This window comes from Lactuca virosa, chromosome 8, assembly GCF_052849685.1.
Source record: "Lactuca virosa cultivar CGN04683 chromosome 8, Lactuca_virosa_CGN04683_v6, whole genome shotgun sequence".
NCBI lineage: Eukaryota > Viridiplantae > Streptophyta > Magnoliopsida > Asterales > Asteraceae > Lactuca > Lactuca virosa.
The window spans coordinates 151,463,732-151,535,820 of record NC_136433.1 but is presented as its reverse complement, the minus strand read 5'-3'; the positions used below and the strand labels follow the sequence as shown (position 1 = coordinate 151,535,820).

At 36.8% G+C, this 72,089-nt stretch overlaps 5 protein-coding genes, 2 long non-coding RNA genes and 1 other non-coding gene across 15 annotated transcripts; 1 reads left to right on the top strand and 7 right to left on the bottom strand.

The window, feature by feature from the left end:
• Window positions 1-9,824: 9,824 nt before the first annotated feature.
• On the bottom strand, window positions 9,825-12,232 carry LOC145128435 (uncharacterized). Of its 6 annotated transcripts, none has more exons than XR_013716900.1 (9): window positions 12,060-12,232; window positions 11,843-11,981; window positions 11,649-11,766; window positions 11,188-11,564; window positions 10,730-11,015; window positions 10,568-10,622; window positions 10,410-10,497; window positions 10,156-10,301; window positions 9,825-10,090 (listed from the first exon to the last, which is right to left on the bottom strand). It is a non-coding gene; the product is annotated as an uncharacterized LOC145128435 (long non-coding RNA). The 6 variants fall into 6 exon arrangements; XR_013716903.1 differs by having other exon boundaries at window positions 10,730-11,298; window positions 11,415-11,564; XR_013716898.1 differs by having other exon boundaries at window positions 11,188-11,298.
• A 12,343-nt stretch (window positions 12,233-24,575) lies between these two features.
• On the bottom strand, window positions 24,576-25,905 carry LOC145130962 (uncharacterized). The gene is made up of 2 exons (XM_079065709.1): window positions 24,811-25,905; window positions 24,576-24,722 (listed from the first exon to the last, which is right to left on the bottom strand). Exons 1-2 carry the CDS (start codon window positions 25,903-25,905, stop codon window positions 24,576-24,578), a joined length of 1,242 nt encoding a protein of 413 aa, XP_078921835.1.
• Window positions 25,906-35,885: 9,980 nt separating this feature from the next.
• Window positions 35,886-38,416, bottom strand: LOC145132939 (uncharacterized). 3 transcript variants are annotated; one of them, XR_013718305.1, is made up of 5 exons: window positions 38,068-38,416; window positions 37,308-37,949; window positions 37,161-37,217; window positions 36,576-36,677; window positions 35,886-36,222 (listed from the first exon to the last, which is right to left on the bottom strand). It is a non-coding gene; the product is annotated as an uncharacterized LOC145132939 (long non-coding RNA). The 3 variants fall into 3 exon arrangements; XR_013718303.1 differs by having other exon boundaries at window positions 37,308-38,416; XR_013718304.1 differs by lacking the exon at window positions 36,576-36,677 and having other exon boundaries at window positions 37,308-38,414.
• A 351-nt stretch (window positions 38,417-38,767) lies between these two features.
• Window positions 38,768-39,445, bottom strand: LOC145130961 (uncharacterized). Its single transcript, XM_079065708.1, has one exon. It carries the CDS (start codon window positions 39,443-39,445, stop codon window positions 38,768-38,770), a length of 678 nt encoding a protein of 225 aa, XP_078921834.1.
• A 16-nt stretch (window positions 39,446-39,461) lies between these two features.
• LOC145130960 (ATP-dependent DNA helicase PIF1-like) lies at window positions 39,462-39,968 on the bottom strand. Its single transcript, XM_079065707.1, has one exon. It carries the CDS (start codon window positions 39,966-39,968, stop codon window positions 39,462-39,464), a length of 507 nt encoding a protein of 168 aa, XP_078921833.1.
• A 61-nt stretch (window positions 39,969-40,029) lies between these two features.
• On the bottom strand, window positions 40,030-41,196 carry LOC145130959 (uncharacterized). Its single transcript, XM_079065706.1, has one exon. It carries the CDS (start codon window positions 41,194-41,196, stop codon window positions 40,030-40,032), a length of 1,167 nt encoding a protein of 388 aa, XP_078921832.1.
• Window positions 41,197-58,400: 17,204 nt separating this feature from the next.
• Window positions 58,401-61,933, top strand: LOC145134314 (HAD-superfamily hydrolase, subfamily IG, 5'-nucleotidase). Its single transcript, XM_079069178.1, has 14 exons — window positions 58,401-58,615; window positions 58,849-58,888; window positions 59,044-59,253; window positions 59,353-59,489; window positions 59,592-59,741; window positions 59,824-59,925; window positions 60,047-60,211; window positions 60,287-60,397; window positions 60,501-60,598; window positions 60,688-60,811; window positions 60,880-60,969; window positions 61,066-61,110; window positions 61,196-61,516; window positions 61,589-61,933. The coding sequence occupies exons 1-14, from the start codon at window positions 58,571-58,573 to the stop codon at window positions 61,613-61,615; spliced, it is 1,665 nt and encodes a 554-aa protein (XP_078925304.1). The 5' UTR covers window positions 58,401-58,570; the 3' UTR covers window positions 61,616-61,933.
• Window positions 61,934-63,153: 1,220 nt separating this feature from the next.
• On the bottom strand, window positions 63,154-63,256 carry LOC145135183 (U6 spliceosomal RNA). The gene has a single exon (XR_013719649.1). It is a non-coding gene; the product is annotated as a U6 spliceosomal RNA (small nuclear RNA).
• Window positions 63,257-72,089: the final 8,833 nt, after the last annotated feature.

The window sequence follows — 72,089 nt, the reverse complement described above, 5'->3', positions numbered from 1 at the left end:
ATAACAAACAACTCTTTATTTTTTCTAAGGCAACTTTTATACAACCAAAATGCCTGAAAAATGGTTATATATAAAATAAAAAATTTTAACCAAGAAGTTGCCAAAGAAGACATATGGATTTTTCCTAACCAAAAGAAATCCATGCTTGTTTTCTAAAAACCAAAGATTATCAAACATAAAAAAATCATTCTAACATATAAAAGATGGCTCTGATACCACCGTTGGGTTTTGATATGAAATAAAAGTTTGTTTTTCACAAAAACCGGCAACGGAAGACTTTAAAAATAACAAGTTTATTTTTAGTTCATAACAAAACCGAACCATCATGGATCCATTTCTAGAGGTTAGAATAAAATAAAACCAACCATAGGATGTTTTAGAGATAACCTTTGAAGCCTTTGAACCCACTTGGTTTTGGGGTGTTGATGAAGATAACAAAAGATCAAAGTGTATGATATTCTCTACAAGTATCCACCATCAAGAGTAAGGCACTTGGAATGCTAGTTCCTTATTGTATTCTTGAGTGTTTAAAGCTTTTAAGTGCTTAACTCAATTAAGCACTAAAGGTAACAAATCAAGAGGTCTTCTAAACCACCAAACTAACTTCAAAAGAGAGAGAGGAAGAAAATAAGAGATAGTTTCGGCCATGAGCTTCAAGAGAAGAAAGAAGACCAAAAACTTGTGTTTTAGTGATAAAACAACTAGCATTATATAATATGATCATGTTGGTTATTACATGCAAGGTAATGAACAAACATGGGACATCATCCAACATGGGGGAACAAGAATGTTGGAGGTTGACTTTCAACCTCATTGCCTTGATAACCCATGGTTTTAAGGACAAAAAAAGGTCCATTATATTTTCTAGTTTGTTGTTTAGTCACTTAATTAACTAGCTAGTTTGTCAATCTTTAGTGAAAGTGTCCAAAACTTTGTATATGACTTATATGTCATACCATATGATATAATAACTAGTAATACTCTCTCATAATTATTATTTTCTCAAAACAATAGTTATTCCCTAATTAAAATACAATAAGTGATATTATTTATTAATAATCATATTAATAATAAATATACAAATCGTGCCAACTTGATAAAGGTGTGACCCTATAGGATCATATATCATTAGCAATATCACTCCATAATGATTCTTGGGCATATAGATCCAACATATACCCAAAATACCCCTAGGTCAAACTTGGTCAAAGACAGGTCAATGTCGAAAAGTCAAGAAGTCAACTCAGCTGAGTACGCCCAACATACTCAGCTTGTACGCTTAGCGTACATAAGCCTTGACCAGAAACGGATGTTGACCTCGTATGCCATGCGTACCATAACGTATGCCCAATGTACGTGCAACCATCATTTCATTCTATTAAGAGCTTAATCCCTTAAGCTCTTTCGTCTATATTCCAGATCTAGTCCTCAAATTATGTCCTTAACCATAAAGTTTCCAACTTTATGGTCTTGCATGGCCATTAAGTGCTCAATACCGAAAACCCTAACTTCTTAGCTCTTTAAGACATCCTAGCTCATGCATGGAAGGAAACTAAGGTCCAAGATTACATTTTATGGTTCCTAATAACTCCATAATGGACAAAGTTTCCAACTTTATCCATTAGAATGGTCTAACCAACCAAGATCTAGTCTTTAAGTCTCAAAGAGACCAAAAGTGCATCTTTTCCAACTTAATCCATTAAGTCTAAGTCTCAAGCCTTTGGATCTGAATCAATATGATGTTTAGATGGATAAAGTTTCCAACTTTATCCATAACAAGGTCATAAACTTTCAAGATCTGAACCTTATGCACTAAAGTGATAAAAAGCTCATAACACCCAAGACTAGCTAGATCTATCAAATACATCATCAAGATTCAAACTTTAAACCTCTAGAAGAAAGATCAAGGTGAACAAAGTCTGGATCTACAAGCTCCAATGCAACCGAAACTTCTTCAAAGAGGTCCTTATTCTCCATGATGTACCAAGAACACTCCAAAGCACTCAATCACACCTTCTTTTGCTAAAAAGGCTCAAAATAGGGTTATGGTTTTCAAGGGAGGGTGTTGGAGAGGTGAAAGCTGAGAATGGAATGGGTTTGGGGAAGTTAAGAAGCTTAAAAAGAGGTCAAACCACGAAAATAGGGTTTGGGCACTGATCGTGTATGCCTAGCCTACTCAGGGATGCCCTAGTCCGCCCCACGTACTAGACTAAGTCCAAAACCTTCCTAACTTCTAACGGTCATAACTTCTTCGTTCCAACTCCGTTTTCGACGATCTTTATATCCATGAAAAGGTATTGAGAAGCTATACAACCCTATCTAAATACTTTTGACTTAAAACTAAGTATGATCATCAGAACCGGCCCAGGAACCGAACTTGATGGAAAATAGGTACTGAACTGGACCGTCGGTTCCTACCGGTACTTGCCTTGTCTTCAATGTTGGAACCGGTCCTCGAGAAATAGCAATATACAGTTTCAGTTTTTTTCCGGTTCTACAGGTTCCTACCGATTCCTGGTTCCAAAAATCCACAAGAATATCGTCTCGGTCTCGGCCCGACCGGTTCAATCGGGTTCTGGTTCCGGTACCGGTTCCGGCCGGTTCCCCGATCAATATGCTCATCCCTACTTAAAACACATCAAACTAAAATCCTTAATTCATCAAAGAAGTCTGAAATACCACTTTTCCCATTTTACCCTTTGACTCCAAAACACAAACCGAACTCTTGGATCACATAATCTACGTTACCCACAACCAAATGGGTCTACACCTCTCTTTCCTAAAGCCTAAAGCCTTATGATACTTGATCTTCCGGTCACGGCCCCAAATTTATCAAACGACTCGAAACAGGGTCTTACAACTCTCCCCCACTTAAATTAGATTTCGTCCTTGAAATCACTCATTGATACTTCCCAGGAAATCAGACGATCCGACCATATCTTCCAGATCCCTGATAAAAGTCGACCCTAATATACGATGACCTTCCAGTAATCGAACCCATCCTTAGTAGAACTCACATACTGAAGACGAATGAATCCATGCTCCCACTGACCTTAACCATAAAAGGATAACCATCACTACTCAGCTCAAATCCAGGAATCCAATACCTTATCCGACTTCACGACATACAAAACCAATCTGAATCACAACCAATATGGCTCCACTTCGCAATCTAATCTGAACGAACTCCTTATGACCCTAAACTATCCGGCTGACCAAACATTCGCATTTTCGATCTATCCAAGATCTTTTGAGCTCCGAGCTGATCTACTAATTATCTGAAGCGCCGAATTCCCAACCGGTCATTGAAATCGGCATCCGTTTAAACGATTGTACCACGAGACTCTATCTAAGAGTCTGTCTGGAAAAGCTACCCTAACCTACTTGTATATAAGGCTTCAACAGCCCTCCTGTTCCAACCATGGATATCATAACCAACCATCACATAGATGCAATGTAACTTACTTTGCTCTAAATAAATGCTACATGCCCAGCTGTAGTCTTACATCACGACTGGCCCCATACGGCCCGCAACCTTCCTTAATACCACGAATGTTGTGGCCTTCCCACAATCTCATGACCTGTCCTGCCATGGTCTAATCCCACCTAGAGGAAACTATGAGCCAAATCATAGATTCACCATGCTCCCACAGCTGCTCAAGGACCAAGTGAATGCTACGGCCACACCCGCAGTCTTACAACACCTCTATCACTATCTTTCATGGTCTTAACCCATGGTCCTACCGCTCATCTACCATACCAACCATAATCATCATGAGTCGAATCTACATCCGACTATATCCCAACCAGGTGTTTGGGTTATGTCTCGAACCCCAAAGCCTTAATCGGACAAGAACAGGCAGAGAGGCCCTAATACAACCCTTAACTTGTTCCTGATCACATACCCACCATGCGTCACTACTGATGTGCAATGTAACCTGAATATCCATTCTTATGCAACCCTTACACCAGAAGATTCTCCCCCACTTGGACTAGACTATGCTCTTCCAATCCATAAAAATTGATGGATTGCCAATCCATCTCACAACCTTATAATTCAAACTGTCGACAACCTGAGCTTACAAGAACTAGAATTCCCTTACTAGCCAATCTTAGCGATCACACACATTCCAAAACTAGATGACTACTTCCTGAAATCTCAACGAGCTCAATAATCCCAAAAACTTCTCGTGATACAACTCCAAATCCTTAAGCCACTTCAACTCATGACAAAGAATTGTAGCCCTCGACCAGGACGGAAAGGATCACCAACCCAATTACCCATTTTCCGAAAAAGTCGACGCACTCAGAACATCTCTAACAAGGTCCATTTACATCCTCTTGACAATCCCAACAACTTATCAAACCCATGCGGTCAGTTCATCACCTACGCTCCGAAGTAATGGTTTATTACTGCTCTTTCCCTACTAGTAATAGCAATCGGTTCAAAGCATGACAACAATCAGCTGACATCCATCCTGAGCGATACAAGCGCTCCTGAATTCTAACTTTGTTGTCCCAGATAGGTACAACCGGCTTCCATGAGATCCTTCCTAAAAGCTCCTGATGCGAGTGCCACACTTGCATTCCTAAACACGTGAATTTGGCAGTTACTCATCCAACACTTGTGTTCTGAACAATCCTTTACACCTATCAATCTTGACAGATCTTCACCGGCTCAAGTTCCAATAATTTCATGAACTTGACAACTACTGATCTTACACACATGATCAAACCAATTCCTCATTGCCTCTAAACCATGAAGAACCCCTACATATCCTGCCTTCAAACCCGGCATGCCCACCTCGCGGATTCCTTGAATTCTTGTTGATACCACCAAAGGCCAAATCGATTGTCGATCCTTTCTTACCTTAAGCTTGTTCCGACGATGACCGATGCCTCCCATATCGAAATCCAAAACTGTCTTGCCCAAATATCCCCTAAACATGACTCTCGGTCTCTAGCAATCATGTCCTCCAAAGTCCGACAAGTTGAAAATGTCACAAACTCCCTGATATTGTCTCGCAGCATATCATGGTACCTTGTCATTTTCATCTCCTCATCTGCGGCATACTGTGGAACCAAAATAGTCCTCTCCCTAAACTTGGCGGTGATCTCGGCCACAGTATCAGTCGTCTAGCGAAGGTCCTGAAACTCCCTCGCCAACTGTTGCACCTCAATAGTTGGTGTAAACTCTGCCCTAAACCGGGTCACAAACTCATCCCAAGTCATCGTCTCGATGACCTCGCCTCCCAAAGCGAAGTCTACCTCCTCCCACCAATATCGAGCTCTATCTTTTAGAAGACAGGAAACAAATCTGACCTTTGACCCCTCGAGGTAGAAACTCATATGGGAAGTGTTTACCATATACACTAACTACCTCCTACTAGCAATGAGGTCCTTCTCCCCAAAGAACTTAGGAGTTCCACAAGCACGGGACTTGTGAAAGGAAAGAGTGTGAGCTCCCACAATAGTCATAATCTCAGTGTGGAACGCGCCCATACGCTCATCCAAAATCTCCATAATCCCCTCCTTGACCGTTCCGAAGATCATAGGAGTATGCTCCAAAATACCGTGGATGATCTCTGAACAGATGAACTCCCACATTTGCTCATCAATCGGCTCAGTACCTGCACCTGAGCATGAACCAGAACATGAACCTCCTCCATGCATGCTCATTGCCATTCTGAAAGCAGTCATACAATTGACCAAAACATACCCAATAATCCTCAACCCATAGGCTTCCTAAATTCTTCGTGACTCCCCTCGATTTGAGTATGGATCCTGTGATTTTAGTAGTACGGGCCTAATACTACCTTCCATACCTATCCATACTTTCCTTAAGAATTATCTCGAATCCTCCTGGTCACCTTCTTAATCTGGTACTCCAAGTACTCGCTAAATAGTGTATCTGAACCCACTACTGAACTTCCTAGGCTCTCCTAGGTTCCTGACCTCACCCTGCCATCAGCTTCTGAAAAACTCCCAATAATGTCAGTTAACTACTTCATAAATACAATCATATGCAACAAATCTTAGACAATCCTTCGAGTAAAAGTCTCAACCCTACAACGGTTAGACTCTGACGAGAGCTGGACAGTAGGGCTAATTCAATCACTCTGAGATTATTTAACCTATGCAACATGTGACTTGACATATTTGATCAATAGTTAACTCACACCATTAAGAGTCCCACAAAGCACAAAGCAAGAAACATTCGTGCAGTTACACTCCAAGCCATAAAATCAATCAAAGGACATCTCAAGCTCACTTGCTACTACCATGATAGGAAATTCTACGCTCACTTCCGGTTACGTTATGCATGCAAATTATACACAATACAGGATCAAATAGATTGTTGAATTAAAGACTCTACCCTAGGACCACAACCAGACATGGAACAGAAGATAAGGCAAAATCAGTCATTCTAGGGCTATATGATCCTAATCGTATACAGTTTTTAAAGCATACACTTGGCAATTACTTCTACCAATATAGATTCCAGTTCTAGCATATCATCTGATCCTCTTAGGCTATGAGGCCTCACATATTAGGCCAATCCATCCAATCATATGAAATCTATACTAGCATGTAATTCCAAAAGCTCAAACAATCAAGCATATAAAGGCATCTCTCCTAACATGGAATCCTGGGAAGATCCTTAACCCTAATCTAGCATGCAATTCTCATAACTTATATAATAACAACATGTATATGTATTCTGGGAATCACTTACTTGAGCTCGGCTGATTGCACACATCACACCCCCTTTTTCTTTATAAAAATCTTTTCACAAACTTATTTACAAAGTTGTTTTTAGAAACTTATTTTCTTTCAAAAGATTACCAATTCCCCAGTTTGAGTTCAAATATACCCGAGCGTGTGCCCGAATCCCTCAACCCAAAGCTCTGATACCAACTTGTAATGTTCCAAAAATTCATAGTAAAATTTTCATTTTAAAAAAAACAAACCATACAAACGAGTTGTTCCAAAACCGATCAAAGTGAATATATTATTTAAACATCAGACTAAATATTGAAAACTGCTAATGCGGAAAACTCTGGTGAATGCAGTGCAGTTACGTTGGGCCCTTCCCTTTCATACCGGAGGTACTTGAAACCATATACATAAAACTGTAAGCACAAAGCTTAGTGAGTTCCCCAAAATACCACATACCATACATAAGAAAGTGAATGCTATGGGCCAAATCATAGTCTTACAATCACTTCCTGCCATGGGCCAAATCATGGTCTTTCCTTGCAATGTTGAGGGCCAAATCCCGGTCTTACATACAAGTGACAGGGGCCAGATCCTGGTCTTTCATACAATTGCCAAGGGCCAAATTCTGGTCTTTCATACAATTGTCAGGGGCCAATTCCTGGTATTTCATGCAAGTATCACAGAGACAACTAGCATTCTACATAACAAAGTAATGGGACGACATTGGTGCTTTCGACCCATGGATATATTGAGAAGACTCACCGCTCCGTCTGAAAGATCACTGAACAGGACACTGCTCTGAATATCAGCTCTACCGGTCACGTATTCATTGGAACATGAACAAACTTAACTTATAATCAATATACCCAAAATACCCCTAGGTCAAAGACATGTCAATGTCGAAAATTGAAAAAGTCAACCGAGTTAACTCAGCTAAGTACGCCCATCGTACTCAGCTTGTAAGCTTAGCGTACACAAGCCTTGACCAGAAACGAGGTGTTGACCTCGTACGCCCTCTGTACCATAGTGTACACCCAGCATACGTGCAACCATCATTTCCTTCTATTAAGAGCTTAATCCCTTATGCTCTTTCATCTAAATTCCAGATCTAGTCCTCAAATGATGTCCTAAACCATAAAGTTTCCAACTTTATGGTCTTGCATGGCCATTAAGTGCTCAATACCGAAAACCCTAACTTCTTAAGTCTTTAAGACATCCTAGCTCATGCATGGAAGGAAACTAAGGTCCAAGATTACATTTTTATGGTTCCTAATAACTCCATAATGGACAAAGTTTCCAACTTTATCCATCAGAATGGTCCAACCAACCAATATCTAGTCTTTAAGTCTCAAAGGGACCAAAAGTGCATCTTCTCCAACTTAATCCATTAAGTCCAAGTCTCAAGCCTTTAGATCTGAATCAATATGATGTTTAGATGGATAAAGTTTCCAACTTTATCCATAACAAAGTCACAAACTTTCAAGATCTAAACTTTATGCACTAAAGTGACCAAAAGCTCATAACACCAAGACTAGATAGATCTATCAAATGCATCTTCAAGATTCAAACTTTATACCTCTAGAAGAAAGATCAAGGCGAATAAAGTCTGGATCGATAAGCTCCAATGCAACCAACACTTCTCCAAAGAGTTCCTTCTTCTCCAAGATGCACCAAGAACACTCCAAAGCACTCAAGCACACCTTCTTTTTCTAAAAAGGCTCAAACTAGGGTTAGGGTTTTCAAGGGATGGTGTTGGAGAGGTGGAGGCTAAGAATAGAATGGGTTTGGGGAAGTTAAGGAGCTTAAATAGGGCTCAACCACGAAAATAGGGTTTGGGCACTGACTGCATACCCCCAATGTACTCTTGGTACGCCCAGCGTACTCAGGGATGTCCTAGTACGCCAACGTACTAGACTAAGTCCAAAACCTTCCTAACTTCTAACGACTATAACTTCTTCGTTCCAACTCCATTTTCGACTATCTTTATATACACAGAAATGTATTGAGGAGCTCTACAACCCTATCTAATTACTTTTAACTTAAAACCCATCTAACTAAAATCCTTAATTCATAAAAGAAGTCTGAAACACCACTTTTCCCATTTTATCCTTTGACTTCAAAGCACAAACCGAACTTTTGGATCACATAATCTACATTACCCACATCCAAATGGGTCTAAATCTCTCTTTCCAAAATCCCAAAGCATTATGATACTTGATCTTTAGGTCACAGACCCAAATTTATGAAACGACTCGAAACATGGTGTTACACTTAACCACTTCAATAGTGTCATTTTCCAAAGTTACCCATCTTAGTAACTTATTCAAAATGTAAGTGGAACATTAGTTCATTAATTCTCCAAATTATTTGTAGTTATCCCATTATGAATGACTATATTACTAATTTAAATGATAATAATCATGTTTTAATGTCTTAGATAATATAATTTTGATTGTGATGATCTGACCATTTAAAAGTCAAATAATTATTTTCATAAGTTGGCATGTTTATGCCAACTGAAACAAACAAAAACTTTTCACCCATATTTCTTAATGTTTATTAATACTATTATAGTATTATAATAAAATTTGTTTATAATTATATATGATAATTGTTCAAAACTATTAAAAATAAATTATCACTAAGATATAGTTAAAAGTTAAAACACCACAAATTTTCTTACAAGTAGTTATATTATTTTAAAACTTTAATTTTCAAGTGATCCAGTAAAACCATTAATTAATTAAAGAAAGAAAAAATGTAACAATAATAGAAAAAATGTAACCATAGCCAAATCATTTCAATTTTTTTTTAAACATTGGTCTTCCATTTTAAACATAAAAATGTACTACAATAAATTCAAAAATAATAATAAATGTGAAAATACCTCTCTCTTGTAGTACAAAGATCGATACATAATCTTGCATTCACATGTCATTCTAAAGCTTGAAACAAACAAAAATGGAATTAATTTTATCATCCCATACATAGCAAATCATGTTTCTGTAGATAAATTTAACACTTAAAATAATAGTAAATACACTAACATTTTACAGTTATTTTTTTATTTTGTTTTCATAGGAAGATAAGCATATAATTACAAGTTAATGAGAAAATGTAGTAGATTAAATAGAGTTCGTACAATAAATTAACAAATTGGTTTCATAATTGTAACACTATAACAAATCATTGGCTACAAAACGCCATTAATATCATAAATCCTATATCCATAAGAAAAAAACCCATGAAGAAACAGGAAGAATAGAGTATTTCAATGGAATTTAGAATAATAAAATTGAAAAAAAAGGAGAAATAAGATCAAGATACAAATGAACCTTGCAGCTTCTCGAATAATCCAAGGTAGATGTACCTAAAAAATGCAAATTATGATGAAAATTGAACCAATTTTACTGATTAAACTTCATATGTTCTTACTTGTTCACGAGAAACCATTCCATTCGAGCTTCCCATCGACCACATTTGTGTAGGGCAACGCCTTTATACTTTGAGCTTCCTATAGAGAATCTAGTGCTTTGAAGACGAAGAACATGAACGAACTCTTCCTTTGTTAAGTTTTTGATCTAGAAAATTTATTAACAATCAGTTAAAGTACGTTTTATAAAGTACGTTTTATACAGTAGCAATCTAGTCTAAATATGATCGAAGATCTATTGATAGGTTAGTTGAACCTGTTTAAGATGTTCATGGTAATCGTTTATGTTATAATTGATATCAACATTTAATCATGGGAATCTAATGGCAGCTTGATCATATGCCCTGTATAATGAAGAGAAAATTCATATACCGATGATGGTTTAAAAGGTGCTACTATTAGAGAACTATTTACCTTGCAGCAACATGTGCAATGTTGAATCCACCTACAAAATCAAGCACAGAGAATTCTGATAGAACAATCAAATTAGGAACTAATGGAAACAGATCCAAATTGAAATAGAAAGAACTAAGAGAATCAAATGTTAAATGACAAATAGTGATCACAATTACTTACCTAAATAAACTTGTTTCCCACAATCCCTATAGAAATCACAAAAGTGAAAGATCAAAATTAAGTAAAAATAAAAAATGCACATTGTGGGTGTTTTTCATTACAAAATTGAAATTGTTCAGTAGATAATGTGATCGTATGATCATACATCCAGTTAAGCATTTAGATTAAAATTGTGATCGAGAAGTAACCAAATGTGCGATTCAGTCCACACATGAATGCGTAGAACACTCACGGACTTTAGTTCAGAATAAAATCTAGAGGTCCCTTAGATAAAGAACATATCTTCCTGTAACATTACATATAGAACCAAGAAACGTTAGATTTTAGTGTGTAAAGTTAAATAATCAAACAGTAACTTCCAAAATAAAACACCCAAACCTTCAATAAAAACATCAAGGATAACTTATAATGGAAATTTTCCAAATGAAAACATGTAAATAATCTAGATGTTTGCTTACAATGCTTGTAACTATGACCAATTCCATATAAAGCACGATATTCTCTTATGATTATACATGTAATATGAACAACATCTTGGACTTGTTGAAGTGTCTCTCTCATATGATCACCTAGAACCATCATGTATTCAACAATATCAACTGAAACATGTTATATTCAAGTAATCACAATATTGGCTTGAAACTAAAACTTAGAACGACTAATCATTAAAGGTTTGGGTAAACACATCATTTTTCATAGACTGATATCACTTTGCAATGAGGTTCAATAGATATCCATGACAAAAGAAGCTTCGAACATCTTTGACAAAAAAGCTTTGAACATTCTTTGACACATTTTGTCGAGCACCTGATGTGCACTGATATTTGTAAGTAATCTGACAAGGAAAAAACAAATCTATGGTGTTCAAAAGAAAATAAGTAATATGATATAATTTGTTTCAATGTCTCTAAAATCAAACCTGATTTCATTTTGTTCAATCCTACATCCGGTGTCTGGAAGACTTTGAGAACCGTGGCTGACGGAGACGACGTTGAGCAAAGTAGTTTGCACATAATCTTAGCAAGATGTGATTTTTCCTGCAAAAAAGATGAACACTTATTTTATAATTGATTGCCCTAAAAGGAATTACAAGTTCGTTTGGAAGAAACTGACCCAAAACCTACGACGGGCTTTAGTGGATGAAGGCATAGCGGAGATAGGACGACTGTGTGTAGAATGTAGTTGTAGTCTTCAACTTCTGATTGTACAGACGGTAATTTGAGAGATGGGGGCCTTTTCGGGTGAAGCATCCCTGAGACGATGCAAATTCGAGGTATGATGAGAGCAATCATTAATTGGAGATTATATATGAAACAATCTGAGCCCTAACCGAATATAGAAGGAGGCGAGAGCGAACAGAAAGGATATGTTGATTCTTCCTAGGGTTATGAATTTTGTCCACCGTCGCTAGTACCTGCTCCGACTCAGTTGAGAATAGAACGCCCGAAAAAATGGCGGTCACAATAGAAGAAAAGCGTGGAATTTTGTAAACGAAGAGAGAGATTAATGTAATGGATAAAGAGAGCCAAAGACGGTGGGATATCTATTTGTATTAGAATCAACAGGCAGTGGAGCATACAAGGACCAAAATTGCCATATTTCAAAAATATTATGGCCAATGTTTGAAATGTACAAAATGAACTATTTCTAAAGATTTCCAAAATTAATATATATATATATATTATAAAAATCATTTTGTAAAAGAAAACATCTATGATATCATATTGTTAAAACTTTCAAAACATAATATTAGAGTTTAGTGAAATTATTTCATAAACAAAAATACGGAAGTCAAAATCCTTCGTAATGTTATAAACAATGTTCTAAAAAGCTTGTCTTTTATCTACCACCAAACTTTAACAAAATGCTGGCTTAAGTCATATGTGTATATAAAAACGAATAATAGTAGAAAATATATGTAAATTATTAATTATATGCAAAAATGTCGCCTTAAGTCACGCCTTATAAACGATATGGTTCATCACGACTCAAAAAAGTTTGAGGCTTAATAATGCCGCCAAATCACATCTTACGTTGTTAGAACCTTGTTCATAAATGATTTAATTGAAAAGTTGAAAAAAAATGTGAATGCAAAAGTTCATAACAGGTTAGTCATATCATTTTCCTAAAAAATATTAATAAATAATTGACAAGCGTTATTTATTTATTATATTAATTATATACCTTATATTCACTCGAATAACACATAAGTTCTTAAAACATGTTAATGAATTTTTTTCAAATTATTATGGAATTTTTTTCAAACTATAATCGAATTTAAATAAAAGAAATAACAGAAGAGTATAATGGTTTTACAGAGTTAGCCCAATTTTTTATACCTTTTATAATTAAAAAATATACTTCTTTCGTTCCAAATTAATAGTCAATGTTTCTTTTTTTTGTCCCAAAATAATTGTCCAATTCTAAAAATAAATATAATTTTTACCAAAATACCTTTCATTATTAATAAAACTACAATAAAATTAAATGTAACTACCATAAAATTAAATGCAACAAGAAGATATAATTGTCATTTCATTTAATAAAATGAATGATAATTAATGTTTTCTGTCATTTTGACATTTTGAAAGGGAGGAGTATATATTATTGAAACTCGGATACGTAGGCTTGTAGCCTTAAAATGTTGTTGCGTTTTTTACTGTATTTGTAGGAAACAGTTTTCTTTCATGCGTAGGGTTTCCCAAGATAAGACAAGAATACCTATCACACCCCTTTGAAATACCTACCCCCCACCCCAACCTTCCTCTCTCTTGTTTTTACTTCTGAGCATCCCCCTTGATTTTATCGGCACTTCTTTGATAGCTTAGTCTTGAAACCTGTTCTTTTCTGCCAAAGAAGCCAGACAACTTCAATCGAGATGTACAGAAAGAACTTCTTTGACCAGCTTACAACAAGAAAATGGAGGAAACACATAATATCTCCGATGCTTTCCGCATGATATATAGGGTGGGTGGTGATGTAGGCGCTTCACGGCGGCGGGCGGCGGTTTTGTGTTCTCCAAGGTGTTGTTCTCAAGAGAATGGTGATAGTGTGGTGGTGGTGTGTCATCCCGAAGCTGAAGCCCAGTTTCTTGTGATGGTGCTTGGCTTCATTGGGTGGTAGCAGTACTCCGGTGGCGGTGGTGATATTGGCGGGGACGGCTCAATCTAGATTTAATGCTAGAAAAAACTACATGATATGATGTTTAGTTATTTTATCAGCTTTCATATGCAAGCAAAGCTCTTTCTTATGACAGGTTTGTTCTTTCGATTTACTTATTATTTTTTTATTTTTATTTCTTATTAATACAATATTACATTGAGATATATATATGATATATCCCTACAAAACTTCAGATTGCGCCTTTTCATTTAAATTCAAAATACCTTGATATGTTTGTGAAGGTGTAAAGTACAAATACTGCAATGTATCAATAATAGTGGTTTTTCTACTTTATTAAAGAGTTTTTAATTGTTTATTAGTATTACAAATGATGGACACGAACTAAAAATATATATCATGCTGAAAAATACCGACAGAACTTATTGTTTTACAAAATATTATTGAAGCATTCATAAATAATCTTTTTAATTTCTGGACATATTATATAAAACTTATTTTGGTTATTTTTATTGTTTAAACCATACAAGTTTTATAATTGTTTCATATATTCATCATTTTGACATCGTATAACACAATATAACATGTTAAAATAAAATTGTCAAATAAAAAAAGTTATTATATTTTAGAGGATTAGTGAAAAATTTAATGTTAATTTTGACAGAATTTTCTTTAATGACTATTTTAAGCTATCATAATACAGTATATCATAATTGTCGATATTGGAAAATTGTCAAACTTTCAAGTAACTAAAACAACCATGCCAAAATATATAATGAATTTTATGTAATCTTTTTCTTTTATTTTTCATTTAAACGTAAAACCATTCGTTTGTTTGTTTGTTTAACAGCGTGACAAATATTTTCTTAGAGTTTTTAACTTTTAGTTTTTAAAAAAATTAGAGAAAAAAAAAGTTATGTTCAGCTTCTAGGTTTCAGTTAAAATAAAAATTCCAACTGCTACTTGAAGTCTCCAATTAGCGTTTAAGAAAAAAACTCTTTTATAATTTACTTATCTTTTTAAAAAAATCAATGATGTGCTTAAGATAAATTATTTTATATTTTTAAAATACTTATATACTTATATATAAATAAAAACTATAGTTTTCAACTAATATATATACTTTTAAATTTAAATTTTATAAAAATAAGCAATACAAAATTTCACAACTAAATAAAAAAAATGAGGGGGGGGGGGGGGGGGGGCACTGCAGTGACTGTGTAATGTTGTAATATATGTTTAATGTCTGATGGTTACTGGCTTTAATCACCCGCCCATGCTTCCTGCCCATACAACTGTCTTGTCATTGTAATACACGTTTCTCTATGTATCTTTTTAACCTTTTCTTTATCACAATTCCTTTTCAATAAATAAAATTTACTTTTTTGTTGTTTTATATTATTTTTCTTAAAGTCTTTATTATTTTATTATACTAACGCCATTTTTTAGTATTTTATTTCATTACACTTAATTTTTTAAAAACTCAATGCAAGACTTTTGAGAAAAAGTTTTAATGGTTACCTAGTGCCTCAGTTTCATTGTTTGTTAAAGTTCCCTAGTTTAACATTTTCTCACATCTTCAGAAATCACTACCACTTTAATTTGGGATAATTATTATTTGTGACGCTTTAATTGATATGGGGTTTGAGAAAAAAGGAATTGATTGGTGTTTGGACATTGATATGGTGTGGGCAACGATGTTCCATGTTATAACATGAAGTGGGGTGGTGTTCCTCATGTTATAACATGCTGTTAAGATGATGGTGTTATGATGGTGTTAACATTGAGTTTATTAGCTAAGACTACTAGGAGCGGGCAACACCACTCACATTATTATCTAAAAACGCAGTGGAACACCGTCCCAGCTTGGTGTTATTAGATGTTGTGTTATTAGGATGTGGTAACGGGAACGGGAGATAACACCCAATCAAATCACTTTTTCCTCTTTTTCTCTTTATCTCTCTCATCTTAACACATCATCTTAACAGCATGTTATAACATGAGGAACACCACCCCACTTCATGTTATAACATGGAACATCGTTGCCCACACCCAATAGCCTTATTATCAGTTTCATATCACTATAAGCTAAAAAAATATCTGGATAAAAACAACTTATAACGATGTCAAATTGCTAATAAGTCATTTTTCCATAAATTAACTCTCTCTAACTTATTAGCTTATAAGTCAATAAGCTAAGAAGCTATAAAAGCTAATAAGTAATAAACTTTTTTGCCAAACACCCTTATAAGTTACATCCCTCTAACTTATTAGCTTATAAACTAATAAACTAATAAGTTATAAGCTAATAAGTCATAAGCTTTTTTGCCAAACAACCCACAAATATACGGGTTTTTAAGGAATGAAATTAGAGTGTTAGATAATGATTTTTTTTTCCTTTAAGGTTCGATATTAACTTGGAAAATATGAAACTTGTGTTTGACAAATTAACTAAAATATTAGTTTTAACTTGAAAACTAGTTTTTAACTGACAGATTAACTAATGTATACGACATATTTGAAAGACTTGTATAAAAAACTCCACTAGCTTATTAATAAGCTACCTTAAATAGTTTTTAGCTGAAAGATTATTTTTTTCTGATAAAGTAATAGTGTTTAGTAATAACTAGTTGACAAGATAGATAGTAAATACAAGATGAAATAAAATAATATTTAGATATATAATTAAAAATTAATGTATCGTATTAAAAACTCAATGAGCTTATCTATTGCAACTATTATTTTTAAATATAAAACTAATTTATAGTCTATTTTAGTGAATATTGTGTAAGCTCAAAGAATAAACTAGGATATATGTATGATGGCCTAAAAAAGTTTTATTAATCCTTTAGATAATAAAGCTTTTCTTGTATGATGCTTGTTAGATTTATTTTTGTCGAAAATAATTTAAAACTATTTTTAAAAGGGTGTATATCTCCTTTTTGTTGTTTTAACAAATGTATTGCATATCTTTTCTGGATAAGGTTTTTGATGACATGTTTTGTTTAATTTTTTTGATCATTCGTATTCAAAGCAACAAGCCAAAAATTGTAAGTGTGTGCTCTTTGGTTGTCCTTGGTGTAATAATTGGTATAAAGCTTTGTGGTAAATAAAATATAATCGGATTCTTCTACCCATGAAGTTACTTACCTTTTTATAAGCAATGATGATCGAATAAACGACTCAAAATAGATTGTGATGGTGACTAACAAAGGTTGTTTTTGTTTGATGATGTTGTCTCTTGATATGGGGCATGTCTCTTTTATTTTGAAAAAAAAAAGTTATTAGATTTTTGACACTCAACTTTAAGAGCTTTTAATTTTGTAAAATTGATTTAAGGGAAAAAAAAAGATTTTATTTAGAATACGTATCTATATTTTTTTATTTTAGAACAAAAAATTTATAAACATTATTTTACAACTTTTAAAAGTTTTTATCTTTTATGTTTTATGTAGTTTTATTACTTTCAAAAGCTTATAATTATTTTTGATAAACATTTTTATACAAATAAAAATTACCACCACGAACTACTAGTTGTTTTTGAAGATTGTTAAGATCTCGATCATGATTGTATAATCTTACGATCCTAATTCTGAAAACGATTGAAAGTATATTTGGATCAAGTTTTGTCTAAAATCACATTTGGGATTGTGAGATCGTGATCGGATCGGATCCGATCCTACTATTCCAACAAATTATGAATTCATTCGTTATTCGATAGGTTCGTACTCATTTACTCTTTATTTATTTATTTATTTATTTTTCATATTGTTGAATCGTAAATCATTAAAGGTGTAAGGTAAAAACCATAGAAATATTGGACTAATTCTTGCCCACGAGTTCCACATAAGTTACAATGATTGACATATTGAACTTTTGGTTGATACATCTTGTGCAACATATCATTATTTTCATTTTTTTGTTATATATTATAATAGATTAAATAGTTTTTGTTATCGTTGATGTATGGACATTATATAACTTCTAAACGTCCAGCTAATGGATAGAGATGCATTTTTCACGTTTTTTTAAACAACAAACATCCTAAGGTTAAAACTTCAGGGATAAAAATAAAAACGTTTTTATTGGTACATTACAAGTTAAATCTACCTCCTTTAATAAACAAAACATTTAAATGTCACATGTCTCATTTCTAAGTAGACTAATTGACACGTGGCAATTTTTAAGAAATTCCTAATTTTTAAATTTTTTTTTGGTATTTCTTTATTTTCCGGAAAATATTTATGAGGAATTCAAAATTCAAAATTCAAGTTTCCATTTTTTTTGGTAATTTTAAAAATCTTTCATTTAAAATTTTAAAAAACATCCTACCCTAATAACATAAATTTATCGAAAAACTAAGAAGTATTTATAGGGAATTTTCAATTTTTCCGTTTTTTTTTTCTGATAACCGGTAAACCATCTTTGATTTAAAAATTCTTATACCTCCTCTAATCCAATTACATGCTTCTTATTTAAAGTTTGAATTTAATCCCTATATTTTGTTAGTGTACGAGCATAAGTCCATGTATTTTTTTTTCAATAACTTTTTACCTATGTAATTACTTTTTTATCTTTAAATAATTATCAAAAATTATATTAGTTTACTTTCAATCACAAATACGTTTACAGCTTTTTTTTAACACAATAAATTATTATTGTTAAATTTTAGTTTACAAAATTTATATGCTGCTTTATCCAGAAAAAATGAGCATATAATGATTGAAGTATTGATTTTAGATAAAAATTGTAATTTAACCAATAAAACGTCAAATGATATATACAAAGAAGTGTTTCAAAATGTAATTTAAAAGATTTTTTTTTTACTTATCAAATTCATCCGACTTTACTTACAATCTGAAATACATTACTTTTTATTATGTTGACATTTAATCTTATTTTTGTCTATATAATAAAAACTTTGAACATAACTACCGTGGTTTCCACGGGTTATAACCTAGTTATGTTACATATATATAGGTTATTTTTTTAGAACAACAACATAAATATTCTCTAATCTACTTATAAATTACACCATTGTCCCTAATGATATTTGAACCCAACCATCTAGGACATCTATGTCAACATCAAATACCGGTGACGTATAAACCTTTTGGTCTTATTTTGACATGACAAAGGATGTCAATATTTGTAAGATCTTAGGATTCTCATTTAATTTTATGATTACAACTTGCAAAACCCAAAATGTATGCACAAGTGCACTGATGTATATTTTCTTGGTAAAATCCGATGAATGTTAAAAGATGGGTAATTCTAATATATTTTATGTGAAACTAAACTTATGAGTTTACTAATCCTGTTGGTAAGAATCCATATGCAAATTTTTAATTTTATATAAAGCAATTTCAAAATATAAGCATATATAATATTAATCATGCCATACGTATGAAATCCATAAACACGTGAAATATCCTATAACATCAAGGGAAATCTGCGAAAAAGTCCCAAAGTTTTGCCCCAGTTTATGATTTAGTCCCAAATTAAATTTCATTTATGAAAAAGGACAGATTACCGGCTATTACACTCAGTTTAGCCCTAAGAACCGGTAACCCTTATAATAGCCGGTTACCCCAGCTCACTGTCCTTATACCCTCCATTAACCTCCCCGTCATCCACTCCTCCTCTGTAAAAACCCTTTCTTACCCTCCATCGAAACAAAACTCTACCAAAATGGCATCTTCAAGCTCAGTGGGAAGTTGGAGCAATATCCGATCACGAAGGCAAGCATTAAGGGCAACATGCTTTTGTGAAGACCCCGTTGGTAAGTGGACATCATGGAGGCCAACAAACCCTGGCAGGAGGTTCATCGGCTGCCCTAATTTCCGGGTAAGTATCCCTTAAACCTCTTTAATTACATCTCAAATCTCTTCCAATTAGGCTTTATTTCCTATATAACAGGATGAGGAAAAAGATTGCAAGTATTTTGCTTGGGTCGATCCCCCATTACCAAACAACTGATACAGAAACTTGTTGATGGAGTTTCACAATAATGACATTCAAGTACACAATGAGTTTGCGGAAGAATTTGTGGAAGAAGCTGTGGATTTTCACAACAATGGCATTCAAGAGGTTCCTGTACAAGTTGAAGGTGAAAAATGGAAGATTGGGTTTTTTTTGTGTTTGTTGGTGATTGTGTGGATTATGTTGAAGTAGTTTTAAGTTGTTGTAAACTTTTAAATGACAGTTGGATGTAAGTTGTATGTTGTTGAATGAAAAATGATTTTATGGATACCTACTGTTTGATCAATGTACAATTGTAAGTGTATGATGTGAGCAAATGAAGGATGTTTTTCAATATAACATAATGAACAAAATGGATGTAAGTTATACATCAACAAAACATACCAAAATCAGCCTAAGTGTTTACAAAAGAAAGGGCATATCCCTATTAACAAATTTACCAAAAAGGGCTTCCTAACAAATTTGCCCAAATAGCCCATATAACTGCTTAAATCCTAACCAATCTAAAGTCCCAAAGTGTTAACAATGCAGCCATATTGTATATTGTTTACAAAAGAAAGGGCATATTAACAAATTTACCAAAAAGGGCTTCCTAACAAATTTGCCCAAGTAGCCCATATAACTGCTTAAATCCTAACCAATCTAATTCGAAGTAAGAGGTTTTTCTGGAGCCATTCCTATTCCTTTCTTGTCAATCACAATTTTCTTCAACATGTTTTCAGTGATCCTTTCAGAAGTTTTTCTTGTTCTAACCCTGACTTGAGTTCTAACCCTAACTTGAGTATCATCAACTCCCTCTTCATCATCCTCAGCTCCATCTTCATCATTGTCCTCCTGTGATTCTTCAACTCCATCTTCATAGTCACTCTCCTCCTTGTTTTCACCATTGTCCTCCAGTGTTTCTGGTACATTGTAACACTCGTGTTTCTAGCCTAGGCATTAATATTAACGTGATAGTCTAGGTTAACCTTTGTAACTCATTTTGAAGAAATGAAAAAGGAATTATGTGAATTTTATGTGTTTTATGCTTAATTACTAGGAGTTAATTAATTAAGAATAAAAATGACCGTCAAAATTAAATTTTAGATAAAGCCGATATTTATTAAGAAAGTTGTAGTGGTCGTGACAAGGATTACAGATATATAAAGAATGCCGAAATCCGAGTTATAACGAAGAACTTATGACCTGTTGAAGTTTCACGACTAAACCGGCTCGGTGCTGAATGTCGTAAAAAGTGAGTTTTTGATAAACTACTTTTTAGCCTTAGTGATCTAAACAAAACTTGTAGTGTTCGTTAAACCGAGAGTAGGTATAAAAAGAACACCCAAATCTGACTTCGTATAAGAAAGTTATGATTTTTCGAAGTTTCAGCTTAGCAGTAGACAGCTAAAAACTCGAATTTTAGATCGAGTGATTTTTATCCGACACAACCTAAACGAGAATCGAAGGTCTCGTAAATAGTAGCACAACGGTAAAAAGTCTGATGAAAACGGACGTCGGATGAAGAAGTTGTGAATTTTTAACGGATTTACCAGTCCCGGTCTGTTAAAAATAATAATATAAAATTAAATTCAAAATTAGCCGACGAAGTCTACACGGAAGTTGTAGAGCGTAATTTTACCTACGCGTGCATATAAAGAACGTCAAAAACGGATCCCGTATGCAAAAGTTACGAATTTTAGAAGGTCGGGGCACAATTTCCGAGAAATCTCGCAAGGATAAGGCTGATTTCGGTGAGTCATCGCACCACGTGTCCGAGCCGAAGACCCAGCTGCTGACGCGTCGCCTTCTGATTCGTCCGAGCTGCGGCCCGATCCCCGTGTCCGATCCATGACTCATCCTCGCATGAACAGTACCTGCGGTCCACTAAGAATCTGACGCGTGCCCTTTGGTGCGTGTCCGAACCCTCGCAAGGCTGCCACGAACCATCCCTACTTCGGACCTAGACCTCGGTCCAGTAAGAAGAGGACAGCAAGCCTTCGCACGTGCAGCCCTCGTGCGAGCCATCCCCTGCGAGCTTCGGATCTGCGACGCGTGGCTTCTTCTCAGTGGTTGGATCAGGAGGCTCGCTCCTATAAATAGGAGAGTGCGAGACCTCCCGGGTATACTTTGGAAAATTGTCTATTTTAGCCCCTAAACTCATATTTCTTTCATATTAACATCCCCCGAAGCCCCGGTATCAATTATAAGCCCCGGAATACGCCACGAAGTGTCCGTGAAGCCCGGAAAATTTATCTTTTCGGTTTTGAAGTCCGACTTTCGCAGAGCCCGGTTTCTCAATAAAACTCCCGGTTTTATTAGAAACGATCGTTTTTGGAAACGAATTGCTGCCCGATTTTCATTAAATCAAGTGAGTGTGTAGTTACTTTCAATTTACACATAGATATGAAGTATTTACCTTAAAATACGTGTTATGTGTAAATATGTTAATTGTTTATTTGAGGTGACTGTTGAATTGATGTTTTATACAAGTTTTAAACTGTATATGTATTTTATCTACAAATATGTTGGGTAGAACATGGGTAGACAAAATAGTCGGTGGGTGTTAAAATGATGAGAGGCCTCGGTGTCGGTGTCGGTGTCGGTGTCGGTGTTGTTGTTGGTGTTGTTGTAGTCGTCTAGCGGAGTATAGATGACGATCACGGACCTTTCTAGACAGTCCAGTGGTACACTAGCAAGTTCGCAACTTGTAGGTGTTGATGAACTAAATGTTCATTGGTGTACTCCAATCCCCCTCATGGTTGCCTTTAGGACATGTATGGATGAGGAGTCCCCTTAGCAGTAGTGTCCAACCCGATGATATTTCTTAGGCTAAGTCCCTTGTGTTAGGTGTTTAGGGACGTAAAGTGAGGACAACGGGAATGGGTAATCAGGGTTATTGTTGATTGGTGAACTTAATAAGTTATTATTATTGTGGGTTGAAAACCCTATATGCTCACCAGGCTCCCAAGCCTGACCCACTCAGTTTTTTTATGATTACAGGTAGTGGACCCCGAGCATAGTCGGAGGACGATGAGAGATTTTTGATTATAGGCCAGTAGTTGTAAATAACTGTTGAAAGACTTATAATGTCTTGTTTATGCTTTTGATCTGTATCGGAACATGACATCCCGAGGTTTTGATATATATGGAAAACATATACCTTCTTAAAGAAGGGTTTTGATAAACATTATCATGTTTTATATTGGGGACCTATTCCGCAATATCTTTTGAAAAGATTTCTCTGATTTTATTTTAAAAAGCATAAATTAAATCGGTCTTTTCTGGCCGAGAAATTAGGGGATGTCACATACATGTTCACTCACAAAAGGCACATCCTTGCATGGGAAAGAATACAAGTTAGTTATGTTATTGAAAAATAAAATTCATTGTCAATGTTATAATATATACCTTTGCAGCTTGTTTGGATTGGTGAAGCAAAGCATCAAATCCTTTAAGTTGTGATTGGGTGATATTAAGACACAAAAGGATCTCTGCTTCACTGTATTTTGACTCTCTAAGGTAACTCAAATCACTCAGTATTTGATCCAGATCAGCCATATCAAGACCATCACCTTCATCATCAATGTTAACATCTGCTTCCTGTGTTTCTGGTACATGTTCACTGTCAACGGTAGGTGTTGTTTGGGTGACAAATTGACTCTCAACATTAGGTGTTGTTTGGGTGACAAATTGAGTCTCAATCCCAGGTTCTTTTTTCCCAGAACTTTCACCTTCTTTATAAACACTGGTAGACCCTCTTCCACCACTTCTACCACCTCTTCCACCACCTCTTCCACCTCTTCTACCACCTCTTCCACCACCCTCCCAAGTCTAGTGCAATTGGTCAATTCTGGATTCAACCTTGGCCTTCCTATTTTCTTCTTAGGCTTTGGTGTTGGTTTGACTGAGGGATTCTTGCAAGACACTTTATTGTGCCCCATTTGCATACAATTCTGACATTGGACAGTTCTACCCTTAGAGGAGACTTGGGAAAACCTGTCTTGATGCTCAGAGACATGCTTTTTCCTTTTCATACAAGGCCTTCCTGACATCCTTCTTTCAATAGGTGGTAGTGGTTTGGTGTAAGGTGTTGGTTCCCACATATTACTGCCATTAACAGGAAGGATGTTAGACTCATAAGTAGCTAAGAACTTGTCCTTACCAAACCATGTGCTGATGAATCTAGCTGGATCCTGTTGTGTGTAAATTATGGTTGCTTGGGCATAGACACAGGGGATCCCAGATAACTCCCAAAGTCTGCATGTACAGTACATCCCCTCTAAGTTCACTCCATATGAGTGGAAGCCATTTCTCACTTCAAAAGCATTCAAACCACTAGGATGAACATACCAACTCCTGCAAACACATTAACAGTTTTAATTAGTATACATATTGAGTCTCAATACTAAACTCATACATTGTCTTAATTTTATAATACTTACTTGATATCAAAAGCAAACTCATCCATTTTCTTAATAGCTCCTAGACACACATTATTCACCCATTTACGTGCTTCTTGCTTCAAGTTAAATAACCTTTCCATCATACATAGTCTAATCTCCTCAAGCATGGCCAACAAAGGCTTCTTTCTGGCATCAAGTATGATGGCATTAAAACACTCTGCCATTCCATTTTCAATAGCCTCACATGCCATTCCACCTTTAAAAAATGCCATGCACCAAGATTTAGGCTCCCTTGCCATCAAATGATCATAAGCAGCAGGATTGACTTCTCTGATCTTCTCCATATTCAATTTGAAGTCTCATTCAACAGTTGACTTGGCAACTGTCCAAAACATATTCTTGAACTTTATACCACTGAAGACCTTTCTGAAATTTGCATACACATGTCTTGCACATTGTCTGTGCTCCACATGTGGCAATACAACCTTTACAGCTTCCAAAAGACCCTATCAATTACATTAAAAAATTTCATTACTAACTGCTTGATCCATGTATAAATGAAATGAAAAAAAAGGAGATAATTGAAAACATTACCTTGTGTTGATCAGAAATAACACACAAATCCAAGCCTCCTTGTAATTCCAGGTCATCATGTAATAGTTCCAAGAACCATTGCCAGTTGGGCTTGTTCTCAATTTCAACTACTGCCCAAGCAATGGGATACACATGGTTATTTGCATCCCTCCCTATGGCAGTTAGCAGCTCACCTTTACATTGTCCTTTCAAAAAACTCCCATCAAGCCCTATAACTCTTCGACAACCAACTTTCCATCCTTTTTTGATAGCCTTAAAACATGTATACATTCTATGGAAAGTAGTAGTGTTATCAGGGTTTACAGTGACAGATATTTGAATTGTACTCCCTGGATTGGACCTCATCAGTTCATGTCCATAATCCCAAACTTTTGCATAGTGATCACTCAACTTTCCATCTATTAAAGAAATTGCCCTACACTTTGCTCTATAACATTTTGACCATGAAACCTTGCAATGGAACCTACTTTGAATAATAGCTTGCCTTTCCTTACATTTCAGATTTGGTTTCCTAATCATCTCCTTCAGAAACTGCCTAGCTATCCATGTGGGATCCATAAGATTAGCACTACGGAAATTCCTAACACGGGTATGTTGCTCAACCATTTTTTTGATTTGGAATGATCTTTCAGTGCTCATCCATGAGGCCCTTACAACAAAGGGACATTGAAATTTCTCAGGGTCACTTGCACATACAGCCACGAGCCTTACACTATCACATTTCTTGAACCTAATTGGATAACCCCTACTTATAAAGTAATTTGTCAAACAAAGCTTTAGTTTGTGTGGTGATCCATACCTCTCTCCAAGAACTGGCTTCATATTGTTCCATTTCACCTTTGGATCATGGGTTGAGTATTGAAACTGCAATTTGTCTTCATCATCACCTTCACTATCACTCTGCTTCTCCTGTGGTGCTTCATCTTCTGACATTCCTTCAAAATCATTTAGGTTTATCTCAGGTATGGTGCATTCGTCAAGCGCTTCGTCTGTGAGAGTATTTAGGAAGCCATCTTTGCATCGACTTCTTTGTTTGTGTTTGAAAAACTCATCCAATTCCACGTCAATGGTATCGAAGTCATCTACTGTCTCCATTATCACTACAAAACAAAATTTAATCAAATATTATAATGGAAACAAGATATTGGAGGACCACGTGGATTTTCTTACCTTTGATTCTTCTCAGGTAACGTTTTGCTTCGATAGAGGGTAAGAAAGGGTTTTTACAGAGGAGGAGTAGATGACGGGGAGGTTAGTGAAGGGTGATAAGGATGAGCCAGCTGGGGTAACCGGCTATTATAAGGATTACCGGTTCCTAGGGCTAAACTGAGTGTAATAGCCGGTAATCTGACCTTTTTCATAAGTGAAATTTAATTTAGGACTAAATCATAAACTGGGCCAAAATTTTGGGACTTTTTCGCAGATTTCTCTAACATCAACCAACAAAGGGGCCAACTATTTCTTTTTGGATGAAGTTTTGTGTAGGTAAAATGATGAATGAGTGATGGTGTTTGAATAAAGTATTGTATACGTAGGTTTTTTTTTTCTAAATTGAATAAATCGTTTGAATGATACAAAATGATTATTTTAGCTTTACTTTTTAAATCTTTTTTTCCACAATATTCATCGATAACAAAAGAGGAGTTGATAAGAAAAAAAAAGGACAAATACCTAAATGGTTAGTGTCTTTATAATATGTTAAGATTTAAGCTAAGTTTTTTTGGTTAAAACATTAAGACATAAAGTCGTCATGTTCAAATTAATTACACAGAGAATCATGTATAAATGTTCATATTAAATGTTTAACCTGTTAATTTCGTGAAGTAAAAAAGAAACAGCTATCAATTTCAACATAAAAGCACATGACATGCCGATTTTAGCATGATTCGTGCTATATATGAATTATACGTCCATTTGTCAGCCCATATGTATACGTTAACACATCTTCATGTAACTATTTTTCAAAATATGTTCAAGTTTTTGTATCGCATAAACTCGTCTATTTTGTATTGTTATTTTCACTTGTTGTATTGTGACCACTAAATTCGAATGAAATGTGACCACTAAATTCGAATGAAATGATACGTAAAACATATACACCGATTAAAACATAAATAAACGTTAAACTCATCTTAGACAATTTAGGCCTTCACTAAATTCTTCGTAATATGTTAACCTACATGACAATCAATTCCATCCCCTATGTAATTTATAATAAATCTTAAGATAAACAATAACTGTTTGATGTTACATGACATATGCCAATCGTTTTCGAGAATAATAAAAAAATAAATATACTTATTATTTTTAAGAGCCTGATCATTAATATCCCTTTACAAGTCACTTTCGTTGCACATTTAATAAAAAAAACATGCAAAGTGTCCCCACATTACATTAAAAATATGCATAAAAATGGTCAAAATATAAATCTACAACTACAAGGTCGAGGAATTCTTAATAATTCCATAAAGTTTTATATATGATATATTTGACAAAATACCAAATAATAAAGTTTAAGGGTATCTTTGTAATTCTTTAGAGGCTGAATTATTTTAGAATGGAGCGAATTTGTGATTTTATTATTACTAATAAAGTAAAGTGGTGGCAAGAATAAAAGTTCTAGTGCTATAGAATAGAGGTATTAACATTATGGTAATTTCTAAAGACCAGATAAATTAATTTGAGTCGAAACATTAATTCTAAACATTTTAGGGCAAAACCAATTTTCAAACAAAATTCTACAAATAAATTTCTTGACTATAAGGATTATGCAGGAACTTTCTTAAACTTATGACATATATATATATATATATATATATATATATATATATATATATATATATATATATATATATATATATATATATATATATATATATATATATATATATATAAATGTGAGGTTCAATAGAGAACCATAATTAACCAAGGAACCAATCGTGAGCGTCGAAAATCATAACGAATAACGGCCAAGGAAATAAATGTACACTTTTACATTGGACGCACACACACCGGATTATACCAAAAAATCCACCATTTACAAAAAAAACTCATCACTTTTTTTCGTTTAAAATTTTTTTTAGGCATGTTTTTTATCAAAAAAAAAACCGAATATACCATTGTTCACGATTTTTCGTCATCTTTCCATAGAGATCGATGATGATATATAAAAAACGAACTTTTTTTTTTTCGAAAAAAAACCCACTTAATTTTCTTTAATGAAAAAAGTTAAGGTCTATTTTTTATAGAAAAAAATTAATAAATATATCAAAATTCATATTTTTGTACTTTTTAAACATAGATTCATATTTATGTTAAAAAAAACGATATTTCAGTTCAGATTCATATTGTGAACCTGTTCAGATTCACATTGTGAACCTCCTCATATTCACAGTGTGCATAATAATAAGTCAGATTCACAGTGTGAATCTGAACTGATCGGAGCTTTTTCACATTGTGAATGTTAAAATTTGAAATATTTATAGTTTAGATTCACAGTGTGAATCTACACTGATCGAGGTTTTTTTTTTGTGAACTTTCTCAGATTCACAGTGTGCATAATAATAATTCAGATTCACAATGTGAATCTGAACTGTTCGAGATTTTTCATATTGTGAATGTTAAAAATTGAAATATTTACAGTTTAGATTCACAGTGTGAATCTACACAGTTCGAGGTTTTTTTTTTTTTAATCGGTGTTGATGTTTATTAATAGAATACAAAAAATTAATATTTTTGGTATAATTAGTTTTTTTATAAAAATAAACTTAAATATTGAAAAAACTAAGAAAATTAAGTGGGTTTTTTTCGAAAAAAAAGTTCGTTTTTTATATATCATAATGAATCTCTATGGAAAGAGGACGAAAAATCGTGAACAACGGTGTATTCGTTTTTTTTTCGATAAAAAACTTGGCCTAAAAAAAATTTTAAATGAAAAAAAGAAAGTGGGTTTTGTTATAATCCGGTACATGTGCGTCCATTATAAAATTTTACACCCCTCCTTTTGCCGTTGATCGCTTTAAATTCGACGTTTTGGATTGATTCATTGGTTCCTTGATCAATAATGGTTCTCTATTTAACTTTTTCATATATCTATATATATATATATATATATATATATATATATATATATATATATATACATACTAGCCGTTTACCCGCGCCAAGCGACGGGTGCGAAAAATTCTTTTAGAGAAATTAGTTTGTAGAGGCAGTTAGTTATTTTGCGCAAAATAGTTTACTACATCTAAACAATTATCAATAAGAATCATGCTAACAGAAACGAAATCAATAAGAATTAAAAATGAAAAGTAGTGATTCTGTACAAATATACATGAACACATGATTTATTGTGCATTATTAATCGTGCAACACTTCTTACACACCACATTTGATGTGTAAACTTTACTGTCATTGAATTGTTCGTTAGCTTTATTAATACTTTTGTATTAGCACGTGATATCAATTTGAATCACGGCATATAAAGTTGGTCATGCGAGAAAACCGATTCTAGAAGATAAATACCTACATTTGGAATTGTTTGTCCCCGAACTTTACTGATTGTAATGGCGAAACATAATCGAATTGGAAATTGTTTTCTCTTCAGCTTGAATGGGAACATGTCATCGTTAGACGGACATAGAGGAATCCTTGGCAAAAATACCATATTTCCAGCATGTTGACCAACAACTATTTAAGAATCAATGACATTGTGCTGAAAATTTTGACATATCAATCGGATGTCGTTACACAATGAATGTTGTAGCGATCCAAGAATAGGAAAAACAGCCATCGGTATACCATAGTTGATTGTTGCGACATCGACCTCCGGAGAGTCTTCTTGTCTTCTGCTGCGGCGGAGATCTGGACATCACAGTGCAAAGTCGTTAGAGCCGTCCCAGGGACTGTGCCCCGGGAGCGGACTCCGACGGTCAAGTTAGATCAGCTGAAAGATCTGAGATGGTCCTCTATAGCTTGAGAGAACCATCTTGGTGCTAGTGGTGATGTATGGTGGCTGACGGCGGCGGGTGGCGGCTGAGCCATGGGGGAAGTCTATGGTGGCTGCTAAGCCACTTGAGGGAAAGTCCAAGGGAAAAGGGGTCATTGGAAAGTCCCCCTTCATGGAGGATGCACTATTCTATTTATAGTGGACAATTAGGTCAAGGGGAATTGGGTCAGGCCTTGGGCCAGCCCAATTCAGGCCCAACTAGCAAGGAGCTGGGCAAGGCCGCCCGGAGGCGCCGGGCGGGGCTGGCGAGCGCGCATCAGACAAGGCTGGCGGGCGCGCACCAGGAAAGGCTGGCAAGGGAGCGCCAGGCCGGGCCGGCGGGGGAGTCCCCAGCAAGGCTGGCAAGGGAGTCCCCAGCAAAGTTGACAAGGGAGAGCCAGGCCAGGGAGCGCCAGGCCGGGCCGGGGGGAGAATCCAGAAAGGCTGGCACGCTAGAGCGGTCTACGCCATGCTAATGGACCATACATCATCAAGTCCCCCTAGTCTGGTGTTATTGGTACGCGGCCAATGACATCGGACTGGAACTAGTCATATGAACTGTGCGTCGTCAAGTCTCCCTAGTCTGATGCGATTGGGTTACTGACAATCGGATCGAACTGATAAAACACCAATACAATAAATAATTAAGAGGAAACGACTGAACCTCGCCCACGAGAGCCGTGGGGTTATGCGATGAGCCAAACATTGCTTATGCGGCTTGAGCTGACTTGATACTCCTTTCTTGAGAGGAGCGCAACCCAGTTGGGGCGACGCAACGTAACTGTTGCTGCGATAATGTAGACCGAGGCTGCTAAAGAGTGTTACGCGACGCTGATGTCGATAAGGCATCGGGCCAAGGTAGCTGAGGAGAGTAAGCTTGCCATACAGTCTCTAAGACCGTTGTCGAGCTCCGAAGTCTGTAAATAGATACAACGTACTTGGTCCATGATTCCCGCGTTCCAGTCACAGCTGAAAGTTGTTAATAGAAATAGACGCTCTGAGCGTTGCACGCACACCTCGGTGAGGGGGACGAGACCTGCAGCCAACACCGGGTGGGGAGTTATATTTCTATGCCCGCTAGATGGGAACTTTGAGTGACTGGTCAGCGGTGCACACTTCGCAAGTCCTCTGTAAATATTTTACAAGTCGGGCTTTGCTCCGCGAGTTTGCTGTTGGCGCACTCTGAGTGTCGCAGCGCTAGAGCGACTATCTGAAAAGACAACTCGATCAAATAGTTAGTATTTTTTCTTGAAATAATAAATCGATTCATATTGCTCGTCACGATTGTTTCTAAACGCTTCATGAGTAGTAGTAGCAATAATACACTACTCTTCTCCCTCCCCCCCCCCCCCCCCTTTTTGGAATGCAGAGTTGGACCGGGTCACAACACATCTTCTGAATTTTGTTGGACAACAATGCAATACACAGTCGCTGAATGGATGATTGGCAAAATTGTTTTGGAAGAAGCCCATAATAAATCATAAGGAGCCCTAAATAAATGTGTATGATCCCAATATGAATGTAATAGCCCAATTGCGAATCCATAAGCCCAATTTCTTTTCCCATGTTCTTTTTTTTTTTTTTGAAAGATGTTGAGTTAGACCTGGTCACAACACATCTTCTCAAATTGGATTTTCTTGGATAAAATTGTGGCCTTCTAGTATCGAGCGATTGATTTTATTTTGCATAGTTGACTTGTTTTATTTGCTAATGTGACCCAATAATCTGAAAGTTTAAAAGGAGCCCAACATGTCCTACTCCCGAGACGCCAATGTTGCAGTCCACTATTAATAGGAGCCCAAACTTTGTATTGGGGAGGCTCAAGCTTCTTATATTGAGTGAATTCGGGTATAGGGTTACATTTATGGCCCACTATAGATTTTCCTTTTGTTCATAATTGGGGGAAAAGGAAATTCGTCGATTGTAATTGACGTCAAACGAACAGATGTAGTTTTTACTGGAATCACATCAACTGCGATCGGGTGGCCCTGGTGGTCTGCTGGTATTGACTCCAGCTGGTGGCGGTCGTTCAGCTACCGGAGATTAATCTCCTTTTTTTTTTAGATCGTGGCTTGTACAAGGAGATTGGAGCTTTGGTGTGGCTTTACAGAGCTGTTGTACCCTTGCTTGAACATGGCCAGCGGGGATGGTTCAAATGGGGTGACATGTTTCAATATTGAAGCTGCTATCGTTGGAGCCGGAGGCGACCGTGATGGTCAGAGGATGCATGAAGACAATCGAAGCGTGAGCTTGCAGGCAGCGAGTCAGTCGCGTAATATGTTGAGGGTCTAATGGAGATGACAATGGCTGATAGTGCTGTAACTCCGGTTGGCAACGAATTGAGAAACAGGGGTCATGGCTGCTGCTGGGAAACAAAGAATACAGTCAAGCTGCTAGAGGAGATGGGTGACTCATGGGGTTTTGGAGATCCTTTTGGTGGCGCCCTGGATCAGGCCGGCGGTTGCTGATGTCCTGCATCACTCGCTGAAGGTGACCGACGACTATGAGAAATCCGACGATGGGGGAAGGCCATTGCTTCGTCGGGGGCAGCTGCTAGCTATAGAGGAGGTTGGAGGCGGCGATGGAGACCGTTGATGGGGCTATCGCGTTGTTGTTTGAATGCTCAGTGGCCGGAGGTTGTCGACCGATTAAGTTGAGTCGGGGTTTGGGGAAGTCTTTGACTGCCCGAGAGATTACATTGACCGGGTGGTGCCCGTTTTGTTTTTTCTGTAGCTCTTTAAACGTGTGGGACCCACACGCCTTTTTTATTTGAAGAGTATTGTTGTAAACGTTGGGGCCAATTGCCCTCCTTCCCCTCCCCCCTTTTTTTTACGCGTATGTAAAAGTTGGACCAGCTGGGTCCACATGGAGTATTCTGTATTTTAGCTCGTTTTTATATACACAACACCTGATTATCCTTTTTTTTATTCATGGGTTTGTTAGCTGAGGGGGATTGACATATGCATCCTCATTAACCGATACTCCTCTTCTACCCCCTTTTTTTTGGGCTGATGGGATAGAACTATATTGATGGTAAATATAATTTCTAAGATAGAATAGACTTTGGAATATACAGGTATCACAGCTGTGTTTACAACTTAAACACACTTGTATTCCAAAAATCATTATTGAAATGAATTTTAATATGAAGTGGAATGGATGGTAAAAACACATATTCAGATGGAAATACAAACAACTTGAGAAAGCTTATAACTAAATTATTTTTTTCTTCAAGCTTTTAAATAACTTGGATAAACTTGAAAATCATACATCAAATGGGATTTTCTGAAAACCCATGAAAGTTCATCTCTTCTTTTTCTCTTTTTTTTTTTTGAAAGTTTTTGTAAAATGTACAAGCCATATGGCTGTATGTACAAATGGTTGTTACAGAAAATGCATAACTGAAGAAGAGTTTGATAATATATGAACAAGAGATGGGGTAAAACTCATAAAAAACTTCCTTTCTCTTTTCTTTTCCTGAAAGGGTTTTGTAAAATGTACAAGCTACACAGCTGTATGTACAAATAAATGCTTCAGGAATTGAAGTTCTTTACAGAAAATCTAAACTAAAATCGTTTTTCTATAACATATAAACAGAAAATGAAGTAAAAACTCATAAAAATTTCTTTTTTTCTGAAGTTGCTCAACAAACCCCCAACATATAAAAAAACGGATCTAAAAAGGTTTTTGCAAGCTTGGGGAATGTTTGAAAGGCCAAATGATTCTAAGACAGATCTGAAAAGATCTTGGCAAGAACCAAATGGATCTTAAACAGATCTTGGCAAAGGCCAAACGGATCTGATGAGGTTTCTTTCTCATAAAACCTTTTTCCTCTACAACTTGCTCAACAAGCTATCAAAACATGAGCAACAAACAGATCTGAGAAATTTGTTTCATTTTCTAATCTTTTAAAGAAAATAGACAGCTTTGAAAGAGTTTTGCACAAAAACCATAAATTAAAGATGGTTTCTCTACAACATAGACTGAAATAAAGTAACCAAAATGTTCTTCAACCCTCAAGTTGCTTGGATAAAGCACCAAAATATGAACAAAGATGGAGAAGAGCTCCTAAGAACCTCTTCTTTCCCCGAAAATATCAGTAAAAACGGGTCTGAGTTGGTGTTTTTGAACTTGAGAGGTGATTAAGTAAACAAAAACGTTTGGATCTAAAGATCTGAGCTAAAAATGAAGTGCATCTACAGATCTTGGACAAAAAGTGCATCAGATCGAAAGATCTGAAACATAGCTAATCAGATCTGGATAGATCTTTGCCAAGATCCAAACGAATCTGAACTAAGGAGTGTAGAAATGAACAGATCTGATCAAACCTTAGATGAAAACACATCAGATCTGGGCAAAAACGAGCTTGAAACCAACTGAGGCTTTTGCTACTTGCTCAAATCCGGGATGGCGCCAAATGTTGCGACATCGACCTCCGGCGAGTCTTCTTGTCTTCTGCTGCGGCGGAGATCTGGACATCACAGTGCAAAGTCGTTAGAACCGTCCCAGGGACTGTGCCCCGGGAGCAGACTCTGACGGTAAAGTTAGATCAGCTGAAAGATCTGAGATGGTCCTCCATAGCTGGAGAAAACCATCTTGGTGCTAGTGGTGGTGTATGGTGGCTGACGGTGACGGGTGGCGGCTAAGCTACCCGGCCGGAGTATAGTGTGGCGGCTGAGCCATGGGGGAAGTCTATGGTGGCTGCTAAGCCACTTGAGGGAGAGTCCAAGGGAAAAGGGGTCATTGGAAAGTCCCCATTCATGGAGGAGGCACTATTCTATTTATAGTGGACAATTAGGTCACGGGGAATTGGGTCAGGCCTTAGGCCAGCCCAATTCAGGCCCAACTAACAAGGAGTTGGGCAAGGCCGCCCGGAGGCGTCGGGCGGGGCTGGCGAGCGAGCACCAGACAAGGCTGGCGTGCGCGCACCAGGAAAGACTGGCAAGGAAGAGCCAGGCTAGGGAGTGCCAGGCCGGGCCGGCGGGGGAGTCCCCAGCAAGGCTGGCAAGGGAGTCCCCAGCAAAGCTGACAAGGGAGAGCCAGGCCAGGGAGCGCCAGGCCGGGTCGGCGGGAGAATCCAGCAAGGCTGGCATGCTAGAGTGGTCTAGGCCATGCTAATGGACCATACATCATCATTGATCGTATCCACATTCCTTGCATACTTCCCAAAACGGTTCTGGCACCGGGCACCAGTTATGGTACGGTCCAGTTGCTCACTCAAATTGGATGTGTTGTTGAAGTTAATTCCTATTTCCAAATGTATAATTTTAAATCATATGATATGTTAATTATTTTTATTTATTTGTGGTTTCATCGAGAATAAATATAACATTCTACCTAACTGATTACATCCATAATAAACTTATTATAGTTTGTTATCAATTTTTATACATGACTATAATTTGTTTCCAATAAAATGTCCAAACACGAAAGAGTACTTTTGTAATGTACGAAAGTAAGAAAAATTAAAACTTAAGAATTAGATTAGCTTACTAAATCATGTTACTTTCTAAAATAAAATAAAATAAATAGTTTCTAAAATACGAAAGATTACTAAATCATGTTACTTTATATTAAACTTCATTTTAATGAATGTTAATAATAATAAATTAAATTGTTAAATAGTTTAGTCGACAAAGTGTCATGTCCTGACCATATATATATATATATATATATATATATATATATATATATATATATATATATATATGAGCTTACTTAACTTAACTTCCGAAAACTGTTTCATATTCATTGCAATTTTAACCTTTCCTATGGGTTTAGTCGACAAAGAATTGATTTTTTGAATTGATTATTTAAATTATCAAGATATTTTATTTATTTAAATTATTAGTTGTTATTATGTAATTTCATTTTAATGTTATTTATCGTTATTGGTATCCTTATTAATTTATATTATTAGTTCTTTATTAATTGTGTGAACATCTCTTGGCGTCAAGCATCTTAGCACCTCAAATGAACAAATTACATCCATATTCTCAACACATAACCTTTTTTAATCTAACAGCTACATGGAAATAATTAATTGTTCATCTAAGCTTAGTTAGATCAAGGTTATATTAGGCTTACATGACAAAAGAACAAATTGACATATAAAGTTTCCTAAGTTGATTACACTTGTTCATGATATGCATTCACATCTAGGATCCTGACTACATAAGATGAAAACCAAAATAACATTTGTGATTTTTGTTCAGGGCATGTATCTAAAATCTAAAAGTATGCCACCAACAATAGAAAATGGCACATCAACCAAGTAAAATATCCAGCCAAAGGTACACGATGAAGTTGATGGTGTCACTTCCAACCACCTGACAAACCCGCATCAAAAATCCAGCAAAGTCTCGTCTTCTCCACCAAAGTCACGCTTTAGTGACTATATATATCGTTCATACCCTATTCATTATCTGTCAAAAGTGAGGAGTAACATTTTATAAGTTTGCATATACTACATATTGTTTTTTAATTATCATGCATTACATCAGAATACAACAGTCAAAATTACAAAAATACCCCCACTCTAAACAACTCAAACACAGTATCCTGAAGTTATAGTTCAAGACAATGAGAAAAATGATAACAACCCCTAATTGGATATCTTTATTTAGGAAGAAACAAAATACATAAATCGATAGATGAAAATACAAACGAAGGATTCTATAAAGGTGGATTTCTAAAAATAAAATGTTGTAAGTTTATTTAGAACTATCTAATGTCTACTCTAAAATAATACTAAATTGAGACATAAAAGGTAACTCACATTAAAATTCACCATCCCATGACCAACACCCCCTAAAGCTCAGTCAGATCATAAAAAAACATCTTCATAGAAGCAAATATTGGCATAATGATCACCTCAATCCTAGTTACATGTAGAAAAGACAGCATATTAGTCTCTATAGCTCTACAAGTGAAAGAACTAAGTCAAGTAAATCAGGGAACAAAAAGGGCATATTATCTTAAAACAGTCATATCATGCAACAACCCTCTATTTTTTTTTTCAAAAGACTCCTTGAGTTGTATTTTTAGTGCCCTTCACCATTGTTAACATTTCATTGCACAATCATTCCAAATGACTATCCTGCTAGAGCCATGCAAGTCATTGATTGATATCTTTGAAAATTAGAACAATGCATCATAATGCACAAATTGTTGTGGGTCTGGACGAAAAAAAAATCAATTAATGTTAGATCTTTACACCAGCAGATTAAACACACAAATATGGGCTTATGTTTGAATAATGTATTACCCGAGATAAAGATGTGCAAATAGCAATGGTGAAAACATACCTCTTTCTTATTAAAAAATGAAAATTGAATAAGAACCAGAGAGTAAAAAGAGTTACCCAATTCAACATAATCTTGAATTCTTCCTATTTCTTGATGTTCATCCCCACTTTTTACTACATGAAAACAAATTTGTTAAGCCTGAGATCATTAATGTTAACCAACAAATCCATCAAACAACAAATATAAAGATCGAAAGTTAATACCTTGCTACCAATCCAAAACAATCCACAACCCCTTTTCCAATAATTATTCGTCATGATTATCATGGTGGCAGCTTGTGCCCTGTTTTCCCATATTCAAGTCCATTAGTAAAACCAGTCATGTTAGAAAAATTTACAATTATTTCAAAATCAGAAATAAACATATATGATGAGCAATACGTAATGATGTGCATCCTGATAAACTACTTCCACCAAGAATGTCTTAAAATCAGAGAGAAACATACGTTAGAGAAAGGGGAATATGGTCAGATCTGTCAAAAAAACAATTAAAAAAAGAAACTCAATCAACAATGTTTATGATTTTAGAGAGAAAAGCAACGATATACCAGGTTGCCGACCGATATCAACTGTTTACCCTAAAAATGTGCCCTGCTACATAGAGAGATAGTACTTCTTGCTCTGAACTCAGGATTGCATCAATTTTCCTCCAACATCTTGAAAGATGAGCATAAACAGATTGAACTTCGCAAAGAAGAGAAAAGAATCACCATATGGTGTTATTGATGGTTGCATTGATGAGTGTTGTGGTGGTCAGTATCGATGAGTGGTGGCGGGGATGGACATCAAGTTAGGGTAGATAGAGGGAGAGTGAAGGATGAGAAAGAGATCAATTCAGAAATTACCCTGAAGGCACCAAATCAGTCATCAATTGTTAAACATAAACCACTTTCAAGTAAATAGAGATGTAGAGAAAGAGAGAGAGAGATAGAAGAAACAGAAGGCGGTGATGGAAGTAACTCACTGTTCGAGATAGGGGAAGAGCAAGAAAATAATAGTCAGGGTGAAGGAAAGCATCGAGAGTAAGGGAAAGCATCGATGAATATTGTCTGGAACAACAATGGTAATTTGAAATTAGGGTTTCCATTTCATTCTGATGGCGATCGAGAGAGAGAGAGAGAAAGAGAGGCGAGAGAGATCACTGCATCTTTGGTGGGGGAAGTCGGCAGCCGTGGACCTTCGGTGGGAGACGTTGGTGGAGATCACTGCATCTTTGGTGGAGACGATGAGAATTGGTTTGATGGCGGCTGTGTTTAGGAGATTAGGGTAAGATCCGTGTAGTGTGTAGTGTAATACGTATATGATCCGTGTAATGTAATAAGTATAAGATTGGTTGTATGCTTAATATTATTGTATATGAGGTAATATATGTTGTACTTCTTAATCTTCAAGAAATGGGCAATATCTTTAATAATATATATATATATATATATATATATATATATATATATATATATATACTAGCCGTTTACCCGCGCCAAGCGCCGGGTGCGAATATTTATTCAGAAATTAGTTTGTAGAGACGATTATTTCTTTTGGGCAAATAGTTTACTACATATAAACAATTATCAATAAGAGTCATCGTAACAACAAAAGCAGTAAGAATTAAAAATGAAACGTTGGGATTCTTTACAAATGCAAATTAACACATGATTGATTGTGCATTATTGATCATGCAATACTTCTTTATACACCACATTTACAGTACAGACTTCACTACCATTGAATTGTTCATCAGGGATCACTAATACTTTTGTATTGGTACGTGATATCCCTCTGGATAATGCCACATAAAGTTGTCCATGCGAGAAAACCGATTCTGGAAGATAAATTCCTACATTTGGAATTGTTTGTCCCTGGGCTTTATTGATTGTCATCGCGAAACACAATCGGATTGGAAATTGTTTTCTCCTCAGCTTGAACGGGAACATGTCATCTTCAGACGGACATAGAGGAATCCTTGGCAAAAACACCCTCTTTCCAGCATGTTGACCAACAGCTATTTCGGCATCAATTACATTGTGCTGAAAACCTTTACATATCAATCGGGTGCCATTACACAATCCATTTGATGGGTCGAGATTCCGTAATAGTATAATCGGGCATCCAACTTTCAGTCGTAGGTAATGAGGGGGTAAACCACTAACACTGAGCGTGTTCAAGAATTCCACAGGATAGAAGTTATTTATATCGTCTACGGCTTCATCAAAACTATAGTAAATTTTCTCCTCTCCATGGAAGCGGCCGATCAATAAATCATTAATCTCATCAACACTATCATTTCTTGTGGATAATATTGCACGCGAAATAATATAATCGGATTGAGATATATTAATTTCCATGGATGGAAAGATTGCATCAATCAAAGCATTTAATGACTTTTTTTTCAGTGAAGGGAATTACCATATCATCAGGGATGCGGATAAAGTTTCCCTGCACTGTTTCTTCAACTCCATCACCGACACGTAATAGAAAGTCTGAGAACCATGGATCAGTTAGTGCTCTCATATTTATAGTTAACCTCAACTTGACAATCGAAGACCAAAGAGGCGATATTCGTATGCTAGAATTCACACTCTGTGCTCGTGTTCCACGTCTAACAACCGGTAAAACTTGTCTGAAATCACCTCCCAAAACCATTATCTTTCCACCAAATGGGAGCATCACCCCAGTTATATCTTTCATTGTAGGGTCAACCGCCTCCAACGCATGTCTTTTAGCCATCGATGCTTCGTCCCATATGATTACTTTTGCAGTCCGAAGCAGTTGGGCAGTACCACTTTGTCTTGAAATCTTGCAGACCAAGTTATTTTCAAGATTAATAGGAAGTTTAAAGCGAGAGTGAGCTGTTCTCCCCCCAGGCATGTTATTAGCCGCAACACCCGATGAAGCAGTTGCTAGGGCAATATGACCACATGAACGAATATTAGCAAGTAAAGCTTTGTACAAAAAATGTCTTTCCCGTTCCACCGGGACCGTCTATGAAGAACACTCCTGGAATATCATTATTGACATGACGCATGATCTCATTATACACAAATTTCTGTTCAGGATTGAGAAAAGCTCGGGCTTGTAAATGTTCAGGTTCTATAACTACAGAGCATTCCTCTTGTACCTCACGGAAAACTCCAGATTCTAAATTGACATTTTCATTTATCTTTAGAAGATCAAAATCATCAATATTGTCACTCATAGATTGTAGGAATACCTTAATGTCGGTGAGGACCATATTTTGGACTCTCTCAACACTTTCGTATTGTCGCCTATAATCTTCTGAAAGAGCATTGTAGTGGTCATACCATAGCTTACGAACATCTCCTGGCTCACAAAAAGTCAATATAGTTGCAAACAACCTTCTTAGAGCATTGGGAAATTGAAATAAAGATGCCTCTGTAAGACATTGTGATAAACCATCATCAGACTCTATTAACCCTCTTTCAAGAGCTGCTTTCCTGAATGTTGGGTGTTTTACGTTGTTGACTGTGTAGAGATCTTCAAAACATGTAGGCCCACTAATATGAGATAAAAGTAGACGAAGGTAGTATCGCTCTCCTTCAGCAGGATTGGCAGAAACCAAACGACCTCGCATCAATCCTTGTTTTCGAAGATTCCAACGATGTGATCTCGTGTCCCACGTAAATTTTTTTGGAAAATCTTTGTATTTATATTCTCTTGCACTGATATCTTCTTTATTTTTTAGAAAAAAAGCAGTCAACATTGATCTCTTATCTTTTTCCTTTTCAACAACGCTAGTCAGCGTATCATCCTCGTTGAACCTAACCATCTGCTGATTTGGGAGATGCACCTGCAAAGCCATCACAAAAGGGTGTATCTGAGAAAGAGGGAAGCTAAAAATCCTCCATATTGCCTCTGGAGGTGAGACATATCGTGCATCCTGAAACCGTTTTATCTCATTAATAACAACAGGTTGTCCATCCGAATCAATATTGATAACTTGTTTGTCATGACCCTTGTAAATATACTTAAACACATATTTCACAGAGGTTATACTCGAGCAGACCTCAACATTCAAATGACAATTAAACATCATTAACAACTTTGGGTTATACGGGACAACCCATCTGTTATCCATCTTATTGCCTCGTACGTCCACATGTATACCATTATCTCTCCTTCGGTACACAGGATATGAGTCCTTTCCTTGTAAAGTGGTTTGATTGAATTGTCGAGGGTATCTAAAACGACATTTCTTTTGCATGTTTTGAATACATGCTTTTTAAAGATTTACTCGAAAGTACATTGTTATAATTACCAATTATTGTTGACAATCATACAACCCAACAATAAACCAAAAATTCAGTAACAAATAAAAAAATAAACAAAAGTAGGATACTATAATAAGCAACCAAATCAAAGTATGATGATACAATAGGCACTAAATCAAACTATTTAGGTTCAAAATCAAACTAAAAATCATCTACAAAATACACTAAATCAAATTATGTTTAGGTTATGTTCATGTAAAGGTCTTCATCCAATTTTCTGTATTTACCTAAGAGGAAGCCATTTTTGTCGACAATCATATAACGGCTATACTGCATCCACCAATTTAATTCTGCTTTATCTGTTTCCTCATTTACATGCATAGCGACTTCTTGTAAAATTGGAATTTCTGTTGTACATTCATTTTCTGCAACTTTCTTTGAATTTGATGACTTATTGGACTGTCTCAGGATAGGTTGCATTTGGACAATTGCATTGTGATTTGGAAGATCATAGCCCTCATCAAATTTGCACTCTTCACAAAACCATCCATGTTTGGGAACTTCATTTGGCATTTTCTTCATACAGTAAGTGTGTTCAGCGCCATCCATGCATCTACTACATATAGCAAGTAAATGTTCATTCCCTACATCTCCACATATATCACACACAATGACATCGACAACTTCAACATCCATTTCCAAGTAGTTTTAATCTGCAAAAACCTTAATTATTCTTTATGAAATAAGGGTTTTTTCTCGAAAAATATTTTTTATAATAAAGTGACATTAAACAATATTAAATTGCAGAATATGACATTAAAAATATTAAATTGCATAAAGTGACAGGAATAACCCTTAAATTGAAGAAAATCTGTAAGAACCCTTTATATGCATAAAATGATAGGAATGAAGTAAACCGATCCGTTAAAATAAGTTGACATGAATGAAACTGTTACAATATTCATTATCTATTGTTGTTGCATCCGTGCCTGTAAACACAAGAAACACCATTAAAGAGAGAGTTAGAGGGTAAAAGCATTTACAAAACACAAACACACACAACATTAAAGATACCTGATATTTGTTTTGCACAGGAATATAAGTTGGATTGATGGCTGTTTCGTTGCCTGAAAACACAAAAACAACAAACACTAATTGCAGAAGAGAGAGAGTTAGAAGGTAGAAGCATTTCCAAATCACACACACACAACGTTAAAGATACCTGATATTTGTTTTTTGTTTTTCACAGGAATATAAGTTGGATTGTTGGCTGTTTCGTTACCTGAAACCATAAAAAACAAACACCAATTGCAGAAGAGAGATAGAGAGAGAGAGAGAGAAGGTAGAAACAGTTACAAAAAAACCACACACGTATAGGATTAAAGAGACCTGATGTTTTTTTTTTCTGCAGGAATTTGTTTTGATGGGTGGATTGCTGGCTGTTTCGTTACCTGAAAACAAAAAAAACAAACACCAATTGCAGAAGAGAGAGAGAGAGAGAGAGAGAGAGGGAGAGAGAGATAGAGAGAGAGAAGGTAGAAACACTTACAAAAAAAACACATATGTATAGGATTAAAGAGACCTGATGTTTTTTTTCTGCAGGAATTTGTTTTGATGGGTGGTTTGATCAGGAGGGAGTTTGCTTTTGGCTTGCTATGTTTTTAAAGAGAAATTGAGATAATAAGAGAGTACGTGTTTACAACATTTAATAGACATTCAAATTTTTGTAATCTACTGTCCTCCACTTAAAAAGTGTTTCCCTCTTATCCCGAATTCTAATTTGTTTGACTGAGCATTTCAAATGTTATTGGATTCCAGCTAGCAATATTTAAGATGTCTGTAAGTATTATATTATGCATTAAGTAATTGTAATTCATGCTTCAAATCTTGTACTACTTAAATTTAAGACTTTCTTGTCCTAAAAGAGGTAAATGCTTTTTAAGTTATATATATATATATATATATATATATATATATATATATATATATATATATATAATTAGTTGTTACTTTTCTGGATTTTAGATGAAAGAATTAAACAAATTAACATTGGCGTTTGACTTTTAGCCCATAAAGGAAGAAAGGTTGTGCAGTGTGCACATTGAATGCACTTCTGTGACTCAGTATTACTGGGGGCCCGTTTATTAGCCCAGGCTCGGCCTAACAAAATAGGAAAATTAGCAAGCAATCTACCATTGAATATCGACCATAGTTGATTTTAAACTTTTAAAGTTCGTGACAACCCGATGCTTTCTAAGTCAACAAAAGTCAAATCCGATAAATAAAATTCGAGTTTTTATTTATTCCGTTAAGTTCGTAAAGGTTTGAAAATAATTTAAATTATATAAATAAAGTTTATATAAGTTTATATAAGTTTTCGGAATCAAAAACACTCGAAAAGCCAAGATTTTTCCCTCGAAACCGCAAAACCTCGTTACAGCAAACTGTTTTCAGACGAAAACCTTTGTACCGAAAACAGATTTCAGCCGAGAACCCTTTTCCGGCCGAAAACCCATCCGTATATAAGTTTTTTCTTCGAAAACTTGATCATTTCTCACATTTTTCACTCGAAAATACTCTCATTTTGCTCCCAAGGATCATCCAAGAACATTCAAACCTTCAAGTGAAAACCTTCAAATCTTCATATTTTCACCAAAAACACCACGAACACCAAGAACATTCTACAAATCTTCAAGTGACCGAAAACAGCCCAGGACCGAAAACTGTGTTCGGCCGAGAACCGTTTTCGACCGAGAACCCCCCTTGGAACCAAAAACTCTTCAACACTTGTGCAATTCTCGGTAATTACCCTCAACACAAAACAAGTGTTTTCTAACACTTTAATTAATGGTTTCGCTAATTTAAATACAATTATGTGTTTAAATATTATTAGGATACCGTTAGTTCCGCGTACGCCAACTCGAGAGTCATCTCTACAGTCCGCTATCCAGTTACGAGCACGTACTAAAAGTGACTTCATACCCCTACATTTTACTATTTTCAGTGTTTTTAGGGGGGATACAAGTAAACCACAAGGAACTCTGTGTTTTTATACAAACGTTTTCAACAGTTTCAAAACCTTGCAATTGATTCAAACTGAGATTTCACTACATTTCATTAAAACATTTATATGTTTTAACCCTTTTGTACCATGTCGAGCATAAGGGTTCTTTTCCTAAGTACAACTAAATTGCAAAAGTTTTCAGTACAATACAGAACATGCATTTAAACTATAACTGGTATAGTTTAGAAACATTAAATTACTTTTACAGAATTCAATACACGAAACAAGAACGTATATACAAACTATAATAGGTATAGTTTGGGATTCATTACAATGTTTCACTAACTCAAGAGCATTACTCAGAGACAAACATATAAACTATGGTAAATATAGTTTATGCAACACTATACTACTTCCCGACTACAAGAGTACAATACTAAGTAATTTGTAACATCCGGATTTCCAGGTATCTTAATTTATGAATTTATATTGAGTTTTGGAGAGGGACTCGGCGAGTAGGCGCTTAGACTCGCCGAGTAGAGCCGCGCATTGTTAGACTGGATTACTGACTGGACTCGGCGAGTCCATACGTGGACTCGGCGAGTCCACGCTGTTTAAATGAAACCCTAATTTCTTGGGTTTGGGACCTATTTAAAGGCCCTTATGGCCTTCAATGGCGGCTACCAGACCATAGAGAGAAACCCTAGAGTGCTTGAGCGTTTTGAGAGAGAAAGGAAGCCATTCTTGACCTTGGGAGTGTTGTTTAGCAAGAAGAAGGAGGTACTAGCCAAGAGGAAGCATAGGAGGTTGCTATTCTGTGGATTTGGAGCTAAGATCTTCACATTTGAGGTAGTAATTCGACTCTCCTTCTGTTCTTATGATGATCATATGGATTTAGGGTTTCTTAGACCCTTTGTTGGTTAGATTTGATGTCCAAATAGCCCCTTCTGGTGATAAGGCTTTGGATCTGGATCCATAGAGGTCCAGAGAGCCTTATTCATCAAGCTTTATGAAGAACAATAGAGGTCATGGCCTTGGGTTAAGGTATTTGGGGCTAAATCATCATATATGGTCATATAAATGTTGCATGTGCATCAAGATCGAGACTTTACGTGATTATAGTGGTTGGGAAGGCCAGATCTATGGATTAGAGGAACAGATCTGACCTCAGGAGGTCATTTGAGTTGGTGCATGACATGAACTCGCCGAGTCCAAGGGCAGACTCGGCGAGTAGGGTTCGGGTTTCCCGTGAATCACTCAGTGAGTGACTTGCCGAGTTGGGGGAATGACTCAGTGAGTCAGAGGGGGAATAGAGGACTCGAGTTCACGACTGAACTCGCCGAGTCACATTTATGCACTCGAGGAGTCTGGTCAAGAGTTGACCGTTGACTTTTGTTGACTTTTAGTGTTTGGTCAACAATGGAACTTGTGGACTGTTTGAAGGGTAAAATAGCCTTTTAGCCTTCTTAGAGGACATGTGAGAGTCTAGTCTAGCATAGAGAGTCGTGATTGATTGAGATGATTATGTTATGTGTATAGGCAGAGGCTAGATCAGTATATACACGGGCGGGATATTATCCGAGACATCCGAGGCGAGTCTTCTCACTATACTTTACCTTGAGTAGGTAATTAGAGTTATGTGACAGAGTTATTGTATGCTGGTTATGTGATGTGTTGCACTGCATTATTTCTATGTGATTTATGCCATGTATATATCAGAGTATCAGAGTTGGAACCGAAAGGTTCACAGAGCTAGGACCAGAGGGTCCACAGAGTTAGGGTCCAAGGGCCCGCAGAGTTATAGCCTCGAGTGGCTAGTATGTGTTATGTGTGGTATTTTGGGGAACTCACTAAGCTTTGTGCTTATAGTGTTTTGTGTTATGTGTTTCAGGTACTAGTGAAGATCGCAGGAAGGCGTCGGCATGATCAGTACACACACACGCGGGGTTTTATATATGTTATGATCTTGGGATTTTGACTTATGTTTGGATGTATGAAACAATGAGTTTTATAATATTATGAAATAAGGTGTTTTTAAAAATGTGAAAATTTGCTTGAAAATTTTGGGTGTTACAAGTTGGTATCAGAGCCTTGGTTTGAGGGATTCGGGTGCACCTTCGGGCGTATCTGAACTCAAACTGAGGATTTGAGAGATTTTCAAAATAAAAGTTGCAAATTTTTCACAAGAGTAAAAAGTTTTTGAAAGAGCAGAGCAGAGCAGTGTGTACGATCAGCCAGCGCCTGAACGGTGATTTCCCAAAATACCCTTACATTATGTGTTATGAGATATGTTATGATATGATATGCATGCCAGAGTAGGCTAGGTATTCCTATTAGGACTAGCGTGGCCTGATATGTGATGCCTTAGCCTAGGAGTTACTGCTACTATGAGATGCTTCGAGAGTAAGTAGGTAGCAGCGAGGAACTTATGAGTGGTCTAGTAGAGAGTAACCTGAGTTTAGTGAGATATAGTGTACTTGTGATCTGGGATCCAAGGAGGAGGACTTAGAGTGAATGTTGATGCGGTGTGGACGGTAGTATAGGGCCCGTACTACTGAAGACACCGGAGCAGCGCGCACCCTATGTAAGAATCCATTGGGTACTCAGGAATAAGTAGGGTTGAGTTATCGAGTGCGAGTATACTCGATCGAGTCTCTGGTATCTTCATGTTGTGTTTCAGAGACATCATGGTTGGTACACCACCCACGCCGGAGGGCAGCGGTATTTGCGATGATGAGATTCGCAGTATGATTATAACGAAATGATCGCGACGATCCGGAATGCTATCCGGAGGATTTTGAGTAGCGGATTGAGGAGTGATGTCATGGTTCGAGTACCATGATAAGTAGCGGATTGAGGAGTGATGTCATGGTTCGAGTACCATGATAAGTAGCGGATTGCGAAGTGATGTCATGGTTCGAGTACCATGATAAGTGACAGATTGAGAGTTGATGTCATGGTTCGAGTACCATGAATGGTAGCAGATCGAGAAGTGATGTCATGGTTCGAGTACCATGATTGGTGGCAGATCGAGAGGTGATGTCATGGTTCGAGTACCATGATTGGTGGCAGATCGAGAGGTGATGTCATGGTTCGAGTACCATGATTGGTGGCAGATCGAGGGGTGATTTCGTGGTTCGAGTACCATGATTTGAGGCGGGTTGAGAAGAGAGGACATGGTTGGAGTACCATGAAATGTGGCGGTAAGTGCTTCTGGTTTTTCCGGTTATTCCGCAGCGATTATCTAGTCCAAGGTCGGATGTGAAGGAGTATGGGCTCAGAAGGCCAGGGAGAACGAGTTTTAGTGGAGCATCCCTTGATAGGGAAATCGAGTTAGCTCTAAGGGATTGTTGGTGATATGTCAGTGGAGTCCCAAGACTAAGAGATGAGTAGGGTTGGTGCGTTATGGAGGGGTACGATCTGAGCTGGAGAGCCGGTCGATAGTAGATATGTCACTTTCCGTGACTCGAGTGGTGCCATTTCCTTTTCTTGCGAGAGACGTGAGGGGTGTTGAGATTTCGGTTTCTGAGTTGGGGTGAACCCTGTGGAATCACACTGATGGTGACTTTTCAATCAGAGTATCCGGCAGTAGGTCTGTCGCGAGAGAGTGATATAGCTTGAGCAGGTTAACGGTGGAGACTGAAATGGTCAAGGATCAGGATACACCCTATTTCAGTATAATGGGGCAGGTGTTAGCTGCAGTGTGGGGCGGTCAAGAAGGGTATATCAGGGCAGTGACTCCTATTGTTTTTGAGAAGTATAAGGGGTGGAAATGTGGTTTCTGCTCTTATGATAAGGGGCATGTTGGAACGTTGGGCAAGGAGTCAAGGATGAGGAGTATGATGGTTCATTACTTTCAGATCCAGATTTAGTGTTAACACGGGACAGTTGGGAGGTCCGGTGAGGGTATAGTGTGAGATCCTGAATGACTAGAGGCAGTCACGATGGTAAGTTCTGAAGGTTGCATATGAGACCCTGGTATCTGGAGTTGTTTGATCCTTGTCAGAGAGATCATCGATCGTTGCGTAGCACCTTGCGGAATTAGGTGCGATGTTACTGGTGGAGACAGCCTGGGGGATAGAGTGTTGGTGCACCAATTGGTGATGGTTTGAACCCCAAGCGGGGAAGAACCGAGTATTTATTTGAGGAATCCGCACCTGCTGCTAGAGTTACCGAGGTTCGGCCAGCGAAGGTCGAGGCACTGAGGGCTCACGGGAGAGCTTTACAGTTGACAGCGGAGGAGTTCCGCGCATCGCCCGATGTTGTGGCTGGTACTTTTTGTGGGTTCTGTACCTGCTTCGGTGATATTTGACTCGAGAGCGAGTCGATCATTGTGTCAATAGCGTTTGTTCGACACATCAGTAGCCGACGAGAGGCGTTGAGTCGACCTCTACGAGTTTCCATAGCTGACGAGCGAGCGGAGTATGCTACAGAGGTGATTCGGGGATGTGTACTCGAGATCTTCGGTGTTGAGTTCCCGATAGATCTGGTCCTGATAGCGATGGTGGACGTATGAGTTATGAGAGGCATAAATTGGTTGAGCCGATTAGGGGCTGTCATAGACTGCGAGCGACAGTGGGTGACGATACGAGACCCCAGTGAGGGAGTACTTACGGTGTACGGCGAGGGTACCCGATGTGGATCGGCGTTTTGTTCAGCCGCCAGAGCGAGACAGAGATTGCAGCAAGGCTGCAGCGGGTATGTGGCCTATGTGACAGACATACAAGAGGCCGCTGGGAGGCCAAATTCGATGGGTGACGTTCCGATAGTGCGTGAGTTCCCGGATGTTTTCCCGAGGAGTTGCCGGTGTGCCTTCCGAAAGGCAAGTAGAGTTCCGCATCGAGTTGGTTCCGGGGGCAGCGCCTATCGCCAAGGCGCCTTATCGCCTTGCGCCGCCAGAGACGTAGTAGTTATCCTCGCAGCTTCAGGAGCTGCTGGGGAAGGGTGTTGTGATGCTACGGGGAGCCGTAGTACTCACCAGTCAGAGAGAGGGTGTTGTGATGCTACGGGGAGCCGTAGTACTCACCAGTCAGAGAGAGGGCGTTGTGATGCTATAGGGAGCCGTAGTACTCACTAGTCAGAACAGGGTATTGTGATGCTACGGGGAGCCGTAGTACTCACCAGTCAGAGAGAGGGTGTTGTGATGCTACGGGGAGCCGTAGTACTCACCAGTCAGAGAGAGGGCATTGTGATGCTATGGGGAGCCGTAGTACTCACTAGTCAGAACAGGGTATTGTGATGCTACGGGGAGCCGTAGTACTCACCAGTTAGAGGAGGGCGTTGTGATGCTATGGGGAGCCGTAGTACTCACTAGTCAGAGAAAGGGTATTGTGATGCTACGGGGAGCCGTAGTAAACACCAGTCAGAGGAGGGCGTTGTGATGCTATGGGGAGCCGTAGTATTCACTAGTCAGAGAGAGGGTGTTGTGATGCTACGGGGAGCCGTAGTACTCACCAGTCAGAGAGAGGGTGTTGTGATGCTACGGGGAGCCGTAGTACTCACCAGTCAGAGAGAGGGTGTTGTGATGCTACGGGGAGCCGTAGTACTCACCAGTCAGAGAGAGGGCGTTGTGATGCTATGGGGAGCCGTAGTACTCACTAGTCAGAATAGGGCATTGTGATGCTACGGGGAGCCGTAGTATTCACTAGTCAGTGGGAGGTTGTGGTGATGTTATGGGGAGTCGTAATACGCACTAGTTAGCGAGAAGTTGTTATGAGGAAGCCTTCTCGATCAGAGTATGACACCGGAGGGTTTTAGGCTTGAAAAGCCCTACGCATGAGTTTTGGGAGCCTGGTGGTCGGACCAGGGGTGAGACCGGGGTCTCCTCAATGATTGGGAATCATTATATTCTGAGTAAGTGTGGACACCCAATCCGAAGGGATTGGATAAGTGAAGTACGCATGGGTTGCGGGTCACAAACTATGAGTTGAATGGGTCATTGGAACGAGCGATTCCAACTACGGGTCGGACCAAACTCTTGAGTTGAGTTGAGTCCTGGTGGTGTGTTGAATAGACCGGACCGAAGGGTCCAACGATGAGCATTAGATGATAGAGGTCGGGGTTGAGTCGATCTCCAATTGGGACACATATTTACCCTTGGCTGAGTTTTTCTATAACAACAGCCATCATTCGAGCATTGGTATGCGACCCTTTGAGCTGTTGTATGAGAGGAGGTGTCGGACTCCCATTTGCTGGGGTGAGGTCGGGCAGCGTGTGATGGGTAGTACATAGATAGTACTTCAGACCACTGAGCAGATTCAGCAGGTCAGACAGAGGTTGTGGACCGCTCAGAGTCGCCAGAAGAGTTATGCGGACAGGCGTCGCTCGGAGCTCGAGTTTCAAGTTAGTGATTTAGTACTCCTGAAGGTATCTCCTTGGAAGGGAGTGATCCGATTCAGGAAGAGGGGTAAGTTGGGGCCTCGGTATATTGGTCCTTTCAGGGTGAACGCCAGGGTGGACAGGGTAGCGTATCGTTTGGAGCTACCTGCGGAGTTGAGACAGATTCACGATACCTTCCACGTGTCTCAGTTGAGGAAGTGTATTGCCGATGAGTCGGCAGTGGTTCCATTAGAGGACATTCAGGTGGATGCGAGCCTGAACTATGTTGAGAGGCCAATCACGATTCGGGATAGAAGGATCAAGACTTTGAGAAACAAGGAGGTGTCATTGGTTCAGGTCCAGTGGCAACATCGGAAGGGTTCCGAGATGACCTGGGAGCCGGAGTTAGAGATGCGTGAGCAGCATGCAGAGTTGTTTGTGGAATGAGACTTCGAGGGCGAAGTCTGATTCTAGTAGGGGAGAATTGTAACATCCGGATTTCCAGGTATCTTAATTTATGAATTTATATTGAGTTTTGGAAAGGGACTCGGCGAGTAGGCGCTTAGACTCGCCGAGTAGAGCCGCGCATTGTTAGACTGGATTACTGACTGGACTCGGCGAGTCCATACGTGGACTCGGCGAGTCCATACGTGGACTCGGCGAGTCCACGCTGTTTAAATGAAACTCTAATTTCTTGGGTTTGGGACCTATTTAAAGGCCCTTATGGCCTTCAATGGCGGCTACCAGACCATAGAGAGAAACCCTAGAGTGCTTGAGCGTTTTGAGAGAGAAAGGAAGCCATTCTTGACCTTGGGAGTGTTGTTTAGCAAGAAGAAGGAGGTACTAGCCAAGAGGAGGCATAGGAGGTTGCTATTCTGTGGATTTGGAGCTAAGATCTTCACATTTGAGGTAGTAATTCGACTCTCCTTCTGTTCTTATGATGATCATATGGATTTAGGGTTTCTTAGACCCTTTGTTGGTTAGATTTGATGTCCAAATAGCCCCTTCTGGTGATAAGGCTTTGGATCTGGATCCATAGAGGTCCAGAGAGCCTTATTCATCAAGCTTTATGAAGAACAATAGAGGTCATGGCCTTGGGTTAAGGTATTTGGGGCTAAATCATCATATATGGTCATATAAATGTTGCATGTGCATCAAGATCGAGACTTTACGTGATTATAGTGGTTGGGAAGGCCAGATCTATGGATTAGAGGAACAGATCTGACCTCAGGAGGTCATTTGAGTTGGTGCATGACATGAACTCGCCGAGTCCAAGGGCAGACTCGGCGAGTAGGGTTCGGGTTTCCCGTGAATCACTCAGTGAGTGACTTGCCGAGTTGGGGGAATGACTCAGTGAGTCAGAGGGGGAATAGAGGACTCGAGTTCACGACTGAACTCGCCGAGTCACATTTATGCACTCGAGGAGTCTGGTCAAGAGTTGACCGTTGACTTTTGTTGACTTTTAGTGTTTGGTCAACAATGGAACTTGTGGACTGTTTGAAGGGTAAAATAGCCTTTTAGCCTTCTTAGAGGACATGTGAGAGTCTAGTCTAGCCTAGAGAGTCGTGATTGATTGAGATGATTATGTTATGTGTATAGGCAGAGGCTAGATCAGTATATACACGGGCGGGATATTATCCGAGACATCCGAGGCGAGTCTTCTCACTATACTTTACCTTGAGTAGGTAATTAGAGTTATGTGACAGAGTTATTGTATGCTGGTTATGTGATGTGTTGCACTGCATTATTTCTATGTGATTTATGCCATGTATATATCAGAGTATCAGAGTTGGAACCGAAAGGTTCACAGAGCTAGGACCAGAGGGTCCACAGAGTTAGGGTCCAAGGGCCCGCAGAGTTATAGCCTCGAGTGGCTAGTATGTGTTAGGTGTGGTATTTTGGGGAACTCACTAAGCTTTGTGCTTACAGTGTTTTGTGTTATGTGTTTCAGGTACTAGTGAAGATCGCGGGAAGGTGCCGGCATGATCAGTACACACACACGCGGGGTTTTATATATGTTATGATCTTGGGATTTTGACTTATGTTTGGATGTATGAAACAATGAGTTTTATAATATTATGAAATAAGGTGTTTTTAAAAATGTGAAAATTTGCTTGAAAATTTTGGGTGTTACATAATTATTTAAGTATAATTATTTTACATTACAAAGTACATTACTACAAGGTTATACATACATTTTCAAGTACAAGGGAACACTATAACATCACACGTAAACTAGTTAATACAGGGTTGTGAGGCACTACTTCATTTGTATCCACCAGGGTACGAAACTAAATCCTATACAATATAACCAGAGTCTCCTGGAGGGAGAGCGTGAGATTTGTGTATAGATCTATACGGGACTGACAATCCTACACCTGAACTGCTAGCTACAGTTAGGCCGACAGGTCTGGGGTGACAAATGTCATAACATCCGACGCCTGAAGAACGTTGTAGAGGTCACTAGGTCATATCAAGCATGGTTATATGAAACTCACAACAGTATAAACTAAACATTTGTTTACGGGATTACAACTATTAGAATGGTTTTATTTTAATTAATAAAACTACTATACATTACAACTGGAGGGTTCCAGGGATACAAACAAACGGTTTTATTTTAATTAATGAAACTACAATGCATTACTATTCATTACTACTGGTGGTATCCAAGGATTCATACAAGTACAACACTATTCATTACTACTGGTGCCAGGGATTCATACAAAGGTTTTCACACAAGTACACTACTATACATTATAGCTGGTGGTATCCATGCATACATACAAAAGCTTTCATACAAGGGTTTCATAACAAACACTACTACGACATACCATTACAATTTCAGTAACGAATGTACATTTTGGTCTTAAGGCCTAAGGCTACTTTTCACTACTAAAGGAAATATTGGATTTTCTTGAGGAACATACGAATGATTCAAAGAACAAAGACAAGATTTCATTACAAAAACATACTAATGAACTCACCAACTTAAATGTTGATACACTTTCAAAATCACTTGTATTCTCAGGGAACCGGTAGACAGGTACACCCGCATGTTTTGAGAAGACGGAGCTTTTAGAGTCACGTCTTTATACATTTTGTTATATACTTTTGATGTCATACAAATCATGTATCGAACAGATGTAAATACTATGTTTATCAATGTAATGGTTTTGTTTGCTTTGATTCTTATTATACAATTGTTGTGATACTGTACATGACGTCCTCCACCCCCGAACGTTTCCGCCGTCCGGTTTGGGGGTGTGACAGATTGGTATCAGAGCATTGTTTATAGTGAACTAAGTATATCAAACCTTAAAGGATATACAAGTATAAACACAATGGGGCCGGAGTGATCTAACTAAAAGTATACTTTTAAAATCTAAGTATTTTACAATAAGTATACAAACATACATACACACTGGAAACAGTATCACAATAAGAACAAAACAAAAGTATTTAGATGTTGAACGCTGCGGTCAAACCTGGACAGTTATGTAATCATATATGGGATAAACATAGCCTGATCAACTATATCTATTTGAGATACGACCAACATGTGTTTGGGAGTGATAGCGGTGTTGCAACAAGTCTAAAATTTACCAACAATACATACAAGAGAAACCTTAGAACCAAACATGAAATTAAGATACTATAGGTGTATTTTAGGATCCTACAACATTAGAACAAGAGCATTCGGGCCTTAATGGCTATTCATAGCTCGTCTACACTAGATATCTACAGAGTGGTCAGTGTGAGTCACACTATACAGATTCTCTATAAGTGTTGCTATAAAATGGCGATTGTTTACTTGTATTAGTAGACTTCCACTGTAAATCGCTTACTAGAGCACTATAACTGTCAGGATTGGATATATCTTATTCAATATCACCTGACTCATGACCACTATAGAGGATTTATCATCATTTTTATCTTAAATCATTTTAGAGAAAGATGCCTCCAAAGAAGTCCAACATGAAGAAAAACAACCCTTCAACAAATCCACCACCACCGCCACCTCCTCAGTACGACCCTGCAGTCTTTCAAGCAGCAGTAACAGCCGCAATGGTTGCCGCTATGTCACAGATCAATACAAGTGACAATATAGGGTCAGGTAGTGGTGCCAACCCTTCTACTCAAGGAGACAGTCATGGACACCCGAGAGAGTGTATATACAAGGACTTCACGAACGCGAAACCCTAGTCCTTCGATGACACCGAAATTTTACAAATTAATCATATAATTTATCTTTATCATAAATTTGACATTTATCCAATTTTGCTTGGTAAGAAAATTCAAATCAAATTTTGCAAATAATCAATTTATCACAAAATCTCATAATTATCTTAAAATTTGACAATTATATTTCAATTAGATGAAGACAATCATTACCATAATAGAAAATTCGTATTTTAACAGTTAAAACAATTTAAGGTAATGATCCTTATCTAATTTAGGATTGAAATCCGAAAAATCGGCCAACAGACGAACCAACTCGTCGAATCAGGGCTTGGACTCATCGAGCAGGTCCAACTTGTCGAGTCCATCTTAGGACTCGTCGAGTTCATCAGTCAGAACGCAAAATCGATTTTGTTCTTTCTTTGGCAAAACACAGTAGCATCAAATATAACAGAAAAACACCCTAAGCTCTGATACCACTGTTGGGTTTTGAGCTTTACAATATTCCTATGGTGCACATGCAACCCTAATTGCTTTGGATCTAGGGTTTTCTCAAGTTATACATGCATAATAATTTTCCAAAGCAAAACCCTAATCTAGCATACATATTTTCGATATCTATAACTAAACCAAAGTTAGAAGAATACCTTTTCCTTGTTGATTGGTTGATCTTAACCTTCAAGAGCTTAGTGCCTCACTTGTTGCACCTCTAATGGAGTCACAAACACCACAAACAAAAGATGAACAAAAGAGAGAGGATGGAGGCTTACAGAAATCGGCTAGGGTTCTCTTAGAAAGCATAGGGGTCGAATTCTGTAAGCCATGGGGTCTATTTTTACTTGTAGCTGCTAGGGTTTTAGGTGGAAACCCTAATTTGATTGCTTAAGCCTTAAGCAGCCCATGGACACTTTCTAGAATACTCCTTGGACGAATTCTCTATAGGCTTCCCATAGAATTCATCCAACCTTATTCCAAGGTGATCCATCAGCCCAATTGCAACTATCAGTGATTTACAATATCAGTCCCCATTCTTTTAATCAGTCTCTTTTGATCACTAAATTTATTCCAAATTAATTTATGATCAGTACTAATTAAATAATAAAATTTCTCAATTAATATATTATTCTTATAATATATTAATAAATCATTTATCAACCACTTTCTCACAATTCATCCTGCCAAGTTGCTATGGTGAAGGCAACGCAAAAGGACCATGTTACTATCGGGTCAAGTACATACCAATTATAGTTGTGGGCTTAGACACCTAATCCAACAGTTACCGGTTCCGGGAAACCGCCGGTTTTGAATACCCGATATTGGAATCGGAACCGACGGGTATCCAACGGGTATCGGTTTCGTAAAAATGAGAATTGGAACCGGAACTGCTTAAGACAATTCCTAGACTTTAGGAACCGAAACCGGAACCGCCTAAGACAGTTCCGATTCCAGAACTGGCAGTTCCGAGGCGGTTCCGGTCCCGAAAGCAGGTACCCGCTTCCGCTGCTCATCCCTAGTATCAGTTATGACATTCAAAATTTTTAACAAATCAACGAAAAACATTTTCTATGAAAAATATTTGTTATGGGACAAATTCCGCATTTACAAAGATCACTTTGATTTAAAGTAAGCATAAAGAAAAAGTTTTAAAAATGTCGTAAATGTGGGGATGTAACATCTAACTAGATAATTATAGTAATTTTTACACTTAAAACAATTATTGTTGTTATAATAGGGACATTTTTCAAAGTATAATATTATAATAAGAAAGAATTTAAAAGTACAATGTTATAATTGAGTGTATATTTCAAAGTACAATGCCTTAACAAGTAAAGTACTGATAGTGCAATGATGTAATATCATCATACTTTCATTTTTCATACTAGAATATCATCCGTAAAAAATCTATCTAGCTATAACATTGTTTTTGCCACACACATTATAACATAGCACAAATATTATATAACAAAAAATATTGTTTAAACTTCCGTGCAACATGCAAACTTAGGGAAATGGTCAGAAAAGTCCCAATATTTTCGAAAAAGTTACACTTGAGTCCCAAGTTTTTTTTTAACATAAAAATCCCAATTATTTGTGAAAACACGATAATATGTCATTTTCTGTTAAAAGAAAAAAATGACTTTTTTGTTAATTTGAGCCAAAATGAAATACTCGGGACTTTTATTTTCGAAAAAAAAACTTAGGACTAAAGTGTAACTTTTCTGAAAATATTGAGACTTTTCTGACAATTTCCTTACAAACTTAAGAGCCCTGTTTAATACAAGTGTAGTTAAAGACCAATTTAGCATTTTCTTTATGGTCAAAATTTTGTTTTATGGTCAAACAGGTAACTCTCTTATAGTTCAACCTTTGTATACAACTTGATTTATGGGTGGTGAATAAATGTGAATTACACAGATAAAGACATCAACATATATGCGTACGCTCTTTTAGTAGGGTGCTATATAGGGATTAAAGTGGGTCCAAACCCGGACCGGATGGACCCAGACCTGGAAAACCCAGAACCGGTTAACGAGATTTTGTAGAACCGGAAACTGGACCGGTATATAGGAACCGGTTCCGGTTCGGTTCCGGGTAAAGTGGGTCTAGAACCGGAAAACCGGAAAACATGAAAGTGAGTAGGTTGGAACCGAATAAAGTGGGTTTAGAAACGGAAAAACCGGATTTTTTTTGGTAATTACTTACTATTTTGTGGGTTGAACTTTGAAAATTTTCATATTGATATCTCGACTTTGGGGGACTGTAACTCATTGAATATGAAACCAAAATTGACAAAATTATAGTCTAAAATCATGTACAAACTCTAAACTACACTCTGGAAAAAACCGCATGTCAATCTGACTTTAAACTAATGAGATATGCATGTGTTAACATTTTCACAGAATACAAAGTACAAAAACAAATAGCTGAAAAATTGGAAATTTTCAGTTTTGATATCCCGACTTGGGGGGACTATAAATCATTGAATATTAAACCAAAAATGACAAAATTATAATCTAAACTCATGTACAAACTATAAACTACAAGTTGGAAAAAACCACATGTCAATCCGACTTTAAACGAATTAGATATGCATGTTTTAAAACTTTCGCAGAATACAAAAAAACTGAAAAACTAAAAACTTTCAGCTTTGATATCTCGACTTTGGAGGACTGTAAATCAATGAATATAAAACTAAAAATGGCAAATTTATAGTCTAAAATCATGTACAAACTCTAAACTACACTTTGGAAAAAACCGCATGTCAATCAGAGTTGAAACGAATGGAATATGCATCTTTTAGACGTTTCACAAAAACCGGTTTCGACCCTAAAAGTGGTTCCGGTTCCTAACATCGGTTCCGGTTTTTAGACCCGGGTTACCCGGACCCGATGGACCCAAACCCGGATTACCCAGAACCCGGATAAAACTAATTTTTAAACCTGGAACCGGAACCGGTTCTATGTATTCAGGTTCAACGGTTCCGGTTCCGGTTTCGGTTCGGTTTTCCGATTTTAAATTTGATCCCTGGTGGTCGAACGTCAACCCGTTTCACACTCGACGCTTCTTGAAAACAACTTCATGGCGGCTTAATACACCATCGACAAATCGACACAGAAAAGTTATTTTAACAGAAGTTTCCTGAAAAGTTGAAACAAACAAACCCTAATAACGACTATTAACAAATTTCATACGCTGATGAACAACTGAAATCTCTCCTTTCCTTACTGTCTCCTGTCATGGCTTCCATTCGCAGACTCGTTCCACTTCGTGCGTCGCTCCTGGTATGCTTCTTTCTCTCTGTTTATTGATGTAAGATTTGGAAATGTGAACTTGCATCTATGTTTGTAGTTCATGTATATGAATGTGTGTTGTACGAGTCGATTATTAATAACACAAAGTGCATAATTTGGTCTTAGGATTGTTATTTGGGGATTTTGCATATATTTTATGAAATTATGATCTAGATCGTATTATTATTACTTACGAGCTAATACCTTTATGGATCTGGTTGCAGTGGGCTAACTTTCCTACTTCTAGTTCTGGACTTCAAAAAGGTACCTCCTACTCTAGTATGTTTATGTATTCACCTTCAATGTAAGAAACTGCTTCCTAGACCTAGAGACATGACCAATTATGTTGTAATGGAACTCTGGTATATGATTTTTTCACTCAACCTGTGAAACTTATGGTTTTCTGTTTTGTAATTTAGGGTTTGGGAGAGGATGTAATAGCCAAACAGCAAGTATATCTTATGATCGAAGTGTAGGAAAGCTGTTGGAAGAAGAACATGTAACTGATATTGGTTATTCAGATTCTAATGATGAAGTAGCTAAAATTCGGGAGAAGTTTGATCTGGCCAAACAGAGGTTTCTTAAGATTCCTGAAGCTTTAGACAGAATGCCTAAGATGAACCCCAAAGGTAGACAGTAACTAACATATTTCATTTAATTTGAACATAAGCTTTCACAAGTTTACGAATGTGATTGTTGTTTGATTGTGTTACTCTTGTGAATCTCAGGTATATATGTTAATAAGAATCTTAGATTGGACAGCATACAAGTTTATGGATTTGACTATGATTATACCCTGGCTCATTACTCTCCTAGCTTACAAAACTTGATCTATGATATGGCAAAACAACACTTAGTAAACGAGGTCTGTAACTCTGTATTATGACAAATTTGAATTTGTTCTTACATTTTCATAGAGTTGTTTTGTTTCATGGAATCATGGCCCACTTTAATGTTTCATTTTCAGCTTAGATATCCAGATGGCTGCTTGGCATCTAAATATGATCAAAGTTTTCCAATTCGAGGGCTTTATTATGATAAGCTAAAAGGTTGCCTTTTGAAGCTAGATTTCTTTGGATCAATTGAGCCAGATGGATGCTACTTTGGTAGACGCAAGGTATGGAAATTTACACATCCCATAAGTCAAAAATTGCAATAAATAAATAAATAAATAATAATTTGTAATTTGTAATTGACAGCTAAGTCGGAAGGAAATTGAAGAGCTTTATGGAACGCGACATATTGGGCGTGATCAAGCAAGACAACTTGTAGGTTTGATGGATTTCTTTTGCTTTAGTGAGGTTGGTATTCTTATCTTTATATTCCATAAAAATATTTTCTATCATTTTGTCATTTGATTTGTAATAATAATGTATACTACTATACTTAAATACCTTACATTTTTTTTTCTCCTCTTTGTAGGTATGCCTTATTGCAGATATTGTGCAATACTTTGTTGATGCAAAGTTGGAATTTGATGCTTCTTACATATACCAAGATGTACATCGTGCAATTCAGTATGTACACCGAAGTGGTTTGGTTCATAGAGGAGTTCTTGCTGATCCCCCAAGATATTTAGTTAAAAATGTGTGTTTTGTTTTTAGTAATAAACCCAATTCTATTTTTTGGATCCATTCATGATTTGTAGATTTATATTTGTAGGGGCAATTTCTGTCTTTTCTCAAAATGTTGAAGGAGAATGGGAAGAAACTCTTCTTAATGACAAATTCTCCCTATTATTTTGTTGATGGAGGGATGCGCTACATGTTGGAGGTGAACTCTGAAACAATTTGTACAATTTGTTAGTTATCTGATCTTTTTTTATCATAAATGTTACTTTTTTTTTTTTTTTTTTTTTGTTTGTTTGTTTGTTTAGGATTCTTTGGGTTGTGGAGATTCATGGAGGGAGTTATTTGAAGTTGTGATTGCTAAAGCGAATAAGCCTGAATTCTACACATCTGAGCATCCATTCCGGTATCTAATTTCTTTGCAAATAAAAGTAATATTTGTACATTATAAGTATTAAAATAAATTCCTAGAATTTAAATTGTTACTTTATACAGTTCCTATGATGTGGAGAAGGACAATCTAGCCTTCTCGAAAGTGGATGAGTTTCTTCCAAATAAAATTTACTACCATGGATGCCTCAAAACCTTCTTACAAATCACCAAGTGGAATGGCCCAGAGGTATTTTTTTATTTTTTTAATTTATCATTTATAAAATCATTGATTTAACAAAAAAAAAAAAATTGAAGGTGATATACTTTGGGGACCACCTATTCAGCGATCTACGAGGCCCTTCAAAAGCTGGCTGGCGTACAGCTGCAATCATCCATGAATTAGAAGTACAACCTCCATTAATTAATAATTACATTTACATCCATAAAATTTATACAATTAACAAATAAATAAATATTCTTCATTAATTTTATCTTACACAGCACGAGATCAAAATACAGAACGAAGATTCTTACCGTTTTGCACAGGTAATTAATTGTGGTATCTTTCAAATCATCACACTTCACGACACTTATATAGTAATATATTTATATTTGAAAATTGAAAATACAGGCGAAATTCCATATAATACAAGAACTTTTGGGGAAATTGCATTCAACTGTATCTAGCAAACACACATGTGACCGTTTTAAGTCCCTTCTGGATGAATTAAATGAAGAGAGACAAAATGCACGGCGTACAATGAGAAACATGTTTAATGAATCCTTTGGGGCCACTTTTCTCACTGACACTGGCCAAGAATCGGCTTTTGCTTATCACATCCATCAGTATGCTGACGTGTACACTAGTAAACCTGAGAACTTTATGTTCTATCAACCTGAGGCATGGCTTCATGTACCCTATGATGTTAAGATCATGCCACATCATTTAAAGGTATACATATCTATTATCTATATGCTCAATTCTACATACATACATTAATTGGTATTGGTATTTTACTCATAGGTTTCTTCAAGCTTGTTTGGGACTTGATGGGTGTGATGAGAAGAATTTGGGAAATATAAAGGAGGAAAAAAGGGAAATAAGATAAGTTTTGTGAGGGTATGATGTGTCATCGTTTAGTCTATGTACAGATTATTTAAATGATTCATTGATTTTTTTTTGAAAGTAGAATTTAGCAAAGAATAGGTCTACATGCTCTCATTATTTTTTATTCCGTAAGGAAACTATATTTAATAGCTAAACAAGCTGATCCTATTCGGCTATTCCCAACCTATATTGCCTTATCTGTTTTGTTTTTGTTGTTGTCTGTTTTAAACCAATAGCAAGCTGATCTTCCATTGAAGAAAACAGAGGAAATAGTATAAAATTTAGAACTGATTTCATTCGTCTAACAATTATCAATTTCATAGCAAGTTGATTGGGTAACAGATTGAGTAACAGATTGACTATACAATCAGTCAGATCTTCATTCGTTCCGACATGTAGTGAACAATTGGGATATCTACAGAAAAGTCCCAAATTTTTGGGAAAAGTTTCAATAAAGTTCTAAAAGTTTTTTTTTAACAGAAAAGTCCTAATTATTTAACATTTTGTCTAAATTAATGAAAAAGTCTTTTTTTTAATTATATTGGGATAATGACTTAGGAGTGTAATTAGGTTTCCAGTTTGTCTGTATTAGGTCCCTAAGGTTTTTTTTGTGCGTATTAGACCAATATAGTTGTTATTACCGTTTAGAAATAGTCCTTTTTACCGGTTTCTTTCTGTTTAACCGGTAAAAAAGACTATTTCTAAACGGTAATAACAACCATGTTGGTCTAATACGCACAAAAAAACCTTAGTGACCTAATACAGACAAACGGGAAACCTAATTACCCTCCTAAGTCATTAACCCTAATTATTTAGAAAACATGCTTACTAATCAATGTGACTGACTTGTTTGATTGAAAATAGTTGCTTCCATTTAAACTTATCACACAACCTTTTCAGAATTTCCAAGTCCAAAAACTCATATGATTGATGATCTTCATTACATAAATATGCAACATTTTATCAATAACTTCTTTTTTATCATTTAAATGTTTACATGAACACATCCACATGTACAAAAACAATCTCACTTTGATACCTCCCATCAATGTCTACATTTGATAACGAATGGAAATGTAAAACCAACAGGGACTTGCAAATGATGCCTATTATCAATTATTTTATAAACAACAAAACCACAACATGAACTAAGAAACTGAAGTTGCAAAATGAATAAAAAATCAGCACATAAACAAACACATACAGACTATATACAACACATAAACGGAAGTTTATAAAACATAAAACTTAATGACAGGAAAAGTAAAAAACTTAAAGGAGACTTTATAGAAAGAAAGATCACCCTTACTTGCCACAAATGGTTGAAGACATCAACAAGAAGATCAATCTGACCATGGAATCCACATGTTGTCTGATCATGACTTCAGTAGTTCAACTACTGAAACGTAAGAATTGCAATTGAACTCTATTAGCATTTGAAAAGGGAATTAGGGTTTCAGAGAAGACGACGAAGGGTTTAAAAAAAATTGGACCATTTCTCAATTTGTGCGTGTCATCCTTGCGCATGGACCATGCTAATCTTCTCTGCATCGTTCCAATTTTATCGGATGTCCCCGAAGGGACGACTATAGATGAAGAGCTTCGCCATATAGAGGAGTAGCAGATTCTTCTTCTGGTCGATATGGGACGACGCGAGTTCTAAACGAACTAGTTTACTGTTGATGGTCATATATTCTCAATGTCTTTAAAATTAGGGTTAATGACTTAGGAGGGTAATTAGGTTTCCAGTTTGTCCGTATTAGGTCACTAAGGTTTTTTTTGTGCGTATTAGACCAATATGGTTGTTATTACCGTTTAGAAATAGTCCTTTTTACCGGTTAAACAGGAAGAAACCGGTAAAAAGGACGATTTCTAAACGGTAATAACAACCATATTGGTCTAATACGCACAAAAAAAAAAACCTTAGTGACCTAATACAGACAAACTAGAAACCTAATTACCCTCCTAAGTCATTATCCCTTTTATATTTGAACAACAAATGATAGATTATATGATTTTTTTCAAAATAATGAGACTTTTATGTTAAAAAAAATTTAGGACTTTTTTGAAACTTTTTCCAAAAGTTTAGCATTTTTCTCTAAATATCTCTGAACAATTTATTAAAATATCAATTTCACAAACCAAATCAAAATGTAAAAGTTCATGAAATCTCAATACATGCTCACAATAGCATATTACTATTACTATATTATATTAATAGACATGGTCACTAGTAATAGTATATTTTGTATGTTTTAAGATTTTGCCACCATACTTTTTATAGTTTGACAATTTTAGTCCATATTTTATATGTTTTAAGATTTTACCACAATACTTTGTATAGTTTGACAATTTAGTCCCTAACATGTTGTAATTAGAGATTGACCCATGTCTTTTAATATTTGCCACTTTAAGTCCCATTCTTTTGTATGTTTTCAACATTTTGCCACAATATTTTCTTAAGTTTGACAATTTTAATCATTGGTATGTTGTAATTAGAGAATGGCCACATGTCTATTAATATTTGTCACTTTAAGTCCCTTTTACCATTTTGACATTCTTTTTGTTCCTTTTTTCGTCTTACTACTTATATTTTATAAAAAATTGGCCACACGTGTTTTAATATTTCTCACTTTCAGTCCCTTTGACCATTTTTGACCTTCATTTTGTCCCTTTTCCGTCTATCGATTTGTGCTTATGTTTTGGGCTTAGTTTGTCATCTTTTTCTCATCGTCATCCTTTGTGAATAAAACAAAACGCATCTGATTGCCACAAAGGTGACCCGTGGTTCACCACGCGCCCACCCACTAGTTTAACTTCATTTCCATAAGAATTTTCTGAAACTCTAACCAATTTCGCACGTATACATATGCATTTCAAAATAAACAATAGTAAAAATCTAAATCGAAATCGAAATTAAAATTGAAATCCTCCAAATACATAATGATTAATCGATCGACCATGAAATTACTGATCGAGTAGCTGTGTTTTTATTTTGATTTCGATTCGTGCATTGAGTATCTACGATTTTGATTAAGGAAATTGGTGGGATTATGGTGGCTGTTGGAGGATACAGGTGGCCATGACACATCAGCTTAACCTTTGTCATTTCTGTTGTCAAAGTCCACATGGTTTACCGGTCAACCCTTTCAACATTGTCCACATCAGCAAAAGGATATATTTGACATAGATTTTCAGACATCATTGATTTAGAAGACACAAAAACTAATTCACAAACCGTTTAAACTAAAATAAAAAACTTCGTTGGGTTATAAAAACTATTATATAATTATTAAGATAATTATGGAATGACTATTTCTCTGCTATCTTCATCTCTATCACGTCTTGTGTTATGTGTTTGGCTCTCTTTTAATTTTTATGCAATGATCAGAGAAAGATTATGTCCTTATGAAACAACTGTGCAATTTATAACTTTAATTCAACTTAAGATTTCTGTTCAAAGAGCAAATAATAAAAAATTCAACTCAAGATCATATATTTTTGTGTTATGTGTTTGGGTTATAAAAATTATAAAAGACTTCGTTGGGTTATAAAATTATTATATAATTATCAAGATAATTATGGAACGACTATTTCTCTGCTATCTTTATCTCTATCACATCTTGTGTTATGTGTTTAGGTCTCTTTTTAGTTTTTATGCAATGACCAGAGAAAGATTATGTCATTATGAAACAAATGTGCAATTTATATGTAACACCCCGTTTATTAAATAAATAAATAAATAAATAAATAAATAAATTAATGAATGTATATTAGCCTTAAAATCAATAATTATATAACAATGGATGGTCTCGAGTAGTTAATTTGCACAATTTAGAAGTTGGGGGTTAAAAGTGTAAGTTCCGGATTGGTTTTGTAAATATTTATGAAGGTATGGACTACTTGGTAAATTATTGGGACTTAACTTAAAAGGATTTTGAAGACTAAGGGCTATTTGGGTAATTTCGGATTTAATTTGAAAGGAAAAGAGGTGGAAGGGCTGAATATGTCATAATTGAGATATTGGGGGCTAAAACGGTAACTTCTGGACTGGCTTTGCGAAGAAATTCAAAAACGGAGGGCTGTTTGGTAAGTATTGTATGTGATTTGTAATGAATTTTAATGCTGAGGGTTAAAAAGGTAACATATGGATTTATTTTGAAAGAAATAGGGGAAGGAGGAACCATTTTGGTCATTATGGAAACTAGTTAAGGGGATCGGGTATATAAACCCCCCGTCCAAACCCTAACCCTAAGAGAGTGCAGTCGCCATCCCACCACCGGCCGCCATCCTCCTGCGTCATCTCCGACGCCGTTACCACCTGACCCCCCTCTCGTTCTCCGATCTGGTGAAGCTCCGGGCGACCACCGACGTCCATGCCACTGTCCAGAGTTGTTGCTGCTCCAGTCGCCGACAAGGACACGAACCGGCGCCTCCTTCTCCTGCCGCTGCTGCTGCCGTCGTGGGTTCAGCTCTCGTCCTCCGTCCCTCGCTAGCTACGCCTAGCCACGATCGTCGACACCGCAGCTCCAAGCGACGCCATTCTTCAGCGCTCCGGTTACCCTCCGCCGCTTCTCTTTTACTGTTACATTGCTGCCGCCGATGACGCCGACTGTAGGCGCAGCTATTGCCGCCGCTCGTGCCCCGTCGTCTACCATATGTCGTACGTGAGTGTATTGATATGTTGTCGGGCAGAAGACGAAAAGAAACCACCGCCACCACCGTGAGGTGGTGGCTGTCATCGCAAATCCCGCCGCCTGCCGCCATTCCTTCTACTTTCCGACATCGCTGCCGTATCTTGACACCACCAACCACCGTGGGAGGTGGCTATGAGTTGTGTGGGTGTGTGATTCTGCTTCTAATTTGTGTTGTGTGTGTTTTGTCTAGCCGGAAAAACCGAGGACAGCCACGGTGGTGGCGGCCACCATGTGTCACCGCCGGCCACCGCAAGGGTGGTTGTGTGTGTTTATTTTAGTGAGTGTGTGTGTGAATTTGATATTTTGCATTGTAACATTGTAACCGGTTACTATAATAATAAAAAGAAACTCAAAACCACCACCGTGAGGTGGTGGCTGCTGCCACCAGCCGCCGTGTTGGGTGGCGGTGTGCTTAGTTGTGTTTGGATTACTTTTGGAGTGCTTAGACACGATTGGACTAGAACCCTAACCACCACCGTGAGGTGGTGGCCGCCGCCGTGAGCCGCCGTTGACCACCACTACCCAAGGTGGTAGTGGGTGGTGCCCGACTAGCGAAACCTAATGGGCCTAGTGAAACCTTAATGGGCCTAATCAAACCTTAATTGATCCAAAGATTTAGTTTTGAGCCTATTGGACTATGATTGGGTTGGAAACCCTAATTAGGGTTTAGAAAACCCTAATTTTGGAATTATGGGCTTGGACTTATCGGGACCCGCTTATTTGCCATTGGAATGGAATTGTGAATTACACCCAATCACACCATATGACTTATCTAGTAGAGCGATGGACTTAATGGATTAAGTCCTTAATGGGTTAAGTGAGAAACACTTAACCCTAATTGTCATTTTATATGAAACCCTAATTTCACTTGGGCTTTGAGTTGGGCCTTCCTATTGGGCTTTGGTGATTGGGCTAATATTGGACCATCCAAGAACAAGCAAATAAACTAGAATAATTTAATGGGCTTAGGGTAAGGCCCATGTAAGGGGTTTGGGCCCAATTTGGAAAATTGGGCCATAGGTGGGCCTTTATGGTTATGAGATATTGGGCCATTAGAATGCCAAATGTTTGGACTGGACTAAATGGTTGGGCCTTAGAATAAGACCATGTAAAGGTTTGGGCCCAATTTGGAAAATTGGGCCATATGTTGGGCTTTGACTCATAGTTGACTTTTAGGCCCTTGGATTGAGCCTTGGGCTTGAATCAAGCTAAGATAGGGGTAAAGCAGTCTTTTACCCCAAGCATGGACTTATGGATATATGTTGGAACCCAATTATTAATTGGGTATTGTTTTGATGTTGACAGTTCGGGAATCTGTCATCCAACAGTCTGGGTTTTCGTCTGCGGGACTTCAGCAGTGTGAGGTGAGTTACCTTCCAGTAGAAGTGGGTCTACGGCCACAATGCTGGCCCACTAGTAGGAGTTGGTTGATAGATAATTGTCTTTGTGATAATTATCTAGGTTTGCTACTACCTGATATGTTTTATGTATTAGCATGATATGATGTTATGTGATAGTGGTAGTAGGGGGAATAGTCCCCGGTTACCGGTTGAAAGATACCGAAGGGGTCGTCAAAACCCATGCATGCCTAGCAGTATGTTTATGTTATGTTATTATGTGGTAGTGGTTGGGGGTGAAATAGTCCCCGGTTACCGGTTGAAAGATACCGAAGGGGTCGTAAGAACCCATGCATGCCTAACAGTATGTTTATGATATGTTATTATGTGGTAGTGGTAGGGGTGAAATAGTCCCCGGTTACCGGTTGAAAGATACCGAAGGGGAGGTTAGCTCCCGGTTACCGGTTGAAAGATACCGAAGGGGAGCCCAGCTCCCAGTTATGCCAGACAGATACCGGTTGAAAGATACCGAGGGACAGACATTATGTGGTATGTGGTATGATGGGGGAACTCACTGAGCTTCGTGTTTACGGTTTTCAGTTTTGGTTTCATGTACTTCATTTTCAAAGGAAAGGAGCCGGCTCGATCACAGCGAATCACACTATGTTTTCCGCACATGAGATCTTTGGGATTACACTCTGATATGGTTTTATGATAATATGATTTGATTATTGACATTTTGGTTTTGACATGAGATATTATTATGAATTTTTTTATACTGTTGGTTTTATATAATAACTTAATTAAAATGAAATTTTTGGTCTTGAATTTTGGGATGTTACATTATAACTTTAATTCAACTTAAGATTTCTGTTCAAAGAGAAAATAATAAAAAATTCAACTCAAGATCATATATTTTTGTGTTATTTGTTTGGGTTATAAAAATTATAAAAAAATTTGCTGGGTTATAAAAATTATTATATAATTATTAAGATAATTATGGAATGACTATTTCTCTGCTATCTTCATCTCTATCACGTATTGTGTTATGTGTTTGGGTCTCTTTTTAGTTTTTATGCAATGACCAGAGAAAGATTATGTCTTTATGAAACAAATATGCAATTTATAACTTTAATTCAATTCAAGATATTTGTTCAAAGATCAAATAATAAAAAATTCAACTCAAGGTCATATATTTTTGTGTTATGTGTTTGAGTTATAAAAATTATAAAAAACTTCGCTGGGTTATAAAAATTATTATATAATTATTAAGATAATTATGGAATGACTATTTCTCTGCTATCTTCATTTCTATCACGTCTTGTGTTATGTGTTTGGGTCTCTTTTTAGTTTTTATGCAATGACCAGAGAAAGATTATGTCCTTATGAAACAAATGTGCAATTTATAACTTTAATTCAACTTAAGAATTCTGTTCAAAAAGCAAATAATAAAAAATTCAACTCAAGATCATATATTTTTGTAAGATGGTAATAATTTTCTTATTAATTAAAGCGTTCTATCTTTTCACGGGTTTAATTAATCGGAGGCGTCGTCAACTTTCGATTTCAGGCATTAAAGTAGTTGGGATGTGGGTCACAACTCTAAGATGGGTGGGAGCGGGCAATGCGCACCCCCGTTTTTTCAACGTGTCACGCTAAACACAACGTTATAACGCCAACTACAACTCTATTTAATTAAAAAATGGATACTTTTGATCCGTTCCATACATACAATCATGATATCGACGATGATGATATGTTCGTGGGTATGATGTACCAATATGCTAAGGACATGCTACCGCTAGAGCGAGCTCCACTAATGAACATACGTGCGGCATTGAACATAAATCGTGAAAAAGGGCATAGACATCTAGTACACGATTATTTTGCGGATAATTGTGTTTACCAACCTAGCGATTTTAAAAGAAGCTTTTGTTTGCGGAAAAATGTGTTTCAACGGATAGCCAATGCAATGGAAAACAGGTATCGTAATTACACTTTTTTACAAATTAAATATATGTTCTTTAGATAATTAAATAATTGTTTTTTAGATAATACAAGTACATCCGTTTTTACAAATTAAATATATGTTTAGGTATGAATATTTCCAAATGAGGTATGATGCGAGAGGTAAACGAGGTTTTACAGGGTTGCAAAAATGTGCTGCTGCAATCAAGCTTATGGCTTTGGGGGAGTCGCCCGATTTTATTGATTACTATATGAGAATGTAAGAGCGAACTGCACGAGAAAGTTTGTATAATTTGGCGAGAGGTGTTATCGAAACCTTCGATGACAAATACTTGTGCAAACCTTCATTGAATGACATGCAACAACTATATGCGGCGCATGAAGAACGACATGGTTTTCCGGGTATGCTTGGAAGCATTGATTGCACAAAGTGGATATGGAGAAATTGTCATGTGGCGTGGAAATGTCAATACATAAGTGGTTATCTTGGATCACCTTCGTTAGTATTAGAGGTTGTTGCGTCACAAGACTTATGCATTTGGCATGCTTTTTTCGGAGTTGTGGGTTCTAACAACGACGTAAACGTTGTTGATCAATCATCAATATTTCAGGACCTTTTGACAGGAAAGGCACCGAATGCTCATTTCACAGTGAATGACCATGAGTATAAGTTCGGGTGTTCCCTCACAGATGGAATATATCCACTATATTCCATGTTTGTGAAGGCGTTTCGACACCCGATAGAACCAAAAGACACATTTTTCAAGAGAAGACAAGAAAGAGTACGTAAGGATGTGGAACGTGCTTTTGGAGTTCTGAAAACAAAATGACACATAGTTGAACATGCAAGACGACCATATGAGTTGGACACTCTACGAGATATTATGTATGCATATATCATAATGCATAACATGATGATTGAAGATAAAGGACGAAACATTGCAGAGTATTTGTCTACGGAAGCTAGACACATTAAATTTCAACCAGGGACAACATAATACTTACATAAAGTCGTTGACATTCAAGACCAACGTAAACACAAACAACTTCGAGAAAACTTGACAGATCAAATCTACGATGGAACTAAAGATGAATAATTTAGGTCAAAAAATGTAATTTTTCTACCTTCTTCTTTTTTTTTTTAAATGTTTTTGTCATTTGTTGGAATTGTTTTCAATTTAGGATTTATTAAAATTTTATTTTTACTTTTTAAATGTTATTTTTAATTTATGATTTAATTTATATGATAATTATAAATATTATGACATAAATAAAAAAAGAAATTGGAAATATAGAAATTAAAAACATAAAAAATAAATAAAAATGGGTGTTATCAAATGTTATTTGGTGTTGTCCATTTCCACATTGGGTGTTATAACACCCATGTATGACTAGGATGATGATATGACACACTTTTTTCATCTTTTTTTTAAATGTTTTTGTCATTTGTTGTAATTTTTTTAATGTTGTTTTTAATTTAGGATTTATTAAAATTTTATTTTTCTTTTTAAATGTTATTTTTAATTTATAATTAATTTATATGATAATTATAAATATTATGACATAAATAAAAAAACAAATTGGAAATATAGAAATTAAAAACATCAAAAAATTTAAAAAAGTAAAATAGAAAATAAGAGGTGTTATCACTTGTTATTACCCATTTCCACGTAGGGTGTTATAACACCAATGTATGACTAGGATGATGATGATATGACACCTTTTGGGTGTGGTAACATGCAATAACATGTTGCCCACACCCAACATTCTAAGTACGGTCAAACGGGTGTGTGTGCATGTTAATTTATTATTATTATTATTATTATTTTTCCCAAAATTCAAGAAAGCAGATGGTGTGTTGATGGTTTGACAGAGTGCTGGTTTTCAGTCTTTTACTTCTTTTACAGAGGAGAAAGTATTGGATTTAGAAGCCTCAGTGTCAGAGCTTGAGGTCAAGGCGGTTGTATGGGCTTGTGGCTCTGAAAAATTATCGGGGATGGGTTCACTATCGTGTTTTATAAACACTATCGGGAGGTTTTAAGTAGGAAGTGATGACGTTTGTGCTTGATTTTTTTTAATTCGCGTAGGATTCCAAAGGGATGTAATTCTTTTTTTATAACTTTAATTCTGAAGATTCCTATTTCGATGGTTGTCTCTGATTTCCGACCTATTATTCTCATTGGTACCCAATTCAAGATAATCGCTATTATTTTGGCTCTCCGGTTAGCTAAGATTATGGACTCGGTCATTAGTTTTGAGCAGTCTGCTTTTGTCAAGGGTGGACAAATCTTAAATGGCTCTCTTATGGTCAATGAGATCGTGGATTGGTATAAGAAGCAAAAAAAGAAGATTACATTTTTTAAAGTTGATTTTGAGAATGAGTACGATTATGTGAATTGGAATTTTCTGTTTCAG

Excerpts from the sequence above, each read along its gene's own strand:
- LOC145130962 (XM_079065709.1), bottom strand. The coding sequence starts at position 25,905 with ATGGAGACAGTAGATGACTTCGATACCATTGACGTGGAATTGGATGAG. Across the intron at positions 24,723-24,810 it reads TTATTTCTGATCAACACAAG|GGTCTTTTGGAAGCTGTAAA; the intron begins GTAATGTTTTCA and ends TGTAATTGATAG.
- LOC145130961 (XM_079065708.1), bottom strand. The coding sequence starts at position 39,445 with ATGGAAATTAATATATCTCAATCCGATTATATTATTTCGCGTGCAATA.
- LOC145130960 (XM_079065707.1), bottom strand. The coding sequence starts at position 39,968 with ATGCCTGGGGGGAGAACAGCTCACTCTCGCTTTAAACTTCCTATTAAT.
- LOC145130959 (XM_079065706.1), bottom strand. The coding sequence starts at position 41,196 with ATGGATAACAGATGGGTTGTCCCGTATAACCCAAAGTTGTTAATGATG.
- LOC145134314 (XM_079069178.1), top strand. The coding sequence starts at position 58,571 with ATGGCTTCCATTCGCAGACTCGTTCCACTTCGTGCGTCGCTCCTG. Across the intron at positions 60,398-60,500 it reads GGATGCGCTACATGTTGGAG|GATTCTTTGGGTTGTGGAGA; the intron begins GTGAACTCTGAA and ends TTGTTTGTTTAG. Across the intron at positions 60,599-60,687 it reads ACATCTGAGCATCCATTCCG|TTCCTATGATGTGGAGAAGG; the intron begins GTATCTAATTTC and ends TACTTTATACAG.